The 72089-nt window shown below is 42.0% G+C and overlaps 1 protein-coding gene across 2 annotated transcripts; it reads left to right on the top strand.

The window, feature by feature from the left end:
- Positions 1-25532: 25532 nt before the first annotated feature.
- LOC146526202 (EMILIN-1-A-like) lies at positions 25533-64828 on the top strand. Of its 2 annotated transcripts, none has more exons than XM_085184216.1 (14): positions 25533-26169; positions 47533-47658; positions 47752-47999; positions 49952-50187; positions 50316-50489; positions 50580-51569; positions 53233-53539; positions 54631-54855; positions 54940-55185; positions 56522-56713; positions 58414-58530; positions 60895-60912; positions 61050-61184; positions 61479-64828. In XM_085184216.1, the coding sequence occupies exons 1-14, from the start codon at positions 26033-26035 to the stop codon at positions 61799-61801; spliced, it is 3474 nt and encodes a 1157-aa protein (XP_085040342.1). In that variant the 5' UTR covers positions 25533-26032; the 3' UTR covers positions 61802-64828. The 2 variants fall into 2 exon arrangements, with proteins under 2 accessions (XP_085040342.1, XP_085040265.1); XM_085184139.1 differs by having other exon boundaries at positions 25535-26169; positions 53233-53566; positions 61479-64827.
- Positions 64829-72089: the final 7261 nt, after the last annotated feature.

The following is a 72089-nucleotide window of genomic DNA, read 5'->3' as shown; positions in this document are numbered from 1 at the left end:
ATCAGAGAGCAGAAACAGACCTGAGCTCAGCTGAAGGAGATTGAAGCAGACCACTGGGGCTCCACTGGGCTCCACTCTGAGTCAGATGTTTCTGCTTTATCGGGGGGTTCATCAGAGATGATTACCCACTCTGGAACTGGAAGTCAAACTGATTGTAAGCATTTCACATGTCTAAGTTCTGACTGAATCTGAGAAGAATCACAGGTTTTGCCTCTGTGGGTGTTTTCATATGTAGTTCTCTTCTAAATGGGATCAATAATATTTGTCCTTATTTTTTTGTCATATCTTTACTGTTGCATTGGTGGATGTTCATGTTAGACATGGCCAAAAGTTTAATTAATGAGGCCACTACAAGTAATCCCTCTGAACCAAAAGCTCAGGCCACACTGCTCTAAATGCTCAGTTTCAGACAGTTTTTTTCTAGTCTTGGTCAAAGGAGCTTGCAAAGAAAAGCGTCTGGACTTCTTTAAGTTACTTGAAGACGTTTCACCTCTCATCCGAGAAGCTTCTTCAGTTCTAAGGTCAAATGGTGGAGAGTCCCAGATATAAACCTAGTGGGAGTTTCCCCCCACAGAGGGACAAAAGGACCCCCTGATGATCCTCTAATCGCCTGAGCCAAGGTGTGAAACTGGGTGTGGGTCCCAATCAGCCAGAGTTTCGGGTGAGTTCATTGTGAAACCTGGCCCCACCTTATCATGCGAATTCCTAAGGTCAGATGGCCCAGGATGTGAGTGGGCCATCTGACCTCAGGAATTCGCATGACTTTGACTACGATGACCTGGATGACTGAGAACCTTCACAGACATTTCTAGTCTTGGATGTGTGTGATGTCAAAAATGGACGGTAAGAGTATTCCCAAAGAGCTATTAGCCAAAATCTCACCATCATGTGTGCCATACCTTTAAAACATTTGAGGACGTTGGACAGGTGGACGACAAACGAAGTGGCAGGCCTAAAAAAATATCTGCAGCTGATGAACAACAACTAAAAGTTGTGTCTGTAAGAAAGCAAAGATCTGATACAGAAATGTCTCAGTGGAAAAGTGACGGTCAGGCAGCCATTCTTAATGAAGGGAAACAGGAAAAGCCTGAGGTACACTTTGCCAAATGAAACATGCAGATGACAAAGAATGAGATTTGCCCGGCTTAACAACAACTGCCTCTGGTTAATTAACCAAAGAAAATGAAAATAAACATAGTACTCCATGAGGTGTGCTAATCAGGCTAATTGAGGATGGGTGATTGAATGTTGAGAATGCCTACTGTTGTATAGTATGAAAGACTGGGGTAACAGTGAGGATGCAAAGAGCAGAGGTAGTGAAGGTAGATGTCATGGTGAATTGGGTTAAAGGACTCAGGTGCGAGACTCCTTGCAGAGTGACAGTGAATTTATTCACAGTGAAAAAATAAGTCAACAGTTCGAGTCTGTAATCCAAAAGGGCAGTGCAGTGATACAGTGGCTTCTCCCCGTGGTGAAAATGCAGTGACAATCCAAAACAACTCCTTGTGCCCGCTCCTCCTCCGATCCCTGGATCCTGGAGGCAGATGAGAAAAACACACACATAGTAACGAAAACGTTCTCTCTCCTTCACAAACTAGGTATGCTAATCGCGACTATGCTACCCGGTTTAGCTCAACGTTCCAGCGTTGGTTGTGACTCGACCGCACCGTTAAATAGGTCTGCTTCGGATTAGTAGTAACCGGTGAAGTGATTAAGCACAGGTGCGACGATTCCAGCTCAGGATACTCCCCCCGGGTCAGCTGCCGTTCCGTGCCACGGCTTCCGGAAGTACACGTTGCCGCATACAAAACTCACATGCACAGGATGGAGAGGAGAACACCACAAAGTACACACAAACACAACAAAAATTGGCAAGGCAACCGGCGAGGACCGTCTAGCCGTGACAGTGGATGAGTGTCAGAGCTGCACAGAGCAGGTCAGGTACGACAGTGAGTGTCTACAGCCAACTGTAATGGTAAATGGCCTGTATTTTTATAGCACTTTACTCGGTCCCTAAGGACCCCAAAGCGCTTTACACTACATTCAGTCATCCACCCATTCACTCTCACATTCACACACTGGTGATGGCAGCTACATTGTAGCCACAGCTGCCCTGGGGCGCACTGACAGAGGCGAGGCTGCCGGATACTGCGCCACCGGGCCCTCTGACCAATGGTAATGGTTTAGGGCTGCATTACAACCAGTGGTGTCTGGGACTTTTTCACAATGTATGGAATTATGAATGTGAGAAAGGACAGTCAGATTTGGATTCACCATAAAATACAGTCTGGAAAGAGTCTGACTGGCAACGGCTTCATTTTTTAGCACGACGATTAATTTTCATAAGGCCTTCATAAATGTACATCAGTGCAATCTCAGGATCATGAGGTGACGTCCAATCCAATGTCCAATCCGAGGTGACAGGATAAAGCATTAAAATTGTTTGTGATGAGTGAAGTTCAGAGTCACAGTCAGCTCTTTATTATTGATTAGCGATGGACAAAAGCGCGCCTCTCCTCTCAGAATAACTCTGACGGACAAATGTGACTTCAGGACCTCGGTCGGCCAATATCTCCTCATTCATCCTGTCTCTGCAGAAAAATGCTCTGATTTATGGTTTCTATGACAACAGTTTGACAACTTCCTGTTCCCACAACAGCTGAGAAAGGAAGTGAAGAGTCATCGCGTCTCTGCAGGTTATCATCGCGTGACGACTCTTGTGGTTTTATCGAGTTTGCTTTTTTTTGTTTTACACAAAGAGTTTGCTGTGAGTGAAGGTCAGGTGGAACCCGTTTTTATCCAGCTGCTATAAATATGAACATGTGAAGCAGAAATGAGTTCATGGGGAACAGACCGAAAACAGCTGCTCAGAATACAGAGGAGTGGAGGGAAAAAACAGAGCCCAAAACCAAAAAACAACAGTTCAGAAGGTCGACCGGGCCTCAGGGCAAAACTCAAAGGCTGGCGGCAAAGACAGAGACGTTCTGGAGGCCGGCTACGTGGCCAGCGGCGCAGAAGGAGCAGTTCTGGAGGCCAGCCGATGGAGACGGTGGAGCTTTGGAGGCCTATGACGTGGTCAGATGAGTAGACAGACAATCAAGGGCGGCTTTGCAGGTGGCCGCCAACGGAGACGGGCCTGCTGGCTTGGGTGGAGCAGGATCAGACAATGGAGCGGTGAACTCTGTGTTGGGTGCTGCACATGGCAGACAGCTGGCTCAGCCAGCAGTGGTGTAAGGAAGCCAAGAGACACTGGAGACTGGGCCTGCTCTGCATAACCAGCTTAGGAAGACGGGACCGAGTTACACCAACAGAATCATTAAAGAGTCTTTTTATCTGCTGGATCGGGGGGGAGATCTGCCAACATAGGCTGGGGAGAGAGAAGGAAGACAGAATAAAAGACATGCTGTGGAAAAGACCCAGAGGTTAATAACTAGTATGATTCAATGCAGAGAGGTCTATTAACACATAGTGAGTGAAGAAGAAACACCCAGTGCATCATGGGAATCCTCCAGCAGCCTACACCTATTGCAGCATGACTGAGGGAGGATTCAGGGTCACCTGGTCCAGCCCTAACTATATGCTTTAGCAAAAAGGAAAGTTTGAAGCCTAATCTTAAAAGTAGAGATAGTGTCTGTCTCCTGAATCCAAACTGGAAGCTGGTTCCACAGAAGAGGGGCCTGAAAACTGAAGGCTCTCCCTCCCATTCTACTTTTAAATACTCTAGGAACAACAAGTAGGCCTGCAGAGCGGGAGCGAAGTGCTCTAATAGGGTGATATGGTACTACAAGGTCATTAAGATAAGATGGGGCCTGATTATTTAAGACCTTGTATGTGAGGAGCAGGATTTTGAATTCTGGATTTAACAGGGAAACCACAGACATGATTGGTTGACATGACAACGACGAGAGGGAGACTGAGGACATAAATACTATCAGGGACCAAGCAGCCAAAAACATACAAGCACAGGTGTCATCTTCTAAAAATGGGGTTTATTATACCCCCCGAAAAGAAAAAGTTACTACAAAACCTCAAAATAATGGAAGCGAGCTATTCTAAGAACTAAGTGGGCAACCAGACATAATTCTACTCCAAAAACAACAATATTTTACAAGATATCATAACTCAACAAACTGACCTCCACAATAAGAGATAGCTCAGCTTATATAGTAACTGAATGAACTATTTAAAGGCGAAAACACAGAGACAGTAACTAAACATGACACAAGAAGAAACCCCGTTCCCTCTGTGTGGTTAAGTCCATTTTGTTGGCCTCTGCGCTTAAACCAGCTCCATCCTTAGCCTCCTTTTACTTAAGTCAGGAAGGATTGGAGCACCAACCAGGTACCAGAGTAATTCAGTTGTGTGATCACATGCAACCATCACCATACACAGAGGATAACGAGGGAATAGACTACAGGTGGGAACACAGCTGAAACTGACTGATGAGACAGGGGAAGCAAAACTGAACAGGATGGAAGACTATCAAAATAAAACAGGAAGTAACAAACACAGAGACCCAGGCAGTGACACATGGACTAGCCACTAGAACAGGAAACAGACATGCACATGAGACTATGACAGACAATGAACAGGGCAGAAATCAAGAATTATTAATACAAGCTCAGAGGCACTGGAAATGGCATAACATAAACAAAGAACAGAAGCTCAAACCCAAAACTCATGATAACAGAGACAATAACATATTTGGGAACCTCACATCATTCTCTTAAACGTTCAAAAATAAGTCCAGAACAAAAACTCAAATTCCTGGGTTATAATTTGAGATAAAGTACAGAAGCCAACATGCACTGTTCAAACAATAAAGTTGTTTAAAATATTACAAGTGTTGCTGAAGGTTTGCCCTCATCAGACTTACGGAAACAACTAGATAAAGTTAGATTAGCACACAAGCTGCTGTTTCCAGTCAGTAAAACTGATTTCCAGATATTAAAAAAATGTGCTGGATGCTGAAACGTTTTCTTTAAATGCATCAGTGACAAACAGACAGACAGACGTTCACTTGACTAGGTGCATCCTGGCTGTGTTTACAGCAGCACTGCGTTCACTGTAATCAAACTTTAGAAATGAAGAGTTTCCTGTTTACTTTAACCTTCCTTTAACTCAAACATCTGCAGGGGTTTGTTTTTCCTTCTTCAACCGTTCAGGTCTGAGGCTGACTCACAGTTTCCCATCAGGCGTTTAAACTTCAGCACTTCTAGAATTCAGATTTTTTGTTGCGTCCGTGAAGGTAACACAATGAGAAGCTTGAGAATACATGGCGATATTGATAGTTAATTAACCTTTAGTTACTGGTTACTGTAATTAAATAATGAAGTGATCATTAATTGTGTAAACCAGATCCAACTTTAGAGTAATAGCCACATAATGTGATGTTTATAATATCTGTTTTGAAGCACGTAGACGTTGGCAGATGGAGTTCAACACTGTGAACGTTGGTGTCCTCGTTTACTTTTACCACCTTTAGGCACTAAAATAGTTTGGATTAAAATACAACAACTTATGAGCGAGTACTGCCTCCCGATTGGCTGGACCTCAGCATCACGGGACGAGCAGCGATGATGATGATGATGTTGTGTCTTCAGTGCACTTTTGTTCTGTCCTTTCCAACTTACACATGTACTCTGGAGAAGGTCTTTTATTTTGTATATTCTCCGTGTGTTCACGTCTTACTTAGTGGTTTTATTAGAATTTTTTATTTTTTTGCATTTCAGTGTTTAATAACAACATAAAGAATCTGTGTTTGTTTCACTAACAATGAATTTACCGTTTGTTGCCAATTTTTATCATAAAGTGTTGCGACTGAAGAACGAAACGTGTCAAACACAACACGTTTGCAGGGTTTTCTTGCTGAACAGCAGCTTGCTGTTTTATTTCAGGTAATTTTCAGTTTTATTGAGAACATTTACAGCCTCACAGCTGCTGTTTAATACAAAAAAGGATCAGAGGAATTTTCTGCTGCTGATCAAATGCATCCACAGTTCGTTCAGTCATTCTTGTATCAGACTTTGGAGGCGATAGGAGAATAATATTTTGCACATAATTGTGCAAATGCATTGGGAAATATTATTTCTACATATGCAAGTTCAGTTCCTGCCCTTTTTTAACCTCTTCGCTGTAAACCCTCAGCTTTGCCCAATTGTTCCAATGATGGTAAATTCTTTTAAAAAATGTATCTCCTTGAAAAAAAGCATTCCCATCAGACAGTCAAGGCCAAGGCACAAAGGCCATTTTGATTTGCCAAACTTCCTGCGTGCATTTTTCCTGAAACAGGAACTGAGGTTTGATGATAGCTGGAGGAAATATCAGGATTTAATTCCAGGCTTTGCGCTTTCTGCAGAAACTGATGATTTTCTTTTGAAGCTCTTCACTTGTCTCAGGTCTGTCAGCGTGCTTTCATTTGATGTACAAACTGGTCTTAACCCGTTTTAATGGCTGTGTAACAGCAGCCGTTCATCCTGCAGATGGTCTGACTGCAGCTTTCTTTAATGTGTTACTGGATTTACTGGTGTATAAACTTCTAACAGGAGCCAGTTTGAACACCAGTGAGTCACGGTGTTTGTTCTCTGCTGGAGGTTTGACTCATTAAATCAGATCCTGACACACATTCAGGATCACAAACAAGCCTGGAAATGATTTTGCACGCTGGTTTGCTCCACAAACTGCTGACGTCTCACAGACCTGGAGGACGGAGGGGGTCGTGTGCTCTACAGGCCGTGAAAAACTCTGGATGCAAATGATAGTGATACCTGGCTGCACTAAAAACAAAAGCTCAGGTTTTCAGATTCTCTCTCTGTGTTCTTTAGTTTTTCTGCCTATAATTTTCCACCTTCCTCTGTGTTTATAGCAGCAGGTAAAAATACATGTAATTACTGTAATAACACAGTAAAACTGTGTGCATTTGGCAGGAAGTCACAGCCTCACAGAATTCTGTGAATTAAATCACAATTCTGGTGAATCATCGTTTCGAAATGTTTGCCTCCTCTGTCCTCCTCACGCTGGAGTTTAAACATTCAGCCTCCCAGCAGTGCTCCTGATTGGTCAGTGACATTGTTTGTTGTCAGCAGCTAAACATGTTGCAGGCTTAAATCTCCTCCTCCCCCCATTATTTCCACAAAAGTTTCACATGTAAAAATTGTCTAATCATGTGCGTCCGTGTTATCCGCATGCAGATGGCAGAGCAGGTTGGCTGCTCGTGTCTGCGTCGTTCGAAATGACCGCAAAGTGTTGTTGTGAGGGCACAATTGGCTCAGAGTCCGCTGGCAGAGTCCTGAATGGATTTATAATGTGGTAAAAACACTGTTGGCTGCGTGAGGGTGAGGATGGTGGGAGGGAGCGTGAGGAAGGGAGGGTGGGTTGGGGGAGGTAATGACTTCCAGCTGCCTGAGGCTGAGCAGAGGAGGATGTTCGATTTCTACGCCATCAGAAACTGTGGCCTGCTGAGCCCAGCATGTTCGAGCTGGACTGAATTAGTTTAGTCCGTGTTAATAATATTGTTAATAACTGTTTTCATAAAATATATTAGGGGGGTCCCTGCAGCCCAATTTCTTCTGCAGGACTCAGATGTCTTAATTAGTTGGACTGAACGTGCTCAAAGGCAGATTTATCAGCTTGAGCTCGTTCCTGTACAAGCGGAGAAGTAATATTAGAACAAGGCTGATAACAAAATTAATGGATTCTGATCTTTTCCTCCATGCTTTGTTTGGCGTATGCAGGAAACACGATATTGTCTGGTTTAATGTTGCAGTTTGATTGATGCTCACCATGAAAACACCTCCTCACTTCCAATTTGTGCTTCCTACAGGAAATGTATTTTTACTTCTTGCACGTAAGTGTAGCCGTGATGTCACAGTTAATTCTTTAAAGGTCATTTTTTGAGATAGAAAAAACATTTTGTGCTCATAAATATTTATTGATTAGCGTGTAATTACATTTTCCAACCAACGGATGCAATTTCATTAGCTTATAATTAATTCATTAAAAATAAATCGGACAGAGTCCCAGGTTCTGGAAGCTACCATCTTCAGATGGTTGAGCTGGACGTTGCCGTTCTGCGAGATCAGCTGCAATGGTTGTACACCAAAGCCAGAGGAGAAGAGAACTCGTAGGCATTCATGTGCCGTGTGTCTGCACCTTCAGACTATAGATAGAGGCAGCGCCACTGGTATCAGGATAAAATGTCATCTTCTTCCTCCACACCTCAGCCTTATCTCCTGAACCAAAGTCAAGGCTCTAACACATGAAAACGTGCATAAACATTCTTATTTATTCCTGATCGTATCCCAATTACTTGTCAGCAGATTACACATGTGACCCTCCCATCTCTAAACAATGACTGCTGGTTATAAGCTAATATTGTTCCAGCTGTGTTAGGCTTGAATGTCCTAAAAATCACACTTTCCCTCCGATGAAGTTTGAATACTTTCTTACATCATTTATTCGCTCAGTGTCAATCCAACAATGTTAGATCCACTTCAAAGACAGTTTCCCCAACACTGAGGCAATAACAGCAGCACTTACCAACAGAAAATCTGATATCCTCAACAACTCGCTTGAGTATTGTTGTCATCTTTGACTCATTCACAGCCTCCTCCACAGTAAATAGACGTGGTCACCAGTAGGGATGGGTACCGGTACGGTTCTGACATAAACGGTAGTAACCAGACCGAAAAGCAGCGCACATTTTGGTGCTTTTTTTCCCCTGAGATGTCATACACTTTGAATTCTAGCCAATCATTTTACCTTTCCAAGGATAGTAGGCGGGTCCAGGTACGTACGTTCTTTTAGAGCAGAGCTACAGATTGAAAATGCCCAAGGCAAAGCGGTCAAAAGTCTGGCTGTACTTCACAGCAAAAGATGCAAACTCAGCAGCTGCAACAAGTGCTTTAAGCTGATATTGTGCAAAGGAGGTAACTCTTCGAATCTGATGAAACACCTGGCGACGCATAGCGGGTTTTTTTAAAGCCGAGAAATGCGCCGTATTTGATAGCTTGCTGCGAGACCTCACACCGAGCGCATCTACTGCGGGTGTGGTGCCTGTTATCGACCCGGAGTTTGCAACATCCCCCAAAAACCCGAAGAGGAGAGTCCTGGCCCCTAGCCCTGCCAGTGTAGCAGAAATGATGAGGATGATGATGCAGCAGCAGCCGTTCTCTGCGTGAGTAGCTTAATGTTGTTTGTGTGTAATTTACATTAAGTAGGCTAACCACGTTATTACATTAATGCATGTAAGGTGAACTAGCAAACACCGTTGTAGTTACATGCGGCTGTCTTCTTGTTTGATGGCAGATACTCCCTTCACCCTGGCCAAAAAAGCTAAAATGACCAAAGAAAAAGTGGGAAACAGTTAAACATGAGAGGTTTTTGGACAAAGTTTGTGTTTTTTCCATTGATTAAGCACTGCTTCTAGCCAAGAGTGATACCATATATGCCCCATAGCTGCAGAAAAGGCTAACATTGTTATCTTTTTACAAAAAAACAGCTGAACATGAGAGGTTTTTGGACAAAGTTAGTGTTCTCCATTCTTTAAGCACCGGTTTGAGCACCGTTTAAGCACCGGCACCGTTTCAAAAGTACCGGTTTGGTACTGGTATCGGATAAAACCTAAACGATACCCATCCCTAGTCACCAGCTGAGGTAAACAGAGGCAACAGATGAACGGCAGCCGAAGTTGTTTGTCCTACAGCGGCCACCGTAGCTAGGAAGCCACTTCTAGTATAATATTCTCTGCTATACTGACTAGAAGTAACGTAAGGAACATAGATCTGTCCAACCACCACTGGGGCAGCATTAAGATGTTAAGATGCCAATGCTTCCAACTATCCGACCCTCTCCAGGATCTTCCCCAGTGCCTCTTCTTGATTGAATGTTATCAAGTGAACCCAGGCACCCGTCAAAGGAAGCTCAGCACTGTTTGCATCCATGATCTTATCAGTGGAGCGGTTTGTGGACCTGAGTGATCCCACGAGATAGTTTATGTTTTCAATCCTGGTAGGGTCTCCCAAGGCAAAAAAGCCTCTGATGAAAATATCTACCTAGAAACGTCGTTCAGAATAGGGACACTTTGGTCCCGCTCTGAAGCCTGGCCTGGGTGAGGGGCTGATAAGCTAGCACATGGCCTCCAATTATTGACATAACTGTAATGCTGCTATTTATTTACATTGTTTTCCTAATTTTATTCAATATAATGTTTTTAAAGTCACACAGTTTGTCACATCTGTGTGAATTATGAGAGAATATTTGTTGCCCATGGCTTCATTCCTTCCCAGAGAGTTAATAAAAGTATTAAGTTAGTTAAAGCTGTTACCAAGGTTATTATCGTTAACGAAAACTAACGAAATAACGAAAACTAGAAGTGAAAAAACATTTTCGTTAACAGAAATAAAAATAAAAACAAAAAAAGGAAAACTAACTAAAACTGGAATGAGTGTTCACAAAACTAACTAAAATTAACTGAATTTATAGCAAAAATGTGTTTAGTTTTCGTTGATGTGTGTGTGTCATACAATAGTCAAGGGTGAAAATGAAGTTTAGTTTCCAGGTTTTTTTCTTGCTGTGTCTCATTATGCCAGCAGGTGGCAGCACGTTAGTCGAGTCGTCTGTGTTGCTGCTCCGTCCACGCACAGAATCATGTCAGGAAAAGTCGGGAGAAAGCGCCAGAGTCCAATTTGGGATTACTTTGAATATGACTGTGTTTTGGATAAAGCAAGTGTCTTGTAGTGGAAACAGACAAATTATGAGGGACATTTCTAAAGGGAAAAAAATCCCACAAACCTTAAAGTGCACTTGAAAAGCTCACACAAGAAGGCTAACCTAGCTTAGCTTGAGAAGGTAAGGGAGCACACTCAACCCTCATCCCCAGAAACAGAAGCTAACACCAGGCAAGGCAGCGTGATGCATCCCGAGACAACAGGACGGGGATATCTACACAACTGTGTGAGTCAATTACCTTCAAAAAGTTTATCAATTCACTTGAACCAAAATTACGAACACCCGGTGCTGCAAGAGTTAATAGTCTCATTGGGGCCAAGATATACGTTTTATAGTTGCCTGGTATCAATGGTTGTTCATCTGCCTTTATTTATTTATTTAAAGAACCCATAGGTGGGAATGTGAGTTGTCTGTCTCTGCATGTTAGCCCTGCGACAGACAGGCGACCTGTCCAGGGTGCAGTATGGTAGCTGGAATAGCAACATACCCAAGAATGAGCAGAATGACTGATATGATGAAACTGGGATTTTGTTACACTTAATTATTGCAAACACGACTAAAACTATAACTGAAACTAATCGAAACTAAACTGAAACTAAGGATTTTCAAAAAATAAAAACTAAACTAAACTAGCAAACAATTGGTAAAAACTAATTAAAACTGATATAAAATTGAAAATCTGAAGTCAAAACTAAATAAAAATAAAAACAAATGAAAATTGCAAAACTATTAAAACCCTGGCTGTTACAACACATCAGAAAACATGATGTTCAATCATACGTTGGAGTGAGGAGGTTGTGATCTTTCACAGCCAGCACAGAAAGTGTTTTTTTAGACTCTGGGCTGCTGGGTGAACCAAGTCTGTGACATTTCTGTATTTCAAAGTCTGCCACAGAAGAGAAAGCTTTCTGCTGGGACTCTATGGGTTTTAGAGCTTCTTCTTTCTAAATGACAAACACAATGTGTGATGAGGTCTGAAAAGTTTAGTTTGGTGATGTGGTGGTTTGGTTTTGTGGTTTGGTTTGTGGTTGAGGTCTGATCTGGATGCAATAACCAGAACATGACGCCTACATAGTTTCTTTTCCACAAACTGAAGGTGATTAATGTTCCCTGGATCTTTTCTGGACTGATGAATATGATGCTAATGACGAGGAGGAGGAGAATCATCTGCTTGGTTCAGAATCTCCGCCGCTCTGTTTCAGCCCGTTCTGCATTGATTCTTCCACCTTAACCTCTGCAGCTGCTGAAAAGAAAAGATCCTGAAGGAAGTAAAATAAACAAAGGGGAAGCAGAGGGTGGGGGTGGAGGTGCAGAGCTGAGTGGAAAAAGCAGGGTGAGGGTTAACTGGGGCCCCAGGTATGTTCTCCACCCCCAGCACTGTTAGCTCAGTTTAGATTAGCAGCCCTGCAGCAGACTCAGACTAAATATGCAGCTATTTCGGTTAAGAGGTTGATTCAGCTTGAACTGAATCAACCTCTTAGAAACATCCTGCACATTCACAGAAACCTGCAGCTCACAGCAAACTTCATAAACACCTCCAAACATTGGCACCGAATTTAAGGGAGATCAGACAGAGCGGAGACTCGTCGGTTTGCTGAACACTTCAGTTAAAAACAACAAAGAGCTTCTGATTGGCGTTTGCCTCATCGGGTAGTCAGATGTTCTCCTGGACGGACTGATGCCTGTTTCTGGTGTCAGATTAACACACTCGCTGATCCTGATACTGATGAAGACAAGCACAGGTCTGATTCTTAATAAAACAGGAAACAAGCTGATTGATTCACTTTTCACTGCGTAGCTAATAAGTCAAATATCAGAAAGAAAAAAAACTGAATTAGGGCAGAAAGCAGGATGATGACAGTCTTAGAAAATTCAGTTTAAACTGCGGAAACCAGCCTTAGAAACCAGAAGGAGACGTACAAAGAGACAGATAAACAAGAGCTCGAGTTTCATCTCAGCTTTTAAGGACATTGTGCTTAAATTCAAAGCAGATCATCCGTTTTAGTGAACAGCACGCCCTAAAATCAGATATGTGCTCTGGTCTGCAGAGCTGTTTATCTACTTCGATGAGTTCTGTGTCAGTTGCTTGGTGTGAGTTTCTGAAACGCAGAGATCTTACTGACTACATCCGCCAACAAAAAGAAGTGCGGCTGGCTAACTGTGTCCATCAGGCATTTCTTTTTAGGAATCGAGTAATAATTTCTGGGAAGAAATGTTACTGCTCAGTAGAGGTGGGAATCACCGTACATCCCACGATACGATATTATCACAATACTTAACGCACGATACGATATTGTTGCAATTTTTTTAAATATTTTGCGATATTCAGATTCTGTACATAAAGGTAAACTTTATCAATATTCATTTTATCTAATATCAAAGTCTCACACTCAGTCTTTCTCTCATTTCAGTTTTATTGTTGACAAACTGAACGGTTTGTATTACAGTCTAGTCCAACTTAACTGAATCAACCATCTGGTACAATTATAGCTATTCTGAACTATGCAGTTTATGAAAACTATGCAGCCCCTTCAGCAACTGAAGAATTTGAAAGTAAATTAAAACAAAATATAATTTTACATTAAATAAAAAAGTTTTAAACTTAATTAAAATAAAACATGTCTTAAATTAAAATAAGTAAACTGTCATGTTTATTGCTGCCATAAAAAAAGTTAAACACATTTGGACAGTGAAGGAATGTCAGGATTCTTGCTCAGAAAAAGGATCAACATGCTCTGAAGTCAAAAACTTTTTTTGTAACAAAATATCGATTTCTGCTGTCCCTGTATCGATACATTATTAGCAAACAAAATATCACGATGCTACACAGTATCGATTTTCCCCCACCCCTACTGCTCAGTAAGTATTATTTCTTTAATTTGTTAATCTTTTAGCACTTGGAGCACTGCAAGTCAAAGCCATGTAGTTCTATTATATAGACGTGCCTCCATCTGCTTTTCTAACAGCTTGTCCAATTTGTGGTTGCAGGGGGACTGCAGTCGATTCCAGCTGTCATGTAAAAGGGGAGTTAGACCCTGGACAGGTTACCAGTCCATCACACGTTCAGAGTTAGGCCGTCTCTTTGAATATCTCCAAAACTGGACAACAGACTTAATCTTGATGGATAAATATTATTATTTAGTTTAATTAGTACTAGGAAATTACTGCTCATAACACAAGTAGAATACTTACAGTCATATGAAAACGTAAACCCCATAATTGAGTAGTTTGTAAAACCGCCTTTAGCAGCAATAATTTCAAGTAATGGTTTTCTGTATGACTTTGTCAGTCTTTTACATCATTGTGGAGGAATTTTGGCCAACTCTTCTTTAACATGTAGCTTCAGGTCATTGAGGTGTGCAGGCATTGACTTATACATAGTCCTGTTACGATCCTGCCAGAGCTTTTTATTAAACACTTTAGTATACAATAGGGGTGGGGGAAAAATCGATACTGTGTAGTATGGTGATATTTTGTTTGCTAATAATGTATCGATACAGGGACAGCAGAAATCGATATTTTGTTACAAAAAAGGTTTTTGTGCTCTGACTTCAGAGCATGTTGATCCTTTTTCTGAGCAAGAATCCTGACATTCCTTCACTGTCCAAATGTGTTTAACTTTTTTATGGCAGCAATAAACATGACAGTTTACTTATTTTAATTAAGTTTAAAACTTTTTTATTTAATGTAAAATTATATTTTGTTTTAATTTACTTTCAAATTCTTCAGTTGCTGAAGGGGCTGCATAGTTTTCATAAACTGCATAGTTCAGAATAGCTATAATTGTACCAGATGGTTGATTCAGTTAAGTTGGACTAGACTGTGATACAAACCGTTCAGTTTGTCAACAATAAAACTGAAATGAGAGAAAGACTGAGTGTGAGACTTTGATATTAGAGAAAATGAATATTGATAAAGTTTACCTTTATGTACAGAATCTGAATATCACAAAATATTTTAAGAAATTGCAATAATATCGTATCGTGCGTTAAGTATTGTGATAATATCGTATCGTGGGATGTATGGTGATTCCCACCTCTAGTATACAAAGGAGTCCATGGTTCACTCAGTGACTGCAGGGTGTTCAGGTCCTGTGGCTGTGAAACAACCCCAAATCTTCACCCTTCCACCACCGTGCTGACAGTTGGTATGTGGCATTAGTGCAGATATCATCCAAGCATGGTGCTGCGCATCTCTAAGTTAGCTTCGTCTATCCAAAGGATGTTGTTCCAGAAGTTTTTTTCAGACGCAACACTGCACTTCTTTTTAGACAGAAGAGGTTTTCTCGTGGCAACCACTCTGAACAAGTCTTTCTCCAACCGCTGACATTAACTTTAACATTTAAAATGCTAACTAACGCCTGTAGAGTCTGACATGCAGTTTCTCTGAGCTGCCTCGTCTGACCTTCTGGTACATCCACTTCTGCATTTATAGAGATGCTCACCTGCCGATCATCAGTTAAACAAGTGCATCTGACCAGCAGCATCTGCCTCTTAATTCCACTTAATACCTCTGGAAGCAAAAAGGATGTTGTTAATTTTTCACACGACTGCATCGAGTGTGAAAATGTTTGGCTTTTTTTATATGGCAGTGAAATTCCTTCACACCAAATCCTAAAACACGACTTTAGAAAGAGCTCTTTGTCAGCTAAGGAATGTGTTTGGAGACGAGCACACACGAGAAAGAGTATGTACATTGTGTATGTACAGTATGTATGTGCCAACAGCTGTTTGGTGGTTTCTGTCCTCACTGCAGCTGAGTATGTTCACGTTCCTCTTCGTCAGTGCCCCCCCACTTCACTCCTCCTCCTGCTGAAATCTGTCAGTCACACACAAATGTTTCCACCTCCGCTGTTGAAATTTGGTTAATTTGTGGTGGTCGTGTTTCTGGCAAAGCAGCGAAGCTTGGAATTCCTGACCCACTTTCCACTGCCCGCACATTCCCCAACATTCCCAAGCATTCCAGAAAGCCATGATTGATATCAGTCAACGATCAATCTGAAGCAGAGGACGGAGAGCTGGATTCACGCTGCATACCAAAGGTGTTTAGACGAGACACGCTGAGCTCATGTAAAGCAATTCAGTTCTGATAATTCACTGTCACACAGTGATCCGTATATGTCACTCTGGATCCACAGGAAGACCTGCTTCACGCGTTAAAGTTCATTTATAGTAGTCACAGTGTTGCTCTACACATCATAACCAACTCATTGTTAATGGGACTTTGAGCTAAATTGGTTTCTGATGCTTTTATTTTGATAAGCTGCAAACCTCTTTTCTCCTGATTTCTCAGTAACAACATCTGTCAGTGGCGCCGGTATAGCTCACCGAGTCGAGCAGTAAGGACATTGCAGAGGTTCAGATCCACCCCGAGGCCAGTTGCTGGATCTCTTCCTCCCCCTCTCTCTCACGCTCAGCTTTCCTGCCTTCTCTCCACCGTCTATTCTCAATTTAAAAAATAAAAATAAAACATATTTCATGACATGATAATGATTGTTGTTTGAGTTCCAATAAGCAGGCTGAAGGCAACAAAGAAGTGCCCAAAAAAATGCAGTTTGTTGCAGGCTGTTTCCAGTGAGTCAGTCCCCGTAGACTCCCATGTTAACATGTCTGAACTGGTAATTTACCAGTTCATAATAGCTGCACAGCGTCATTTTAATATAATGCTCTCATGTAAATGTTATTAAAGCTTTAAGTCATACAGGATTGGGAGTGATGATTCTTTGACTGACAGCTGGACCAACAAATAGCCAGTTGTTTGTTACTCAGCATTAATTATCAGGCATTTGTACAGTTTGTTTAGCGAGCTTCTCACCCAAATATTGAAACAACATGCTAAAGCTGACATTTTTTTTAAAAAAGCCAAAAGCTAATGGTCCTGTTGTTTAGCCAGACCGTTAGTTATTATATACAGTCAACAATGTAAACACATGTGAAGAAGAAACACTGTGAAAGGTCCAAACACACTGTAGATGTTTGCACTGTGGAGATAAGGGTGGAAATTAATGTAATGACATTTCCTTCATTTCTTCTTTTTTTTAAGACAAACAATGAGAAGAAAAAAAGATTTATCACCGGCAGACATCTCGCTAAAACATGTCTTGCACTCTTTTTTTCTATGACCTTTGACCTGACTGATAGAGGTCAATAGTAGAACACCTCGGGAGTTTTTCTGGTTTTACAGCTGCACTATTACAGGAAACTTTATTGTTCCAGGCAATGGAGTCGCCGCTGCCCAGGGTTTTGTCTGTAGGCTTTTTCTTTTTTGTTTGTTTCTTTATTGTAGCCACAGTGAAGATGATGGCGGCTGATAACTGGCTGGTTTATGGCTTGACCCCAAGCACTGACTGCCAGGTGATTGCCTGCAGGACAGGTGATAGGTGATCATCATCCAGTCTGTCTGAAAGCCAGGAGGTTAACAAAACGAGTCACGCTGAGGCTGCAGACACAGAAAGAAAGTTCTCTTTATTTTAAAAGCAGCTTGAATGCTTTTCATTCCAGGACCCCCGGAAAACAAGATGGTACAGCTCAAGAATCTTTTCAAGTCCTAATGACTGTATTTCTTGTTCAAACTCTGCTTTCTTCACTCGGTCTAAAACAAGCTTCACCAAGCAGAGCAGCATGTTTTCTGACATTGAAAGTTCAGTTTCTTTCAGTGATTGCTGAGGCATTAATAAGGTTTGATAACGATGTGTCTCTGTGTCAGCACAGCAAGAGAAACATTGGGTTTATTTAAGTATAACCAACATTAGTTTCATTTTTTCATAGCCACAGAGATTTGAATTTCTCAAACCATTAACTAAATACCAAAGTGTCTGTCTCAGTGTAACATCATTTTAAGTAGACACTGATGCATCGCCTTGTAAACATGGTACTGAGATCTTCTTCTGCTCTTCTTCTGCTCTTCTCACCCCAACCGGTCGCAGCAGATGGCCGCCCCTCCCTGAGCCTGGTTCTGCTGGAGGTTTCTTCCTGTTAAAAGGGAGTTTTTCCTTCCCACTGTCGCCAAAGTGCTTGCTCATAGGGGGTCATATGATTGTTGGGTTTTCTCTGTATCTATGAAGCGCCTTGAGGCGACTTTTGTTGTGATTTGGCGCTATATAAATAAAATTGAATTGAATTGAATTCTTTTGTTATACTGCTCAGATCCACTTTTCAATTGGCTCTGACTGAGAAGCGGAGCACACTCAACGCTTGTCCTGACCGTTACTGATGATTTTTATGCAAAATAAGGTCATAATTTAGCAAAAGGAATTTATGTGGCATTAAATAAGACATAAAACTAGTGACTGAGACCATAAACTCAGCAGGGCAGTGTTTCCTGAGGTCATAAATTAAACGAACGCAGGGTCATTTTCTCATAAACTTTTGATAACGGGAACCCGTTTTGCATTCAGAGTACTCGCCCCCTGCTGGCCACAACATAGAATGCAGGATTAAGGCACTTTTTGTGTCGTATACAAAGTGAATTGACAGATGATTGTATGAGCAGCTTTCTGAAAGTATTAAAGGGTTTATCTGGAAATAATTTCACTGCCTAACTGTTTCACTGTCTTCCCTCAACTTGGACTCACAAGTATCTGCTGTGTCCTCACAAACACACCAAACAGTCAAGAAACAGCGACTACACTTTTCCAGCTTTCCAGCTTCGAGAAGCTGACATGGTGCTGCCTTCAGGGTCAGGTGTTTACAGAAACTTCAAGAATGTTAACAGTGCTCTCATCCATTTCCAATTTCATTCTCTTTGAAGACAAACACACTTAGTCCATCTTATGCAAACAGCTGTAAACTCTTGTGTTTACTGCCGCAGTGCCCTACAGCAACACATTCAGCCTGCTGACAGCTAAATGAGGAGCTGAAATGTAAAGTGCACATTTCAGATGCCGAGTTGTCCTTGTGGCGTTAAGGTGCTGGTTTGATTCCCGTGCAGGTTGAGGAGCAGCACGCTGGGCTGTTCAGTCTGCAGATGAACTTGAGCTCGAGTTTTATTTGTGCATCCAGTGAATAAACAAATATATCAGAGTTTAGATCTGTGCAAGAGAGAACGGGGAAGAGGTCTGCAGTGGCCGTGGTGGTTGGCACTGCTCTGTTGCTCTTATATTGTGGCTTTTTTCAATTTAATTTTAATTTTTTGGTGTGGTTGCTTTGTTGTTGGTCTGCTAGTTATTGTGGTCTCTTTGCTTTTAAGTGTTTTCTTTCTTCAGTTGAGAAACCAACAGGCGCTGACACCTATCCTGCAAAACTCACTGTGTTTCTCACCTAAAACACACACTCCAAGTGTGTGTGTGTGTGTGTGTGTGTCCACGTGTTCTTGTTTAGTTTTCCATTCTGTGGTTTGTCAGGTTTTTTTCTATTTTCCATCTCTGCTCACATCTGCTGCACACCAACACAAACACACCTCTCTGTTCTCCGTTCAGTTACAAAGAAGCTGCGAAACCACAATCGCATTAAAGACTGTTAAAGCAGGTCCAGCGGGTCTGGATGTTGTCCGGCTGTGTTCTGACTGAACTTGGAGATAAGTGGAAAACAAAGTAAAAGCTGAGAACAGATGCTAAGAGCAGGTCTGTTAACTGCAGCTCTAATCATACATCACACTAAATATATAAATAAATGCAGAGCTTCTGCCAGGAGGATGGGATGACAGATTTGGTACAATTTAATGTTGCTCTTAATTCATGCTGTGCTAGTCTCACACTATAACTCTATTTGCTATTTGTGTGGTGCCACAGAGAGAACAGTGGAGCTGCTTATGTGCAAGTGTGAGGGCAGTTTTCTCTACTTTTATCACGAAAAACAAGTAATTACATATAGTAGTGTGAGAGGAATGAATTACTAGGGGTCCAGGTTATTTGTCCTGCTCCATTTAATTAATTTCAGGTACTGAGTACTGGAAGATACCCAAAGAAAGCTGTGGTATTGACCTGGAAAACAATTGCTCAGAGAATCCCGTGAATCCTATTTAAGCTTATGGACATACAACAATAAGAATAATTAGCCTGCCTTAATTAGTGGACAGACATAAGTTGAACAGGTAAAAAAGTAAAGTCACATTTACATGTTTTATTTTTTACGTTTGTTAAAGTACATTTAACTACGCCAAACCTGCAGATGTTGATGTTGTTTCCACCTATAATGGAGCTGAAGCAAGAACTGCTGATCAGAACATTTCAATGAAAAACTTAAACGCAACAATAAACCTCATTTCATTGACAACTAGACTTACGTCCCACTAATTATCTGGAACCTGTGTGTTGTATAGTTTATGGAACCAGTTTGCAATGGAAACCAGTGTGGACCCAGCTTCTCAGCTAAGGACAGCTGGCAAAGGCTCCAATCCTACCAAAGCCCCGATAAGCAGAGGAAGATGGATGATTGAATGGCACCATAAACTCTCTCTGAGCAGCACATCAGTTTCACCCTCTGTATTGGCACCAGAGATGGGCAGTAACGCGTAATCCGATTACTTTTTTCAAGTAATGAGTAAAGTAAGGGATTACTATTGCAAAACAGGTAATTAGTTTACCGTTACTTTCCCGTAAGCAGGCTGCGTTACTAAAACCGTGATTTTTTTGTGAGTGTCTCATGACAGTGACGTTCGTGGCAACAGCTGTGTGCAGATCAATGATGGATAATATATCAAGTGTGGGAGAGAGTATGAGCGTGCGGTGTTTAAAGCGTGGAAGTACTGACCTTACTTTGAGTTTGATTCCATAAAAAGTGATAAAAACATTAGTGTCCGTAAAACTTCTTTTTACAGCGAAAAAAACCCTTAACTTCCAAACAAGCACCGAGTGCGCTACGACGTAATGGGAAACTCACAGACAAACTCGCGGATTCTTCCACTGATCACCGCGGCACACCTGCACCAGGGTAAACAGGTGAAAATAGAGCAACAGGACCGCTAGTCTTTGACTTTATTTATTTTCTGCTGTGTTTTACTTGCATCTATTTGAAAGACTGAGTGTAAACACAAAAAATATTTTATTTTATGTGCTGGAATGTGCAGAAAATAGGTTTAAATGTTAAACAAATTTCTTCCAGTCAGTGAATGTTGCATATAATTAAATTTTTGCTTGATGCATAAAGTTAAAAGATTAAAACTAATAAAACAAGTTTTAAAAAGAGACTTTTTCATCTGATTACATTTTGTATGATGATTATGTAGAAAAAGTAGAATTGGGCTGAAAGATCTATCGCTTTATCACCTATTCAGGTTGTAAATCGTGTTTTTAAAAAGTAACTAAGTAACTAATTACTTTTGAAAATAAGTAATCAGTAAAGTAATGGGATTACTTTTTGGGGAAGTAATCAGTAATTAGTTACTGATTACTTTTTTCAAGTAACTTGACCAACACTGATTGGCACTATGTTAAACTGCATCATTCTTATTAAATGAGAAGTTTAATAAAGCTAACGAGACTTAGCCAATAAACCGGGACACCACCTTCATGTCCACATATGGTCACTTCTGTCTCCAAGAAACAAAGGTTGTTGACCAAAGTGTTAGCACAGAGGCTACAAACTGCAGAGTTGGTGACATCATGGTGGCTCCGTCTGCTCAGGTATCACAGCTAGCTCAGTATGAACAGAGCTGGTCATCCAAGCATAAGATCAGGAGTTTCTGGGTGTACTGTTTTTCTTGGCATTCTTACTCTATAATATAAAATGATTCCTGAACATAAAGCTGGAAAGCCCTACAACAGGGGTGGCAAACTCCAGGCCTCAAGAGCCGGTTTCCTGCGGGATTTAGATGTGTCCTTGATTTATCACAGCTGATTTAAATGGCTAAATTACCTCCCCAACATTTCTTGTAGTTCTCCAGGAGCCCGGTAATGAACTAATCATTTGACTCAGGTGTGTTGACCCAGGATGTTATCTAAAACCTGCAGGACATCGGCTCTCGAGGCCTGGAGTTTGCCACCTCTGCCCTACAACATCCAGGTAACGTCGGCACAACTTTCACTTATATTTTATATTTCAAGATTAAAAGCTGAGGAAAGTTGCCAAGCACTTCTCTGATTAGTCACCATCTGGGTTTCCTGGATGGTTGTAGTGTTTATCTAATAAGAAGACGAGGAAGAATCTTAGTGCTTTTGTCCAGAGACAACTCCAAATGTTCAGGAGAGATGGAGGTCTTAATGGTTGAGCATTTTAAAGGTCAGCTGGGACTTTCCTGTTAAAACCACTTACAGTCTGATTGTACATGCTCAGATCAGTTAAACAGCTAAATTAAGGTAAATTAACTTTTATTTGGTTTCCTTCACATAGTGAACATTTAAAGGAAATAAAGAACAAACCAGGGACATTATTAACTTTCATGAGCTACTCGATTATTCGAAAGGAAAAGCTTTCAGATTCTGTTTCTGTGTCTCACCTGAGGCTTTCGCCCAGGAATGTGACTCTGTGTTTAATACAAAACTCCATTTAAAAAGAGACTCATAAAACTGAAAACAGTGGTTAGTGTGAGTGATGGAGTCTGGGTGGTCCGCCTCTCCACCCGGAGAGGGTAGAGCCTGAGGAAGAGGGGGGTCACCACATGATTTATGAGATCTGATAAAGTGTTTTCCATTGTAGAGTCCTGTTTTAGCTCTCTCACTCTGTTGTTCCTATTAGGGAAAACAGTCTGTATCACAGTTTGGGCAGGTGGTGGCTCGTCGGCGTTCAGCTAAGCAGATATTTTTCCGTATGCTTACCGTCAGTATTCCTGTCTTGAGCCAGCGTTGGTCGGTGCCGCCGCTGGTTTCACAGTCAGACGGAGACGTGTAAATTTGCTGTCTGATCTGAAAACTCAGTGGGAGGTTAGAAAGCAGTGAGCTTACAAACTCTGCTTCGGGCTGCGTTAGCTACTACCAGCACACACCCCAGTCTAACAGCCGACTATCGCTGGTGCATCATGGGTACTGTAGGCTCCTGCAGAAAGAACAGGTCTGCTGCATCTGTTGTCATGGTTTCTGTTTGATGATCATTGTTTTTGACACTTTACGTGAGTCTCTAAAGATGTCAGTGTGGTGATGTTATGTCTTTGTGTCTTTGATATTTACTGCATGACCTCAGACTGTGGACTAAAGATAAAAACTGCAAAGTGCCTCAAACGTGCATTCTTTTTAATGGCCAGCAGGGGGCAACTTTTGTCGTTGCAAAAAAACGACCTTGGGCTGTATATGTATGTCTATGAGAAAAACCACCTACAGCTCCCACCCCCCTGTGCCTGTAGTAAACATTTCCCTAATGAGTTAATCGATTCAAACAATAGTTTTATGTCATTTTTAGTTCAGCATGATGCTTACTTAGCCAATGTGGGCCTCATTTAGAATAATACAGACAGTAAAGCAGGTTGTAATTTTGGGTGTGGCTGCTGTGTGAGGGAGCAGTCGTTACTTTGAGAATGTGGGTGCCCTCAGTTTCTCAGATGCACTCATCGCTGATGAAGAGTAGGTCTGAGCAGGCTGAATGAGGAAAAAAGAAGCAGAAAAGGATCTCGGCAGAGCTCAGTATCTTACTTTGTTTTTACATTGTTCTGCCCAACTCTTAAATACTCAGCCAAACCGAAATGTTGACAAGGCCATGCATCAGTGTTGACTTAACACGCTGTAAGATTCAAGCTTTTCGTGATTGTTTAAGAAATTCAAAACTCTGTGGCTATGGGAAAAAACTGAAACTAATGGTGGTTATACTTGAATAAACGCGGTCTTGTTCTTAGCCTGTGTGTCTCAACCAAACCTGATGTCAGCATACAGTCACTCTGTTTGGGGAGATTTATTTTAGATGAACTGAGGAAAATGATTTTCAGCTCACTTCATGTAAAATAAGCTCAGTGGGGATCTGGCGGGTCACAGACGTCAAGCTCCTGTTTGAAATAAAGCTGCTTTTGTAGAGACTTTTCTTTGTTGTCTCTGCTGCTTTACCCGTGCAAACTTTGTTCTCATGAGCTCGATCACTAGTTTCAGGTCGTCTGGAATGAAACAGGAAGTTTATTTTGTAAATTATGTTCATTGTTGGAGCCAGAAAGGATGCTAAAAGAAAATGTGTTCATCTAATAAGTTGTTAATCATAAACCATTAGCACGGAGAGTGCAGTGTAACACCTGGTATATATGCTGACCCTTGTCACCTTCATAACTGCTGTATGATCATCTTTGTTTTGCTGTTATTTATATAAACTTTTCTACAGGAAGCTCGGAGTTTGTCAGATTATACAGAGATGCTGCAAAAGTTTCAAAAGACTTTCTGGGAAAAAAACCTGTGAGATCGCTCTGCTTCCTGTTTTGACATCTTCTACACATGCACCAGCGCAGCAGCGAGGTTGTTCCATCTCAAGGACCAGGACAAATGTTGACGAAGTGATGTCACAGCTGGCACGCGACGCATAAACAAGCGATGACTTGGTTTCACAGACGCAACACTCAAGTGTGGATTATACTTGGTTACGAACACGGACAACTGAAGTACGCTTGAAGGACGGGCCCATGTGTTGGTGCATTGTAATGTAAACGCATATAGTGTGCTTGCAAACCAACTAAACTCTAATAAAAGATGTTTAAAAAAAAAAGGAAATGGTTTTTGCTTTAGTCCATGTTCATTTGTCACCAGAACCAGCATGAGACAGCTGTGGTACACATGTTTACTCTGAATGTCGACATGACTGTGAGTCAGCTGCCTGCGCAAACTGCTGTGACTGTGTTGTAATAGCACTTCTGAAACCCCTTTCCCTTAAAATACCCCCATATAATAAAAATAAGAAGAAACCTTATGATAAATGACAAAATTATAAGACGTTAGATGACCACACTGGGGTCTACTGAAGGGCAGGATGTGTGTAAAAACAGTACAACAATGGTCCAAACAACACTGATATAAAGGGTTATCGCGTAGTGAAAGTTAGTGGCGTGTTTGTCTATTTTGAGGAGAGCAGATGTAAAACATCCTTTAACCTCAGGAAGTGTGCAGGATGTTTTCCGCTCCGAGTGTCATCAAACGCTCATTAACGTCTTCGGTGTCACGTTACAGGATGCAACTTTTTAACATTTTAAAACACGTTTGTGTTCCTCTGCCTCATCATAAATGAATGAATCACAGACACATGCAGGTGTGCACGAGGACCATCGTAAGGCTCGGTATCCAATCCAGAAAATCAAACATTTACTCGGAACACTAATTTCCTCCTAAAATAAATCAACTTGAATGAGAACAGAGGAACTTAATCCTAAAATAAGAAGTATTAGGACACTTTGGATTGTTGAACTTTACAGATGTGAAGAACAGCTGTGATTACTCTGCAGGCTCCCCTGCAGAAACTTAGGAATCGCTGACTTTATCCCCTGAAATGTGACCAAAAACCTGTCAGAATAAAGCATCAGCCAGTGAACCACACCTCAAAAAGTGGCCCCACGTCCACAAGTCGCCTCATTACCAGCTAACTGCACTTTACATTTACCAAGTAAAAACAGACTTTTTACATTCTGTAGTGACTGTGAAGCCTTTAGAAAGTCTCACTAATCCGAAACCAGCTGAGACAAACTGCGGTGACTTGACTGTCAGCTGAGATTAAACTCTTAGATGTTCTTTAAGAGCTTCAAAGGATCCTCTGCAGATCAAAATAACATTCAAACAAGCAAACAAGTGTTCGGAATAATAAGTCATTAAACTGACAACAAAATTCGGAAAGAAAGAATCAGATTCAGCCGATTTACATTAACTTTATACGTGTGTGAGAGAGAGAGAGAGCTTAAAACACACACACAGACACAGTCTCTCTCTCACACACACACACACACATACAAAGACAGAAAAAACGCGTAGAGAAGTTTAAAAAGCGCAGTCTGGTCCTTTAAAGCCTCTCTGAGGCTCCGTGCGGTTTCACGTTTTCATCACTGATCCCAGTCCTGGTTCAGGTGTGGGTGCGGGTCTGGTTTCTCCTCCGGCAGGGGCGGAGACAGTTCGGTGGGGCGGTGTGATGAAGAGGAGGAGCAGCTGGTCTCGGTTCAGTCTGTCGCAACGTTTTCTTCTCTTTGTTTCTCCAGTAAAGTTCTGATGGGCCAGCCGGGACCGCGCCGAGCCGGATTAAAGTGGCATTAAAGGCGGATTAAAGGCTGGGAGCAGCGGGACCCGCAGCGGGTCAGCGGGGGACTGGACTCGGCTTCAGGTCTTCAGGTCTGATCGGGTCCGGACCATGGGTCGGTGGGACTGACGGACTTCAGAGGAAACTTTTTTTGTGGCGTTTCCATGGAGATGGGAGTCTTCCCTTCCAGCTGAGGAAGCTCCGATAAAGTATCGATACTCTGTATTGATCGCGTATTGATCGGAGGGATGGCCGCGCTCCCGCTACTGTTGCTGCTCGTGCTTTGGACCTGCGGACACGCCAAAGGCGCGTTCCCGCTGCGACAGTCCTACAACCTGTACACCAATGGACACGCGCACGGAGCCCGCGCTGCCAGCAGGCACAGGTAAGATGACACGTGCGCGGAAAGGATGGTGGTGATGATGATGATGAGGTTGGAAATGAAGGTGGTGACGTCAAGGTGTTATGACCTCACCACAGAGGAGTTTTATGTGTGTGTGTGTTAAACTCTGACAGGAAGTGCTTACAGGTTGCTAGTTTGATTCCTGGTTCAGTTCTGCAGGTCTGATATTTAAGAGTGAGCCCCTCTGCTGATGTCAGATGACATCATGCACCTCTTTTTACATTGTTTCTATAGTAACAGCTGAAATTAAAGGTGAATTTAAGCCTGTTTTTGATATTTCAGGTTAATGAGCACCTGAAGTTCAGTGTAAGCTGATGTATAACTTAATTTTCTGTTTATGACACGTCTCTGTGAAATGTTTGGTTTAGACATCTGAGATGTTTGGACTTAAAACATTTCATTTGCACAGACGTTTAATAACAGCTTCATCCTGCCGTCCTTTCATTACAGTCATTGCTTCAGATCACAAACAAGCTCAAAGCAGTTTCTGGATTTCTGTCCACCTTCATCCGTTTTCTGTTTTCACAGGAAAAAAGTGTTTAACTTGAATAGAAACTGACATGCATGAGGAACTCAAACTCTATAGCGTCATCAATATCTGTGTATCCACAAAGGCAGAGATGTGCAAACAAACTGACATCACCCACTGGTTTACGATCGCCGTGTTGGTGTTTTGGACACAGAAGTGACCACATTTAGGGTGGAGTGGAGTTATCAGCTAAAGCTAGCAAGCTGCATACGTAAAGACAGTATGGGTGTAACTTCATCGCACAGATACAGGTAATTAAGTCTACGGAGCATAAAAATATTAGAAGTTCACTCTCTTGAGGTGAAGCACAATCTTCTGTGATTGGCTGTCTTATTATTGGATTTTAAATGCGCCAAAAGTCTTCAAAAACAGTCACAAAGTTTTTTCCCTGGCTCTGAGTAGCTGAGGTGAAGCACTGGCCTGCTTTCTCTCCATCCAGCTGACACTCAAAGCTTCCAGGGTTATAATAATGTCAACTTTAAGCATTAACATGGTTCAAATGTGTCATCTTGTTAAAAAAAATAACCCCAAACAGTCAAAGGAGCTTGCAAAGAAAAGTGTCTGGACTTCTTTAAGTTGCTTGAAGACGTTTCACCTCTCATCCGAGAAGCTTCTTCAGTTCTAAGGTCAAATGCTGGAGAGTCCCAGATTGACAAAACTCCAAAACACAGACTTAACAATGTGGTGTTTGCTGTACAGTGCAGCGAGGAATGCCCAGACCTCTACATTGGAGAGACCAAACAGCCACTTCACAAGCGCATGGCACAACATAGAAGAGCCACCTCCACAGGACAAGACTCAGCTGTCCATCTGCATCTAAAGGTCAAAGGTCACTCTTTCGAGGATGCCAATGTTCACATTTTGGACAGAGAGGACAGATGGTTTGAAAGAGGAGTGAAAGAAGCATCTATGTCCACTGTGAACGACCATTTTTGAACAGAGGCGGTGGTTTACGACACCAACTCTCTGCCATCTATAATCCAGTTTTGAGTTCCCTCCCCAGACGCCTTAACGCCCACTCACACCCTGGGCCATCTGACCTCAGGAATTCGCATGATAAGGTGGGGCCAGGTTTCACAATGAACTCACCCGAAACTCTGGCTGATTGGGACCCACACCCAGTTCCACACCTTAGCTCAGGCGATTAGAGGATCATCAGGGGGTCCTTTTGTCCCTCTGTGGGGGGAAACTCCCACTAGGTTTATATCTGGGACTCTCCACCATTTGACCTTAGAACTGAAGAAGCTTCTCAGATGAGAGGTGAAACGTCTTCAAGTAACTTAAAGAAGTCCAGACGCTTTTCTTTGCAAGCTCCTTTGACTTCACAGACAAACCCCCAAACAGTTATTACAAACAGGGAAAATGGCTTTACAGCCTAAAGATGTTTTTTGTATCCTGTTTATTTCTGTTGTAAAGTCTGTTTTTAAAATCCAAGGCAATGGGTCGACTCGCTTTAGGAGTCAGCCTCAAGTGGCCATTAGAGGAACTGCAGTGTTTGTCACTTTGCCTTCATTTTTCAGTCCCAAAGGCTGGAAACACTGGAAGCACTGTCATAGTGCTTCTGTGGTGATCTCAGTCACTGTGCTTCATTTCCACTCTCATCTCCATTCATGGATGGATGTTTCAATTCAATTCAATTCAATTTTATTTATATAGCGCCAAATCACAACAACAGTCGCCTCAAGGCGCTTTATATTGTAAGGTAGACCCTACAATAATACATACAGAGAAAAGCCCAACAATCATATGACCCTCTATGAGCAAGCACTTTGGTGACAGCGGGAAGAAAAAACTCCCTTTTAACAGGAAGAAACCTCTGGCAGTCTTCAACTTATCCCAACCAATAAAGCACGGCTTTAGCTTGAAACGATGTCCTTAATGTCAGAAGTGTGACTCTCACAAAAAACTGTACATTTGAGAATTCGGTTGGTATACTTGGAAGTGCTCCCCAGGCCACAGTACCTCCTATAAATAAAAATATGAAGTCATCTATATGCAGTGGAAACTATAGATAGTAGCAAACTGGTTAGTTTAGTCAACAGCAGTTTTGCACAACTTTCCTAGCTACTGTTAAGCAGCATTACAAGGAAACACAAGCATATGTTTCCATTTGAAAGAGCAAATGGTCCATAATGAACCAAGTAGTTATTGAAAGAACAAAGAAATAAAGTATTTTCTCAATCTTTAAGGATCAGAGGCTGACGTTTTTGTTTCCTGCGAACAGACTGTCTGATTCCGCTCAAGCTTTGCTTTGTACCGCATGTTATCAGACATGTCAATCAAAAACACAATAACTAGAAACTGTCACACTTGTCAAAAAAGTGATAAAAGGAAGTGTTTTATTTGGCGGCATCAGGTATGGAATACCGAAGGGAACAAAATAACTACTGAAGGAAGAAGTAACTGAGGACACCGTCTCTGTAAATTCCGAGGAAAGGACGCTAAACAAGGCACAAAAGAGCACCAGAGCATCCATCCTTACACATGGCCATTAAACACAGCTGCACAGAACACATAAATAAAAGCTATTAATAAACTTTTGAGGCGAAATTCTGTCTCGCCTCATTTTCATTTCGATCTCACCATATCAGGCTGAACTTGCACTGCACATTCTTCCTTTATAAATAACACTTTATGTGTGGTTTATACAGCCGGGCCTTTCGTGACCTTCCCGGCAGAGAGGTTTAACTGGCACATCCTCTCAGAGCTGCTGACTGTCACTTCACGCACACGCATGCTGACAGCTGTGCTTTAAATAGTTCAGAGTATGTGCCCTGAGTGTGTGTGAGGCTCTTTGTGGTCAGTGTGTGTGAAGATGATGTTGGGTTTAAGTGTGGCAGGACTTTAAACTGAGCTGCGTTCACACTGAAAGCAACACAAAGGTGATGGCAGATGGACATTCCAGACTCGGACAGGTTTTATGTCAATCAGCAGCTGATGTCAGTCAGCTGTGTCCTGCGCTCTCATTGGCAGAGGCTTCAATCACCTGGAAGTTGAGAACAGTTTGTGACATGTGACAGAGGTCGTGTCCTAATTCATGGGCTGCATCCTTCTGAGGACCCGGCCTTCGCGGTCTACGTGGGCCGGGTCCTCAGAAGGTCGGGTAGGCCGGAAGTAAACGGCCGTGAAATTGGACGGTCTAGCCTTCTGATTAGCGTCACCGCTGTCTCGGTGGAGTTTAATAAACTCGGCCGTCTGCTCCTTGATATCTAAAATATAACAGGACACTGGCGTAAATTCTCGACCGTCTCACACTTCTGTTTAATCAGTTTTCTGTTTGACGTTTAGTCAGCTGTGTGAAAACCACCCGGGGGATTAATAAAGTTTTATTTTATCTAATCTAATCTAATAACTTTAATCTCAGCCAAACCGATTTACTCACGAACAAACAAAACACTGAAAAAAGCCCAACAGTAATATTTTTAGGTTGTCTAAGTGACTTATATATTACGTTTAACCCGAGTAGCGAAACTCTGCGGTGATCTGAAAATGATGTGCCGGGAGTTGTGCCGTTCTTGGCGGCTTCAGTGACCCTCGAGCTCCCGGCTAGCTATTGAGCTGGTGGGTAGCAGACGTCTCCGAAAACGTCGAAGCACTTTTGCAAATATGCGATATCTTGATAAACTGAGCAGATATTTGATGTTTACACAGCTACTTTCTCGCCTGAAAATATGTTAAAAGTTTATTTTGTGACCCAGAAAGATTAGTAAGAGTAATTTTAAAACTTAGTAGCTGCCGCCATTATTGGAAACTGGAGTTTGGCTGGGCCGCGCTATGAATTCTGGGATGTAGTAGGCCACGAAGGACACACCCGACCCATCCTTCAAATTCGGGGAAAAGGAGGACGCATTTGTCGGCTGCATTCGGAGGAGCCTACGAATTTGGACAGCCTTCGGCGCGTCGCTGTGACGTAATCGGTCTACAAATGCAGCCTCAGGAGGATGCAGCCCATGAATTTGGACACGACCATTTACTTTCAATAGTTTTTGGTCAATGTGAATCTCTTCTAGAGATTTTTATACCACTGCACCCCTTCACAGGAGCTCTTGGAACCTCAAACCACATCCACAACAGCATTTGCATGAATTTTAGTGGAAAATAACCTGCAGGTGTGACACTGGGGCCCTTGTCTGGTTTTCATGTGTATCATTTTGCATGATGGTAACTTCCCCACTCATTTTAGGGTCAGTGGAGGAAGGCGTACCCACTTGTTGTGGGTTCTTGGGTTGGATCTTGATGCTCATCAGTTAAAGTTGGAGAGTGTAAGCACAACAAATGTCACATGTAACACTTTCCACATCAGAGTGTTGTTTATATACATAAATATCAATCAGAAGAGTGAGTAGAAAGATTGATTTTTAACACTGGCACTTGATGTGAAACAATAATTGCTGAAATATTTTGTCATTGGTGGGGATAGTGTTACTAACCAAGGAAAGTGGAAGAGAGATCGAGGCAAACATTTGTGGCTGAGTGGGCTTAAAAAAAGAAATCAGATGTTTTATTGTTTTAAAGCTGTATTATATTTTTAAAAGGTGCCGCACTGCTCGCTTTTGTAACCAAAGCAGTCGCACAACAACAAAGAGAGACAGCTGAGATGTAGCCTGCTAACTGCGTTCTTATAAAGCCTGGTGTTTCAAAGCAGCTCTCGCTACGTCACTGGACTCATTCTGCCAGATCTTTTGTCTTCGGTGGAGTGGAAATGCAGACAAACAATACTCTGAAGGAAACTTTCAGCTCCCTGAAAGAAAAACTTCTTCAGGGAGAAAATTTTAGATGGAAAAACAACTAATGAAGCAGGAGAAGGGTGAAGAAGTCTTTCTGCTCAATGCTTTTCACTTTAGTTATGAACTGAGCAGCTGGGCATGTTTCCCGTGGATTCTTAAATAGTCATAAAGCCGAGTGAATTCATTCATCTAAAAAAAGACGCCTTCATTTTTTCCAAAATGTCTTAAATCAACATTTGAAGATGTGGGAACAGTTGATTTTTTATCAGTGAAATTAAAATCTCTAAATGATTTGTAATAGCTATAATTATCAGAAAGTGCCTTGCATTAATGACACAGATCACAATGGGAGAAGCAACAACATTTATAGTTTGTTTTTTGATATTTAAGCCATAGTCTGGGATCCCATCGGCTTATTGTGGATGCTAAGAGCTTCGACGAAATCGTAGAAAAACAAACATATCTGTGGGATGATGTCGCTTTCTCATTCCTAAATCTTACTTGCAGGAGAGCTGGTCTTAAATTGAATTCTGAGGGGTGTTAAAGAGGTCTTAAATCTAATCTTCCTCGAGCTGCAGGATTCCTGTTTTCAAATGTTTTTCGTCTTCCAGGTGAACTGTTTATTTAACTGTCAGCATGGTTTCATTGGCCGTGAGTGTTAGCAGCTCGCACAAGTGTCTCCAGGACTAATGGAAAAAGGATAAATAAGTTTCCATCTGGAGCGATCCTGACTCAGATGTCACGGCTGCCTGAAAGCTCACGTGTTAGCGTCTTCCTCTTCTTCTTAAAGTCATTTTCTTCACGGGATCCGCTCAGCGAGGTGAAAGTAGTGTTGAGCATGAAGCTCCGATTCGGTGAACTTTTTACTGGGGTCAGTCCTGTAAGCTGAAACACTATAAAACTAAACACACAATACACCACATAAAAGTGCAATAAACACACAATAGAGCACAGTAAAAAGCATTCCGCCCAGCGAAACAGGCAGTTAAACCCTCAGTTTGATGTCGGCTGCTAAAAAAATACCAACGTGAAGCACAAACTCTGAATCTCTCCTGTGGAGTTTGTAAAGCTGATAAATCAGCTTTTTTTCTGTCCGGCCTGCAGAGCTGAGACGCACGGGGGCAGAAATGAAACCGACCCACTCTGAGGCAGGAATAAAAAGGTCAGAGGTGGCGTCTGTCCTCACACGAGCAGCATTCACTGACCTGCAGATGCAGAGATAACACGACATCTGCCTGAGCTCCAGTTTCCCCTCGTTCTTTATACCAAGTTTTACTTTTGTTTTTACTTGTGCATCTTTGCAGAGACGTGTAGATTCATACATCTCTGTTTGTTTCACTCAGCAGATTTATAGACGACGAAAAGCCAGAAAGCGAGCAGTGTCACGGAGCATTGGGAATCTAAAAAGATTTTTTTTAAAAAGAGGGGAAACAGCTGAGACTGATCTGAGCAGCTCGGAGACAGACGTCCGGACATCCTGTCCGCAAGAGTCGAGCTCAGAGATTCAAGCTAAACTCTGTACACTGAAGACTTTGTGCTTCATAAAAACCATCCTAGTGACATCAGCTCTGACTGCCAGATTACTGTAATCCTGACTGCTGTAATCTATTATCAGTGCTGATAACTCAATCTTCATTAATCAGTACCAGAGATGTGATCAGCGAGTCAGCATGTGGAGCTCATAAATCGAGTGCGTTTCAGTTGAGGATAAAATGAGCACATGAATGGAACATCAGTGGGTTTTTGTGGTAGTAAAGTAAACTGATCAGTGACTATAAAGTGTTTCAGGTTTTCTATCAGTGCTGAGATCAGTGCTCTCACTAGAAGCTGCACAGTCACTGTTTATTTATTAAATACTTAAATGACAGATGCAGACGTTTATTCCGATTTTTACCACTGAAGGTGTGATGTGGTCACAAATAAACATCCAATCCAATCCAATTTTATTTATAAAGCACTTTAAAATACCCAGCACAGGAACAAAGTGCTGTACAGAAAATAAGTTAAACAATAGAATAACAGAAAACAGCAAAATAAATAAATAAAACACATAAAACATAAAATTAAAACAGCCCTATATTAAAACAAAAACAAGATAAAACAGCATCGAATCACCTAAAAACAACTGAAATAAAAATAAAAAATAAAAACCAACATCTCACGTGGTGTCAAAGGTCAGGGTAAAGAGGTGGGTTTTCAAGAGTGACTTAAAAACAGGTAAAGAAGTGGCCTGTCTGATCTCTAAAGGAAGCTCGGTCCACAGTTTTGGAGCTGCTACAGCAAAAGCACGATCTCCTCTAAGTTTACGCCCAGTCCTGGGTATCTTCAGGAGCAGCTGATCAGCTGACCTGAGAGAGCAGGTGGGTGAATAAGGCTGTAGCAACTCAGAGAGATAAGATGGGGCTAGGCCATGGAGAGCTTTAAAAGTAAATAAAAGAATTTTTAAAATGAATTCTAAAAGAAATGGGCAGCCGGTGAAGTGAAGCTAAAACAGGGGAAATGTGCTCAAACCTTCCAGTGCCAGTTAAAAGACGAGCTGCGGCATTTTGCACCCTCTGCAGGGTGAGCGGCATATGAAACCAGTGTTGGGGAGTAACGGAATACATGTACCGCTGTTACGTATTTAAAATACAAAATATGAGTAACTGTATTCCGTTACAGTTACCGTTTAAAAAGGTGGTATTTAGAATACAGTTACTTTGTTGAAATAAATGGATTACACGGCGCTACTTCCCTGTTTCATATTGTGGCGGGTCAGGACTGTTTGGGTTTTGTTTGACAGCTACGTTCTGTTGTTCCAGGCGGCAGCGTTACGGTTGCCATGGTTACAGGGTGCCGCTCTCTCTGCGTGTTTCCTGGGTGAGAGAGGCCTTTTTGTTGTTGTTATGCTAAGCTAATAGGCAGAATGCTACAGGTATAGCTCTAAAGAATGTAGCATCATAGGCAGTGTAGTCCGTGCTGCAGGGAGAATGGACTGCCATACACGTTATGTGTCTGTGAGCAAGGGAGGGAGAAAAAGGAAAAGTACAGCTGTCATGGAGCAAAAACGGGAGCTGGAAGCATGTAAATATAATAATAAACCACTGCAGCCAACAAGAGAGCCTGACGAGCCCAGCTGTAAGTAAGCTATTAAGACTCGACTGTACACCGTGTTCGTGTTTTCCTCCAAAAACAATAAGTTCTGTTGGAGCAGCCTTTCAACGCCTTTCTCTGTCTCTTGCTAGCAAAGTTGACCCAGACAACAAAGTAAAGCTAGTTTTCAGCTAAGAGCCCGACAGGAACCCGACGTATTGGTCAGAGGTCCCTTTACTACGGTTCGGAGCCGCGGACCTTCAGTAACAGTAATAAATCACAGCAATAGTACATTCACGTAGTTGTTGTTTCTGTCAGTTTCTGTTGTCTTTGTTGTGTTTTCTTCTTGTGTGTTCCGTGTTTCCGGGTCTCCGTCATCACGCTCAGTTGTTCTTCAGCCTTTCTCACTGTTTGTATTGCTCTGGGAATCAGTTTTCCTCATGTGTCTTTTTTTGTTTTCCTTCCTGCTTTCCTTTCCTCTTCTTTGTGATTGTTTGCTGTGTCACCTGTGTTTGACAGCCTTGTATCTCCCTTAGTCGGATCATCTCTTTATCTTCTCTAGTCCTCCATCAGCTTCCTGTGCTCCGTGTTCCCTGTGGCTGTCTGCTTGGTTGGATTTTTGTTACTTTCTGGGACTGTTGTTATCGGCTTTTTCCAAAAGCTTGAAGCTTTAGAAAAATCCCGTCTGCGCTTTAGTCCTAAGTTCAGTTAAATTCCAAGCAAACAGTCGAAAATCGCAAGAAATGAAAGTAATAAGAAGCTTTTTTACCCAATGGAAGTATGTGTTTGGTAACCATATGTCGCACAAAGACAGCATGTGTAGTGTTGTTGTGTTTTTGAATGATGCATGCTCATTTGTATATTTAATGCAACACTTTTCCAAAGAAGCTGTGACAGAAGCACGCTTAACGGCGTGTTGCATCATCTCTTCTCTAAAAAAAAACAAAAAACACTGCATGCTTTTGGGAGCTGAGAGGCCAACTGCTGTTTTAGAAGCCAGATGTTTTCCCATTCTTGCTGGGATTTCAGTTGTTCAACAGGACCTCCTTTGTCGTGCTTTTCATTTTATAATGCTCCATCTGTTTTCAATGGGTGACGGGTCTGGACTGCAGGAGGGCCAATTTAGCACCCAGATTCTTTTATTACAAAACCATGCTGTTGGAAAACTTGTGGAATATAGTTTTCCATCCTCTTGCTGAAATAAGAAAGCCCTTCTCTGAACCATGTTGCTCTTCATGCTATATATGCTATATATTGTTCAGCATAAACGGGGCCTTCACACATGTGAACGTCACCAATACCACAATCCTCCAAACATTCACAGCTGTTGCTCAGTTGCTGATCTTTGTTTCTGACAGATTCGGCCTCGCTGAGATGCTCTTTTGTATGCACAGTCATGTTACTAGTTGACCTTATTAACTTTGAGATGTTCTAGCACATATTTGTTTTTAGCGCCGCACAACTTTTGCAGCCCGTGAAAAGCTGTTGGAAACTGTGCTCAGCGTCCCAACTATTTCTGAAATGTGGTTGTAATATCCAGCCCTGACAGGAATGTTTCAGCTGCACTCTAATTTATATGCGCACTAAGACATAATCTGTCCTTATCCTTGGTAGTTTAGCTCTTCGTGGTAATTAACAGCAACTAACCACACTTCCATAACCCCACTTTTGCACTGTATTAAATCCTTCTACTATTTTTAAAAAGAGTGCTATGATTTAAAGACATATGTACACCCTTTAACCACAATAGGTCATTAAAAAGTCATTTATAAACTAACAGAGCCAAACTGTTCAGATTCATTCTATGAATGCACTGATAATGTGATAAGATACTAGAACTAAATCGATGGGTGGATCGATCCAAATATCGAAAGTATCGAACCGAACGCAGGTATTGATATCGATGCTAGCGTGATAGGATCAATGCTTTGTTTCTATGCATGTAGCTTGGCTTTTTTAAATTTTCTTTCTTTATTTAAAAGCCTACCAGCACGTTTAACAACAGAAGGTGACCCAGTGCTGTAAAGACAGGCACATTTACCTGCCAGCTTTAAAATAAAACCCTGTTTCAAAATACACAAAAGCTGAAAAGTTTGTTTTATTGTATTAACTCAAGTCAGTTCAGAATTTACAAGTTGATTACAATTAATCTTAGATTGATGCCTTTAAAAGCTGAAAGTATTGGTATTGGCAGTACTGGGCCTGTATTTACTTGGTATCAGATCAGATGAGATTAACCAGAAGTGCTAAAACCCACGACTACCACTTCCTCCTCATACTGCGGGGATTTACCTTCTGCTGACTCGCCTAACAGTTGGAGCAAATATGTCTGGATCACCTTAGATTCACCATGAACCAATCAGAGCCACAGTTTGGCCGTTAATATTGTGAGCATGTGTTTATCACACCGAGTCTCATCTGAATTTCTAATTACTGTAACTGAAGTCTTAATGGAGATCTTACTGGGGATCGTTGAGATGAACCATGGTATTGATTGATGATTGGCTGTTGTATTTATTTCAACCAAGCAGTCTGATTTACAGCCCCTGATTTCTCACATAGTAAATGGACATATGCTATAATGATTTATGATTACCTTCAACAAAGCAATGATGTAATTGGTTTGCTTGTTATCCAGATTATTCAAAAGTCATGCATGGATTAGTAAAAGTGGTCATTTTGTGTAATATCTTCATAAATAAAGAAAAAACAGGGACATCATCTTGATGTTCTTAAAATAATATTATCTGGATCCAAGAAATCAGCTCATGTGTGGCGTGGAGGGGATTTTCAGCCTTGGCAGAGGCAGCATACTGCTGTTGTTGATTAACACATGTGACTGCACATTTAAATTGATCACACACAATCATTTGTGATCACACAGAGCCTGTCAGAAGCGTACATCCAGCTGCAACCACTCATCTTGACCATTGTCATAGGCAGGAACCAAATTCCCTTTTAGGGCATGTATTCTGGCAAGTTTTTCCATGGCAGGACAAATATGAGTTTCCAGAGGAACTCTGCACATTCACAATGAAAAACTAGGGACTCCTCTGTAAACTTTCCCCACACTTTCTCATTCTGTGTCATCCTCTGGGACAATGAAGGCTGAGGTCTTTCACAAGTTTAAAGAAAAACTCCCTGGGCTAAAGCTAAAATAAGGCAAAGGTCCAACTGTAAAGCCTTTAACATTTGCACAAATTGCAACACACAGACACGCGCACACATTCAGCCCCCTCCTTTTGGCAGCAACAGCTCTGATGTCATCAGCAAAAAACTGGAAAAACGGAGCGAAAAAACACCCGAATTACTCATTTCCGTAGAATGTGACATCATTCTGTGTGTGTGTGTGTGTGTGTGTGTGTGTGTGTGTGTGTGTGTGTGTGTGTGTGTGTGTGTGTGTGTGTGTGTGTGTGTGTGTGTGTGCGTCTGCTTTTCTCTGTGGACTCTGTGGTTCAAAGTTAGCTGTGGAGGCTGCAGTTGTTTTTCTGCAGTGTGGAGATAAAACGTGATGAAAAACATGAAAATTTATCTGTAGAAATGTTCGGACAAGATCCCGTTGGTGCTATTTAACACTGCCGATCTGTCCGGGGTGTACACCACCTTTTACCCAGTGGGATAGACTCCAACCCCCTGCAATGGTGAATTGGATAAAGTGATTAAGAAAATGTATGTATGTATGGATTGATGGATGGATGGAGGGAAGGATGTATGTATGTATGTATGGATGGATGGATGAATGGATGGATGGATGGATGGAGGGAAGGAAGGATGTATGTATGGATGGATGGAGGGAAGGATGTATGTATGTATGTATGGATGGATGGATGATGGATGTATGTATGGATGGATGGATGGAGGGAAGGATGTATGGATGTATGGATGATGGATGTATGTATGGATGTATGGATGGATGGATGGAGGGAAGGAAGGATGTATGTATGGATGGATGGAGGGAAGGATGTATGTATGGATGTATGGATGATGGATGTATGTATGGATGGATGGATGGATGGAGGGAAGGATGTATGGATGATGGATGTATGGATGGATGGAGGGAGGGAGGGAGGGAGGGAGGGATGGGTAGATGGATGGATGGAGGGAAGGATGGATGGATGGATGATGGATGGATGGAGGGAAGGAAGGAAGGATGGATGGATGGATGATGGATGGAGGGAAGGAAGGATGGATGGAGGGAGGGAGGGAGGGAAGGATGTATGTATGGATGGATGGATGATGGATGTATGTATGGACGATGGATGGATGGATGGAGGGAAGGATGTATGGATGGATGTATGGATGGATGGAGGGAGGGAGGGAGGGAGGGAGGGAGGGATGGATGGATGGATGGAGGGAAGGATATATGTATGGATGGATGTATGGATGGATGTATGGATGGATGTATGGATGTATGGATGTATGGATGGATGGATGGATGGAGGGAAGGATGTATGGATGTATGGATGATGGATGTATGTATGGATGAATGTATGTATGGATGGAGGGAAGGAAGGATGTATGGATGTATGGATGATGGATGTATGTATGGATGGATGGATGGAGGGAAGGATGTATGGATGATGGATGTATGTATGGATGGATGGAGGGAGGGAGGGAGGGAGGGAGGGAGGGAGGGAGGGATGGGTAGATGGATGGATGGAGGGAAGGATGGATGGATGGATGATGGATGGAGGGAAGGAAGGATGGATGGATGGATGATGGATGGAGGGAAGGAAGGATGGATGGATGGAGGGAGGGAGGGAAGGATGTATGTATGTATGGATGGATGGATGATGGATGTATGTATGGATGATGGATGGATGGATGGAGGGAAGGATGTATGGATGTATGGATGGATGGAGGGAGGGAGGGAAGGATGGATGGATGGATGGATGGATGGATGGAAGGATGTACAGTATGTATGGATGGATGGATGGAGGGAAGGATATATGTATGGATGGATGGATGGATGATGGATGTATGTATGTATGGATGGATGGATGGATGGAGGGAAGGATGGATGATGGAAGGATGTATGTATGGATGGATGGATGGAGGGAAGGATATATGTATGGATGGATGGATGATGGATGTATGGATGGATGGATGATGGATGGATGGATGGATGGATGGAGGGAAGGATGGATGGATGGAAGGATGTATGTATGGATGGAGGGAAGGATATATGTATGTATGGATGGATGTATGGAGGGATGGAGGGAGGGAGGGAGGGATGGGTAGATGGATGGATGGAGGGAAGGAAGGAAGGATGGATGGAGGGAGGGAGGGAGGGAAGGATGGATGGATGGATGGATGATGTATGTATGGATGGATGGATGGATGGATGATGGATGTATGTATGGATGATGGATGGATGGATGGAGGGAAGGATGTATGTATGTATGTATGTATGGATGGATGGAGGGAAGGATGGATGTATGTATGTATGGATGGATGGATGATGGATGTATGTATGGATGGATGGATGATGGATGGATGGATGGATGGAGGGAAGGATGGATGGATGGATGGATGGAAGGATGTATGGATGGATGGAGGGAAGGATGGATGGATGGATGGATGGATGGATGGATGGATGGATCATGCTACCATTTAGCCCTGCAATATCCCACCTTTTACCCAGTGGGATAGACCCCAGCCCTCCAATACTGAATTGGATAAAGTGATTAAGAAAATGGATGGATGAATGTATGTATGGATGGATGGATGGATGGATGGAGGGAAGGATCTATGTATGTATAGATGGATGGATGGAGCTATTAACTGATCAGAGGAATGGATGTGAGGCTCATGTTTCCTGCTTATCTTATATTTTTCTTATATTTATTCATTTTCAATGTAACCATAAATCAGCCAAGTCAGGCCAGTTGTGTTTTTAGAAGATGTTGTTTCTGTTTTAAGAGAAACTCTGTCAGGGGCAGCGTTTTCCCTTATCAGCCTCCACTTAACTCTGTCCTGCTTTCAGCCTGCTGTAGGTCAAAGGTCACACGCTGTTTTAATTCTGATCATTGCTGATAGTATAAACTCACTGTCAGGAGTCATGCTCACACTGACTGAAAACATGTCAGCAGCCCCGCTTTAACTTTAGGTCACTGTTACTGTGACGCTCTCTGATTGGCTGTCAGTTGGTGAAAGGAGCCTTTGTCTCTTCTTCGGCTTTACGTCTTCTTGTAAAGATGGGAATATTCTGTGCAGTGAGAAATCTGAAGCTTTATTCATCTTTGCAATATTTAAATACAGTCGGATCTCTGAGTCGACTGTAGACGTGCAGGAAATATTTAGTTTGGGTTGGGTTTGTGTGCTGGCGTCACTCATGCCTTTAACATTACATGTTTTTTTATTGTGGGTGGGGGGTTAACAGTTTGTCTGGTGTTTTTGTCTGTATGTACAATGTTTTTTAATTTCAACTTGAAAATGTCCAAACAAGGGAAGCTGTGTTTTATCATTCCCCAAGTGACTCGAATTCCCTTTCGTCCGATTTAAGATTGATATATGAGTTTGCAACTCAAACTTTCAGTAAAACGCATTCATACAGACTTCTGCTGTGTAACATTTATTTAAATGCCCTCTGTGAACTTATATCTGCTGATAGAATCTCACTGCAATAATAGTCACCATCAGGATCTTGTTATTGTAAACCACAATGTTAAACAGTGTCTCAGATTTGACATTTAAGAAGATTACTGTCTTTCTTACTGATGTGGTTTATTTATTTATTCTCGCCAGAATTCTTTAACAGTGAATCAGATAGACATGCACCATCTGTTGTGTTCCCATACACTAATTAATAATGTCGTACAAATACAGAAGTGTAAATAAGAAAATAAACACATATTTTTAGAATTACATAACAGCCCATTTTTGCTGGCCAGGGTTCGGAGAGCTGAACGTTTTTTTGTTTTAGCAATATGTTCATCTACCGAGAACTTGTCTGTAAGTTTGGTGCTTTTGTGTGTTGAGACTGGTTCTTAAGGAAAGTTTGACATAGCCGAATTTGGCTGGCTCAACTCAACTCAGATAACCACCATCTGTGATAGCGCTATCTGTTAACTGTCCAGCTCTGTGCACCCTCACATACAACATGAATCAACCGGATGCCGTCAACTTCAATCAGCGATCCGCTTTCTAGCATAAGAAAGGCATTAGGCTGCATACATTGAAACTTTCAAAGCTTCACATTGTTGTCACACAGGTCTGATACTGTCTCACATCCTGCTCAACAAGACGTGAAGATAACTTTTTGTCAGAATAACTGACATTAATTTAACTGATTAAATAGTCTTTCTCATAAACAACCTAATCAGTGCTTAAAATCTTATCTTCTATAGAATAGAATAGAATAGAATAGAATAGCCTTTATTGTCATTGTACAAAGTACAACGAAATTGGAGTGCCACTCCCTTGGTGCAAAATGCAAAATAAATATAAATGTAAAAAATAAAAAGTACAATAAAACAACCGTAGTACTCAGACAATAATAAGTACAATATATACAGGATAGCAGCATAATATAGTGACAATGGCAAGTATAGTTAAGCAGGTTTAATTGTTTTGTGCTTATTTACTACGGTGATAGCTCTGGGAAAGAAGCTATCCCTGAATCTGTTTGTCCTGGTTTTATGTGACCTGTACCGTCGGCCTGACGGTAATAGTTCAAACAGTTGATTACTGGGGTGAGAGTAGTCCTTAATGATATTGCCAGCTCTGCTGAGGTATCGGGAGTTTGCAATGGCCTCCAGGCTGGGCAGAGAGCAGCCAGTGATCTTCTGGGCTGTGTTGATGACCCTCTGCAGTCCTTTCCTGTCTGCAACTGAGCACCCTGCATACCATGTTGTTATGCCGTACGTTAGGATGCTCTCTATGGTGGCTCTATAGAATGTCACCAGCAGCCTCTCCTCCAGGTTGTTCCTCCTGAGCACTCTATAGCTGCAATTTCAGGAGTGAAGACTTGAAGACTTAGCATCAGATTAAGGTCAAGCATGAATATGCATTTATACACAATCACCAACTGAAGACATGTAAATTCATTGGGCAGAGCGACACAGTTTGCACTGCTGTAACATAATAGCTGAGCTGATATGAGTTAGCTTCCCCTCAGCAGGTTTCTGTAAAAGTCCTTTATATTTAGCTTCTTTAGCAATTCCTTTCCTGCCTTTCCTGACGCCTTTCAAAGTTTTTCTTTGGGCACTGGCTGCCTTTTCACTCATTTACAGTCCGGTCCTTGTACGTTACCGTTTTCAGTGAACTTTTTGTTTTGTTTGTTTGTTAGTTAAGCCACTTAACTCGTAAAAAAGGGGGCTTCTAACTCAAGTGATGAACTGACAATAAACAGCTAGCAGCCTGTCACAGCCTGTTTCTTTAGTTGTCTATGAAAAATTCCAAAGGTAACAAAATCTCACAGCACAAAATAGTTTTTTTCCTCACCAACACCTGGCATATTTCAATATGGTGTGCAGTTTGGCCTCAAAAGACAAAATAGGAAACTGCACAGGTGGCAGGCCTAAAGTGGAGGTGGTATTGGAGATCTGGTCAAAACGAGTGAATCTCTTTGTACTCCCAAAGGTTGATTCTGTTCATCTGGACGTAGCGTTTTCAGTGGGAGAAGCATCTTATTGGAATAATTTGTTGGATGAAGTTGAAGTTGAACACCTTCAACTTCATTGTTTGAAAATTTGGAGGTCTTTGCAATATTATTCCACGAAGGAGAGATAAGTTGAAGGAACTAGATAGGATTTATTGAAATGGATTGATATGTTTAACCTGTAATGTGAGATAGCGTCAGAGAAAAATGCCTGATTTTACCTACACTCAGCTCCAGGATAGCTTTTTAGCTCAGAAATGGGATGGAGATGGAAATACAGACTTCCACACCGGTGCTTAGTAAGAACAATACAGTGGAAAGTCTTGCTGCGATGACACTGTCACCATCTGTGTCCAAATCTCAAGGCAAGAATAACAAAGAAGCCCGGAACCACATTGTGGGGCTTTTCAACAACTGTCATCAAAAGAGAAATCAAAGCAAAACCAAAACTGTGCAAGTTTGGGTCCGTAGCAAAACCACAAAGCTGCAAGTATGTGCAAGTGAGCAATCCAAAAACAGCAGCACAAAGGAGGTGCTCAAAGAGGCGACCTCGAAGGATCTGTTTAGGTTTCTGCTCTCACGGGTGGAGTCATTCGGCTCTTTCATTGCACCTCGTATGGTGAAGGTGGAGGTCATTTCTTTCTCGTAGTTACACTGAATGAATGATAGAATATTTAAATTACACATTAAACTGATCAGAATGTATTCTGTTTTATATTTTTGGTGTATATTGACCCCCCTCTTTATGTCCTCCAAATATTTCAACGAATGCAACCTCAGCAGTAAAACAGCATGATTATGGTTCATGAGATGATTGTTTCTGCTCATCGTTCTGGATTCCAGAGACAACAATTCAACCTAATTACACGCAAACACACAACACAGAGAGTCTTTCTGCTGCTGATCCGACATGAACGAGACGGATGGAAACTCATCGCCACCGCACGCTAATAACATCAGCACCACGCGCTTAACTTGTCATGAGATTTTACCCACAATGCCATGTGAACAATGAGCGTGTCACTGGATTCGATGACTGAAGCTGTCAGATGCCGGCCAGGATGTTTGACTTATAACCCGCACGGGAACAGAAACAGACAGAAAGCGATCCGGCGTGTTTATATTCTTCAGAGGGTCTGCAGGTGTTTGAGCGGCAGCACTCACATTTTCATTTGATGGTTTTTCAGCTTCGCTTCACATGTTTTCAATCAGCCGAGATGGCCAAGAATGCAGACCGCAGAGTCAACCGTAGCCTTCAAAATAAATGGATCTATGGGAGAAAGCTGTATTTTCAAAATAAAGGTCCTTAAATGGTGGGAAGTCAGCCGTGCAGGGAAAAAACGAGACGCTTCACAGGTTACTCAGTGTGCAGGTTTAAAGATAGTTTGTTTTAGAATAGTCTGCTACCGTGCTGCACCACAACCATCAAGAAACATCTGCACATGCTCAGTGCTGACCTCGCTCGACCTTAAACAGATGTTTGTGGTTAAGCCTCTATGCTGCAGCTGACCAAGTGAAAAAAACTTTAAAAAAGGCTCCTTCAGAAACATAAGGAGTAATTCACCATCAGCGGTGCAATGAGAACATTAACATCAAAGTATAGTCGAATAAGGCAACGTAATACATCAAAAACTCCTCTGTAGCTCAAACAGTAAGAGGTCACAGGGTATATTTGAAGTATGAATGAAGTTACCGCAGGAAAGTGATTGGAAAGTTTTCCTTTTATGGTTCATTATGTTTGCACTTTTAAATGTTGTCCATTTGCATACGCCATCAGTGTGAAGTTAACAGTTTTTCAAGGTTTTTCTCTTTCACCCATTTGCTCCCATAGTCATGGTGGCGGAGCTGCCATGCATGTGGTTGGGCTAGATTGAGTTTAAACTGCCAACCCTGTGATTAGTGGGCAACCCACTCTGCCTCCTGAAACATGTCTCAGTTTTAAAGACACACTTGTAAAGCCGTGAGGTTACAGAGACCTGCTTGATATAAACCAATGTGTGTGTGTGTGTGTGTGTGTGAGAGTGGCAAGTGTACACAGCTTCAACAGAAACTATTCTTTTATCATATGCTTGGATATAAAATATATGAACATACTTTTATGCTTTTGGGGGAATGCACACAATTTAAACATTGAATATCATCACTTAATTTATCTGATCATCACCAGCATCTTATCCAACACTATCTGTAAGAAATATTGCAGAAATATATAGAAATATTATTAAGAGATATTTGAGTTTGTTAGCTGAAAGAACTTGGTCAAGAAAATATTCACCTATTACTCAAACTAACATTTTAAGTTTAACTTAAAGAAGCCAAAAACTGATTATCTGATCGTCACATTACTGTCGCGGTGGTTTTGGTTTCTGTTTGGATTCACAAACCCTCCAGCATGAAATTGTAGTTTGGGGTTTTTTTGTGTTTTGTTTTTTTTTTTTTTTTTTACATTTTAAATGTTTATTTATAAGATTTTAAGTTCAAAGTTACATAACGGCACACCAGACAAAGGACATAAGATTCAAAAACAATAACATTTAAGCACAGAAAAAAAAAAGAATAAACAGAAACCAAACACAACAAAAAAAAAAACCCAAACAGGAAAACAGGAAAGAAAAGGAAAAAGAATAAATAAAAACAAAATAAATAAATAAAAATACACCAGTTAGCCAGTACAAATCAAAAGTTCAAAAGAAACACCATTGTCCAAAGAAGATGATCTTCTGTGTGAGGTTAGACAGGGCAACAGAGAGTTCACCAAGACCAGAAGATGGGGGAAACAAGTCCAGGAAGGAATCAGGGTCTGGCAGAGGTGCAGTTTCACACAAACACAAAGTGCAGTCAAATGGGTTAAAGTTTATGTTAAATTCCTATTAATATGATTGAGAAAAGGGCCCCAGATTTCGACAAACTTAAAATGGGTGTCAGCCAAACGATAACAAACCTCTTCAATATACAAACAAGCAATCATCTCACGTAGCCAAACCCTGAACAGTGGAGGAGATGGTGATTTCCAGGCTCTAAGAATAAGTCTTTTAGCTACAATCATGGCAAACATTAAGGCTTTCTGAAGAGGACGTGTGAGTGCCAATGAGGTTAGGGAGCAGCCTAGCACTGCGAGTACACCATCCGGCTCTAATTTTAAGTCATAAATCCAGTTATATATATTAAATATATCTGCCCAGAAACTCCTGAGTGTGGGGCAAGACCAGAAAAGGTGACCAAGGGTTGAAATTGTAGTTTTTAATTAATGTCTTATAGAGTTTGTGATTCCTGTTTTGTTTCATTATCATTCTAATAATTTTGAGTTTTAGTTCTTGTTGTGTTATTTGAGTTTCTGTGGCGTTTTGGCTACCAGCTTCTGGTTTGTGTCTTCAGTCTTCCCTATCTTATCTTTCTGTGTCTTCGTCCTCCAGCGTTCTCTTGTCTCCGTTTTCATGTTTTATGTGAATCTTCTCATTTCCATGTATAGTGTGTGACTTTTGGATCCCAGTTTAACTTTAAAGGTTAGTTATCGTCTGTTTCCTGTGTTGGTTTTACTTCCTTGCTCTGTCTGATTTTTCTGTGTTGAGCTGTGTCTCCGGTCTCCAGTCGCCGAATCAGCCCTCTGCTTTTACACAGTCCTTTCTTCTGCTCGTCAGCATATCTGCTGTTGTTGGTTTGGGGATTTTTGATGGTTTCAAATTTTGGACTTTGTTGCTTTCTGTTCAGTCTGAATTAAAGGCTCACTTTTTGTTCTATGTCTGATTTGAGTTCTCTAAACTATGACATTTAGGAACGTTTCCCTTTATTTTATTTTATGATAACGGTATTTCAAGGGAGTGCATGTTATTTTTATGCTTTTGATGTTGCATCGCTCATGTTTGCTGTAAGATTTTGCTTCATTAACGGTTGCCCAAATCATGGGTAAATATTACGTGTAGTACCTCCTTTACAAAGCTCTATTAAGATTCTGTTTGTGGGTTTACTGTTAAACATAGCATTTATGTATGAAAGTGTAACACTGTGTTATGTGCTGTGAGGTCTTAACGATGTCACAGCACTTCACTCTCAGAGTGCGAGCTTCGTTTTGGTTTCTAGAGTTTCCAGAAGTAAAACAGAGACCAGGCTCCTCTCCTGTGGGACCAGCTCCCAGTTTGGGTTCAGGAGACAGACATCTCTGCTTTAAGATCTTTTTTGATAAAGCTTATAGTCGGGGCTGGATCGGGTGATACTGAACCCTCCCTTATCCTGCTGTAGGCTCAGGCTGCTGAGGGACTTACCACGATTCACTGAGCTTTTCTCCATCTCTACTCATGTTACATCCACTACTGCATGTCACTGACTTTTGCCTTCTCACTCCTGAGTTTTGTATTCTGTCCTGATTGTTTTGATTGTCTCATTTTGTGATCCTACTGTTATATTTGTGCGTCTAACAGGAACTGGTGTGCGTTTGTGGTCACAAAGACGGTGAGTTGTGTGGTTGAGGATGGAGTTGAAACCTACGTGAAGCCTGATTATCATCCCTGCAGCTGGGGGAGTGGACAGTGCAGCCGGGTGGTGGTGTGAGTACACAGCCTCACACACTCACACACACTCACACACACATAGTGTGTGAATCAGAGTCATCAGTTTGTGCTCATCCTGGTTCTCTGCAGTTATCGGACCTACATGAGGCCGCGCTACAAAGTCGCCTACAAAATGGTGACGGAGATGGACTGGAAGTGTTGCCATGGTTACAGTGGAGCAGACTGCAACATTGGTCCAGTTGGTGGAGGAGGGACTCAGATATCCACCACCAGACCTCAGCCCGGACAGGGAGGGGGGACGACCAGTGGACAAGGTGGAGGAGGGCATAGTTATGGGGGAGGCAGTTCTGGATCTGGACAGTCTGGAGGAAACGCGGGTAAGTGGATTTTCTTTTTGTTTTCTTATTCATGTGAGAACATGAAGTTCGGCAGTTCAAAGAAAAGCTGTGGCTGGAGTGCATGAAGACAAAGACGCACATCCTCAGTCCATCTGCTGCACCATGAGATGGGAATATGAGAATTCCCAGTGAGATTCTCCCTGTTCTTAGGATCTAACACGGCTTAACATTCGACACCAGACCCAGATGGACTCAATAAAAACCAGAGCTGAAGCAGGAACTCAATCGTGCACCGAATCGTTCTTTATTTTCTCTCTTTGCTGTCATCTCAGTAATCATCAGCAAACTGCAGCAAACAGTAGCATCCGATATTAGTCGATCAAAACTAATCTGCAGCCTTTGCTCACTTCTTCTGGTGAGAGCCAGCAGGAACTCGGTTCTCAATAACATAGTGCTGATCACACTTCTCCTTTGTTTTTCAAACAGGGGCACTAGCTTTGCCTGTCATGTTTCGGCTGTGTACAGGCAGGAGAAGGACCCAAACGCAAAACTCACGACAACAAAATTAAACTCAAAAAGCTGCTTTATTGCAGAATGGCATGGAAAACTAAACTGGGACATGGGTAAACTGAAACGCAAGGAAACACAGCCATGAGGGAGACTACGACACTGACAAAGAGAAACACCGGGCTTAAATACACAGAGGGATAACGAGGGAATGAGACACAGAAGGAGAGCACAGCTGGGAGTAATCAGGCTAGACGAGACAAGGGAAGCAAAACTAGAAACACTCACATAAGACATGGACCTTCAAAGTAAAACAGGAAACACACTGACTGAACTCTAAACATGCAAACTTAACAGCAACTGAGACAGAACATAGGGCAGTGTTGCCAACTTAGCGACTTTGTCGCTATATTTAGCGAGTTTTCAGACCCCCTAGCGACTTTTTTTAGAAAAAAAGTCGCTAAAAAAAGACGTGAAAGACATTACAAAAAACAATAATTACTAAAAGAAATTTAATTTGTAGTTCTAAATAAATTCTAAATGCATTTAGGACATTTTTTGCTCACTTTATGTCTCGTCCACGATGTTATTTCTCTCTCCAGCAGCCTAGGTTACAATTACATTAGCATGACCAATTATGCAAATTAGGTGATGATGTCATTTAGCGACTTCTAGCGACTTTTAGGGCAACCAATAGCGATTTTCCTTACTGAGGAGTTGGCAACACTGACATAGGGACCAGAAACATGGTACAAAATGGTCACAGTAGACACAACATTGAACACAGGGAAGCCACATTACAAAGCCAAAGAACTAAACCTATGATAACCATAAATGAAATCTAGGGAAACAAGAAACAGTACAACGAAGGACTCAAAACATAATCCATAATATAAAAACACAAGATCTCTTCAAAATAAAATAGGAAACATAATGAGACGCAGACATGACAACCAGAACTTGACAACGTAAGACACAGACATGAAACACATGAAGAGCAGGGGAGACTTAACAGGGGTTGGAAGACACAAGGGGAATCTAATAACAAAGAACTAGAAAAACTCATGAGCTTAATCATATAAACATCCAAATAAACTAAACTCAAAACACTGGGTCATAAGACCCAGGATCGTGACATTGCCAGTGAAACACCATCATCTAATTAGTCAGTAAAAGACTTATGATATGATATCTTCATGCAGAAGCATCTTTTTCCAAGAGAAGTGTGAAAGCAAACCAAAGCTTGCATCTGTGTAAAAGAAGCAGCTGACAGTGGTGACTGCTGTCAGGAAGCTACTGCTGGAAATTCTTAGCAGCTGTTTGTTTAATGTGTGAAATAAAAACTATGACTGAAAGTGTCTCTTGGTGCTGTGACAGGATTCTGTCTATTCTAAAGAATGATAAAAATGGAAATAAAAGAGAAACTCTTTCATTTTATTAAGAGTTTCTGTAACCGCTGCGTCATTTCTTTCCTTAACGAGCAGACAACGAGAAGATGAGACAGCTGGAGGAGAAGATCCGCAGTCTTACAAAAAATCTCCAGGACCTTCAGTCCACCATGAGCACCATGAATGAGCGCTTACAGGAGGAGGGCGGCAGGAATGGATTTGGTGGAGGAAGCTCAGGAGGGAGAAACCCCGCGGATGCCGCTCAGCCCGAGATTAAAGAGACGATTCACAGCATTCAGACCAAACTGGACCAGCTGGACAACCGCACACAGGTGAGCTGGTTTTCAGCTTTACTGGGAGGTTACGTGGACTGAGTAAAGAAGCTAAAACAGGAAAAGATGTTTTATGCTGTTTGTGTTTGTGCTGGTGTTTTAATCAGAAACTGTATCACCTTCAACAGGCTCACGATAAAACCCTGGTCAGCATCAACAACCACCTGGTGAACGGGAAAGGTAATGAGTTGGAGGGAGGTGTGTCTGGAGGATCGTTAAGTGAAGGACGGCTGAACTCACTGAAGGAGGAGATCCTGAGCAAGCTGGAGAGGAGAGTGTCGCTGTCCTGCTCCTCCTGCCAAGTATCAGACAACTTTAATAAGCCGATATTCCAAAAATCTTTCTAGCCGGTGTTTTTCAGTAAGATTAAATTCACTGCTGGATGTTTTCAGGCCGGCGTGGAGGATCTGCGCAAACAGCAGCAGCAGGACCGTGAGAGGATTCGAGCTCTGGAGAAGCAGATGAACGCCATGGACGTCCAGTATCGGCAGACCCTGGACGGGCTGCGGCGGGACGTAGCGCGTTCGCAGGGATGTTGCGACATCATCAGTGACCTACAAGATCGCGTAACTGACGCTGAACGCAAGATCAGCACGGCCTCTGAGAACTTTGATATTCTGCAGAACCGCCTGGACAGGGAGCTCAGCGGACAAGGTGGCACCAGCGAAAACGGTGGGTCCAGAGGACAAGGGTTACCTGTTGGCGGTGAAACTGGCGGGCATGGTAGGGATGCCATGATAACAGAGGAACGCCTGAACAACCGACTGAAGGATCTGGAGCGACGGGTCAACAGCACTATGCAGAAAACCGAAGAGAGCTGCTCATACCTGGAGAACGACGTGAAAGACTACTTCCACAGAGAACTGGACGAGCTGAGGTCCGTGTTTCTGGAGCGGTTTGATGATCAGGCCGACAGGATCACAGACGTGGAGCTGGACGTGGAGCAGGTCAAGGACAGCATAAGTGATCATGACAAGCGGCTGTCGAAACTAGAAAACACCACCTCCCAAATGAACTGGAGGCTGGAGAAGTGTGGCTGTGTAGCTTCTGAACAAGGAGGAGAAGGAAGAGGGAGAGGCGACGGGGGATATGGAGGTGGAAGTTGGGGAGCAGGAGGGGGTGGATCAACAGGAGAAGGAAAAGAGGGGGATAACACAGGGGATGGAGGTGGGACGTGGGGAGCCGGAGGAGGAGGAGGAAGTACAGGGGGAGGAGGACGCTGGGGAGGTACTGGGGGAGGATTACCAGGAACGGGAGGAGAAAAAGACAATTCAACCAAGAAGTCTCTGGAGTGGAGAGTGGTGGCTAACGAGGATCAGATTCGACATTTCAACACTCAACTCAAAGACCTGTCGATGTCCGGAGACTCTCTGTATGACAAGGTGAGTCACACATCTGGCTCAGCACAACAAATAATTACAGGACAGATTAAGAATTCCTTGCATGTTCAAATAAATGTCCTGTGTATAAACACCTTAACATTATAGCGCATCGACTAGATTGTACTCCTGAGCCAAAGAAAATCATTTTTCACAATAACTCAAAGACTCTTGATGTGCAACGGAAAGTCTTATTATTCAAAATAATGTTATTTTAAAAGCTCCAAAAGGCACCAACAGCTCGAACAGGATTGAGAGGGTGGGTTTAGTGACCTCAATTAGCTGACATGAAGTTTAGCAGACAGCTAGCAGAAATGCTAACAGAGGTGACCGTGAAAGCTCACTCACCTCTGTTAGCATTTCTGTGCTAGTTGAAGTGGTCCCACCCAAAATGCTGTATAACTTTAAACTTTAAAGGGGTTATTCATTTAAAAAAAGACCCCACAGAGATGTTACGAAGAAGTAAGCTAGCTGTATAGACTGACACTATCCGGTCGTTAAGTGATGACGTGACGAATCCTACTTCCAGGCCTAAAGTAGTCTGCGTTTAATATGGCTTTTGTGTTGTTAACATGTTTAATGTTTTGTATTTTCTTCTATTTAATCTCAAAAAGCTCCTAAAACAGTCAGTGATCACTGTTGACCTCCCTTGGCTTTTGTTACCATCAATCATTTATTTAAGCTCAGTTTTTAAAACCTTAGGATGTAACTACAGCCCAGCCCATGCAGCAGTATATGAATGACTAACCTTGTATTGTGAATGGATTATCTCAGTTGTTCTCCTGCTGAAGTTTGGTCCTGTTACAGCATCCTGCCATGCGATTACATTTGTTCCTGACCACCGAGAACACTCACGTTAACTTTTATCGAGTGGAAAAAAAGTTAGCTTGTTTATATTATGCTAACATAGCTGTGTCGCTAGCGGTCACGTAGCACATCATTATATACCAGCTAGCCAAACTTCAGTAACCCTACAAACGTCACTGCTGTTTAGTTTTCTGTCTTCATTTATGTTGGAAGTGATAACAGAGCTGTACATTTTAATTTGTTTCCAAAACCCCGCAGTCAGGACATGCTATATTGTATTTAGATAGAAGCTAGCGAGCTAACTTCCGGCTAACTTCTAACTCCGTTAAATGTCATAAATTCCGTTTTCATGGATGCCTAGATGTTAAACTCAATTGTTACACCTGGTAGAGCAGAACGCTGATCATTTTATTAAAGGTGAAAGACTTTAGACAGTTTTTCAACTCTCAGTAATGCCATAGTAATCGTTTGATATATGGACCTGCAGCGGAGTTTAGGCCCAGACACGGCTAGTGACGTCAGACTGAACGACCGGATTTATCAAACCGGGCTGTAGACATGTTTTTCTGCTGTAGAGTTGAGAATTTTAACATTGCCTCCAGTGGCCATTTCGAGGAACTGCAGTTTTTTGGCAGATTTTATTTTGTGTTGTTTTTTTATTCCTAAAAGTTGCTGCTCGGTTGGATGTTTTTTATCTTCACCTTTTCAATAATCTTATTTCACAAAGTTTGTAATATTAATCAACGCACTTAAATTAAAACTGTGATGTGTGGATTATAAACTGACTTTTGTGTCAAAGAAGCTCAGATTTTGTGACTATGCAGTCATCTCATTTGTTAATATTTAAATCAATAACCAGGTTTTGGACCTGACCGATGACGTCGGTAAAATCAAAGCCCTGACCGGTGATCACGGAGAACACTTTAACCGAATCGTGACGGTGGTGGAGATGCTGGGTGAGGACTGCGAGCTGTGCGGGAAGGTGGAGAAAGAGCTGCAGAAGATGAGGAATTATTCCCAGAATGCGCTATCAAATATTCAGAACCACATCAACAGAATCCAGAACAGAATGGACTCAGAGGGAGACAGCTGCTTCCAGATGTGCTCAGTCCTGCAGAGTGAAGTCAGTGTTCTGAGGGATGATGTCAGGAGGTGCACCAACCAATGTAAGAGCAACCCGGACATGACCACAGGTCAGATCTTTTTTTGTTGTTGTTTTTAACTTAACCTCATCTCCTGGTAGAACTGGTAGGGATGTAATACTGGGGCAGGAAAGGGTCAGAGTTCAGAGTCTGGACCGCTGTAGGGAAACAGTGCCTGTCTTTCTCCGTGTCCTAAATCCTGGACACAGATGGGAGCCACTCGAACACAGAATGTAAAATATGTGAGGGATCTTGGAGAATCCTGTGGGCAGTTTTAATTGTCTGTTTTTCACACAGGGCAGACAGAGCTCTAACAGGATGTCCATTTAATTTTAGAATGGATCTCAGTAATAAAGTAGATGGAGTAAAGTGGTAACAGCGTCTATTAGTCTATTATGTCTGCTCAGAGTTTCTTCTGATGTAATACTCAGGGATTTGCTGGGTGGAATGGGGGATTTTCCTCACTACATTTCTGTCCCTGTGTTAAATTATTTCTATCCCTGGTGGAGATATAAAAATATAAACATTTGATTTTTAGCACTACAGCACAGTCTCGTCCAAAACTGATTTCCACCCCGTATTCATAATCCTGTGACCGCAGAGATGAGTCTGCAGAAGGAATATTCTGGAGTCTTTTCATTATGTGGCCAAGCACTGCTGTTTCAGTGTGGAAACTACAGCTAAGTAAATAAAAGATGAATTAAGAGGATTCAGAACTGTAGAGAGGAGATGATCTGACATGTGTTTGAGCTATGTCGAATCATCTGCATTTGAATAATCTACAAAGATGAAATGCGTCTTCTTATTTCAACGTGTTGAACTGCAGTTATGCACCAGGGCGTCCTGCATTCGAAGCCTCTTTTATTTGCCTCTGAAGACATGTTATTTGCATGGTTCGTTCTGATGGTGGCGCTGCTGTGATGAGCTGATAGTGAGCTCCTGAGTGGAAAGATCGATGCTACCTGACCAAAATACAGTCATTTCTGAAACTGCTTTTTTCAAGCATCAACATATTTTAAGGGGAAAAAATTCTGTAAAGCAAAGTTTAATTAAATAGATATTTTTGTTTTTACCACTTGAACACTTAATTCATGGGCAAATTCAATCCCCAATAGGTGTTGATCATGCTAGACCTGGTGGCACAGATGACAACAGTGGACCGCTGGATCCTGCGAAGCCTTTAGATGGCCATAGCGTGATTGAAGGCATCAACAATAACCACCTGAAAACGCTGCAGGGCGAACTGTCCAATGTCATCCTCACCTTCAGCTCCATCAACGACACCCTGAAGGGTCTGGAGCACACGGTGCAGAAACACGACAGCGTCATCACGGACCTCGGTGAGCCGAGCTCGGGAACAAACATAGCTTTGCATTAAATGCCTCCAGCTAGTGTTCACTCTGTCACCCTCTAAATCCTGACAGGAAATACTAAGGATAAGATCATCTCTGAGATAGACAAAGTCCAGCAGGAGCTGACAGAGCACATCGAAGACAACCGGAATCGTCTGGATAAGATGGACAGGGACATTCGGCGATTTGAGAGTACGGTGCTTGAGATGGGAGACTGTAAGAGGTCTGGGGACGGGCTTGAGAAGAGGCTGTCGAAGCTGGAGGGAGTTTGTGGACGGCTGGATGGGGTCTCTGACTCCATCCTCAAAATCAAGGAAGGTATGGTTCATTTTGATGGTCATGTCTATAATAATGGATTGCATTTATATAGCGCTTTTCAAGACCCTCAAGGCGCTTTACACTTCCACTATTCATTCACTCTCACATTCACACACTGGTGGAGGCAGCTACAGTTGTAGCCACAGCTGCCCTGGGGCAGACTGACAGATGCGAGGCTGCCATATCGCGCCATCGGCCCCTCTGGCCAACACCAGTAGGCGGTAGGTGAAGTGTCTTGCCCAAGGACACAACGACCAAGACTGTCCGACCCGGGGCTCGAACCGGCAACCTTCCGGTTACAAGACGAGCTGCCAACTCTTGAGCCACGATCACCCCAATGTTTGCTACTATGTTTAGTTGGACATGCAAATTTGTATTTGAGCTGGTAACAAACACAACATGTGTGCCGGTGTCTCCGTGCCTCACTGAGATTCAGATGATTCAACATGGAGAACATATTGAAATCGGGTAAAAAATAAATCAATCAAGGAAAAATAAAAACAGTTTCATCGTTCATGAGAAATAGTTTTCCCATGTAGACTTGCATTGTGAATAAGCAGGACAATAATTCAGGAAGAGGAGATTATGTTGGGTTTTTTTCTAACCCGTGTATCTGTTAGAAAGGATGTTTACTCCATCTTTCCCTGGTATAGAATGGTAAATGGTAAATGGCCTGTATTTGTATAGTGCTTTTCTAGTCCCTAAGGACCCCAAAGCACTTTACATATCCAGTCATCCACCCATTCACACACACATTCACACACTGGTGATGACAAGCTACATTGTAGCCACAGCCACCCTGGGGCGCACTGACAGAGGCGGTATAGATACTACTCTGAGTTGCAGCTGGTCAGCTAGAATGTTTACCTGTCTGCTAGTTATCACTTCCGCTAATTAAAGTAACTACTTTTTGCTAACCATAATAAACCAGACGGATGTAACAGTAGTTCATCTTTGTGTACACTCTATGTACTTACATGTTGCAGGATATATTTACAACACCGTGCTGGCACCGTGTCCTTACTGGGACACTACAGTGCCCAATATGTGCAAATAAAAACTCCAATCGTGCTGCGGACCGACAGCTGATGCAGCTGTGCTCCAGCTGTGTTGCTGTGGTCACAAAGTGAGTTCTTCAGCTGGAATTCAGAGAAAGTGAGCTTCTCATTTCTCTGGAAACATCTTTCACTGTTTTTTCTGTCCTGACGTCTTCAACTGGATGACGTGAGGAAAAGGTTGAGGGTACTGCCACGTACCGAGTGTGTCATGTTACACAAGAAAGACGAACATATGTTCCTCGTGCTGATTTTGGTGTTTTGATGTTTTCCGTGTTTAGGACTGAACAAACACGTTTCGAGTTTGTGGACGTGTGTTTCTGGTCTGAATGACACCGTTATCCGTCATGGAGGTCTGCTGGACTTTATCCAGAACGGCCAGGACGACATCCACAGCAGAGTGAAGAACCTGAACTCGAGCTTGAACCAGGTTTCCAGAGACCTGCAGAGTTTGTCAGAGTATGACCTGACGGGTGAGCTGCTCCTTCCTCTGATTCTGTTTGGGGGGGTTTTCAGCTACAGTGTGATTTCTCAGCACAGCTCCGCTCTGATCTGAATAACATGAAAAGAGGGTTGCGGGGTTTTTATTGGCTTGATGTACTGACTTTGTCTTGGGGACCACCAATCATTACAACAGTGCTCTCAGACAGACGTAGATCTCTTAGATTAGATATTTATTAACATCCTGATGTGCTTAAATCCTCACAAGGATATCTGATATAGATCGACTGATGAAAGGTGAAGCTTCTCCGTGTTTACTACAGTTTACCACATGTGAGAGTAAATGTACAGGATGAGCTGCTCAGTTATGTTATTAATATGAAGCGCAAAGATATTTGTCAGAGACGTTTGATGAATTTCCTGAAGCACAGTAAACGTTTTCAGTAACTTTCTGCCCTCTGCAGGACGAATCAAGCAGTACTCAGAATAAACTGGAGGGTTTCACAATAATGATTCAGAAAAAAACACAACGCACGTAAGAAAAAAACTGAGAAAGTGTGTTCATGGTGTTTCGTTTTCTAGGCCCGGCACTGCTCAGCAGAGGTTTGAATGCTCTTTTGATTTACTCACTAACTGCAAAACTAAAAGGGAGTTTGTGATGTCATCAGATCCAGAGGAAACTCCAGAGTTTGTCAGATGTACATGTTGTTTGTTGTTCTCTGTTTCCACTTGGAATATGTGCCTGGATTGTGAAAACTAATAATAATAGTAATAATAATAATAATAGTATCCACAGCTCCATGTATGAAAAAATAAAAACTTAAATGTGGCATCTTTTCCTTCAAAGGTCACCTCTTTCTGCACCTCTGGACCACTTCCTGCTCATTTCGACCTCATTCCTAGTGCAATTTCACATTGAACGTTTTTAGAGAGCACACTTGTTATCTTTATATTAACCAGAAGATCCACCAGGACTGTGCTCTTGTTTTGTTGGCTTCTTTCTTCACATTCGTGGACTTGTGCAGCATGAATTTATCCCCCAGAGTGAAACCTCCAAAGCAGAGTTCATCTGTAATGTTGTGATTTGACTTTGTGTAGCGCCCAAGAAGGCAGAAGGTAAAGTGACTTTTGCCCACCACCTACCCTGTTTGCTTAGGACTTCATCCTCTTTTCCCCAAATAAAATTCAGGTTGAAGGGTTGCTGTGAAATCTAAAAATAGCAGTGATGTTGGAGGCGGTGCACGGCTGCTCAAGGAGAGGACGTTGAAGGAAAGATTGCTAGGTTGGAAGAGGCTGCGAGGTTTTTATTTTTACTTTTATAGACAGAGCAGTAGAACTTTATTATTGCACTTTGTAACTCGTAACATTTATTTTATTTCACTGTGGATCTGTTTGATGATGCATCAGCAGCCAACAAACAACAGCTTGAACTAAACCTGCAGATTTTGTCTTCAGTGTGTCGTCTGTTGTTCCGTGTCATTAAATATTAATGCCATAGATCCAAGTGAGCTGTAAAAAACTGTTTTGAAACTAAACCCTTAAGCTTCCTCTTCTCCAGTGAACTTAATGAACAGTAACGAATGATTGCGCTTGAATTACTGGGTGAATATAACGAAGCTTTCTAACATTTTAAAGTCTGTTGGCTTCATATCCAGTCAAGTCCAGTAGAAGTCTAAAATTTCAGGATGACTAAAATGTTACAACAAAGCTGAAGGTTTGTGTCATTGCACAGGCCCTCCAGGACCTCAAGGACCTCAAGGACACCCAGGAGAACGAGGCTTCAATGGGCTGCCTGGCCCCCCAGGGCCCCCTGGATTTCCAGGACCACGAGGAGAAATTGGCCCACATGGTGAGATGGATATTTTACATTTATAGAGTGTGTGATATACAGGAAGACTAAAAGTCGTGAGTAAAGCTATTACTAAGCCAGCTAACATACCTAAAATCATAATTTTTTCACTACTTCCTGTTTGTTTTTTCACATTAAAAGTAGAGGTTAAAAGCTCACTACACTCAAAAACAATGATTTTCACCCTTAGTAAACAGTAAGCAGTAGGGATGCACCGATACCGATACTGGTATTGGGTATCGGGGCCGATACTGTAAAATGTGTGTGTACTCATACTCGTAAAAGTTAACTGATACCATGAACCGATACTAACTTATTTCATTAATCAGAGGGTGGCTTGTCATTTCTGTTGTAAATGGTAAATGGTAAATGGCCTGTATTTGTATAGCGCTTTTACTAGTCCCGCCTAGGGACCCCAAAGCGCTTTTACACGTCCAGTCATCCACCCATTCACTCTCACATTCACACACTGGTGGAGGCAAGCTACAGTTGTAGCCACAGCTGCCCTGGGGCAGACTGACAGAAGCGAGGCTGCCATATCGCGCCATCGGCCCTTCTGGCCAACACCAGTAGGCGGTAGGTGAAGTGTCTTGCCCAAGGACACAACGACAGAGACTGTCCGAGCCGGGGCTCGAACCGGCAACCTTCCGATTACAAGGCGAACTCCCAACTCTTGAGCCACGATCGCCCTAGTTTTTTAGATTGGCCACTAGGGGGACACCCGCGCTAAACAGGCACAGGGTTAGGCGAGTGAGACTGGTGGCTCCAGATAAAAAAGAGAAACTGGAGGCTGCTGTAGCTATCCATCCATCCATCCATCTTCATCCGCTTTATCCGGGGCCGGGTCGCGGGGGCAGCAGCCTAAGCAAAGAGGCCCAGACCTCCCTCTCCCCAGCCACCTCCTCCAGCTCATCCGGGGGAACACCAAGGCGTTCCCAGGCCAGCCGAGAGATATAATCTCTCCAGCGTGTCCTGGGTCTGCCCCGGGGCCTCCTCCCGGTGGGACATGCCTGGAACACCTCACCCAGGAGGCGCCCAGGGGGCATCCTTACCAGATGCCCAAACCACCTCAGCTGGCTCCTTTCGATGTGGAGCAGCAGCGGCTCTACTCTGAGCCCCTCCCGGATGGCCGAACCTCTCACCCTATCTCTAAGGGAGATGCCAGCCACCCTTCGGAGGAAGCTCATTTCCGCCGCATTTAGCCTGCTGTAGCTAGGCTAAACAAAATGTCAGCAGTGTGGAACAGCCAACTTTAACTCAGGTTTTGGAAAAGCGATGAAAAATGTCAAGAGAAAATCCACGGGCAGTTAAAATAACAGAGGCTCTGACTCATTTTATCGCTCTGGATGACCAGCCAATGCCGGTTGTGGAAAATCAGGGAGATAATGGTGCCAAAACTTTCTAAAGAGGTAAAGACAAGCAGTGTGCGCGATGTCAGTGCTTGGTTTAACGGCACAGTGGGCTGATGATCCACGGGCAGATGAGGAGTTTGTTCGTCAATGCCGAATACTTTCGTTATTTTGTTTGTTTGTTTACAATATGGACACTCTGCAATAATTTAAAAGTTTATTTTATTCTCAAACCTAATTTGTATTTATTTTATTCCAAACAGAAGTGTTTATTTATTATTCTGAAAGCTCGAGACAGTGCCAATAGTTCAGTGATATTTTGTTAAATTACAATGTGGAGACTCTGCAATAATTTACAGAAGTGCTTATTTTTCACTTGAAATTTTTTTGTGGTCATTTTTATTAAGATTTTATTTTTTATCGGCAGAGAATAAAATAAAACCTGTCTTCCAATTCATTGCATTTGTGTGTGTGTGTGGTAGAAGTATTGGTTTTTGTACTCAGTATCGGCAAGTACTCAGATCCAAGTATCGGTATCGTATCGGTTTGAAAAAATTGGTATCGTTGCATCCCTAGTAAGCAGTAATTTTGAGCAAAAAGCAACTGAAATATATAAAATAATAAAAAGTATATCAAATCAAATGTTTATTTATACAAACAAATTATCATTAGGTTTGGTATAAACTGAATGGGCACCAATCAAGTAAATTTAAATTTACCATCAAGTACTTATGTATCAAAATTGCACGGACAATTTGCTTGTAATAAAATTAGTTAAAGTTAGTATTTTGGACGTAACATTTGTTTTACTGTAACCTGAAAATTCTTGAGGAAATCAGAGGCATCATTGGAGGCTGATGAATGTTCATCTTCAGCAAAGCAAACAGCCGACATGTTTCTGTTGTTTCCTTTCTCACTTCTATTTGAAGTTAAACACACTGTTAACTGGTTGCTTTGGGTTTTATTGTTGCACCTTTTTATTATTCCACTAAACACGTCCTCTGGTTTCTTGCAGGTCCCAAAGGGGAAACAGGTACGTCTTTAATTAAGAGAAAAACCAGCTGAAGTAGAAGAACAGTTGTGTGCAGTATTTTCACTGTGATCTGGCTTTTGTTTGTTTCTCTCTGCAGAGCTGTGTGTGTGTCTCACTGTGTCTTTGTATCTTCTCAGGCCTTCCTGGCGCTGATGCTCAAATCCCCAAATTGTCGTTCTCTGCTGCTTTAACTGCCCCCATGGACAGAGCAGGAACCATCGTCTTTGACAAGGTCTTTGTCAACGAAGGAAATTTCTACAACCCGAGAACAGGTGAGCACGAGCAGAGGCTTGCATCAGCAGGTTGTCCACTAGTCACAGGGTTAAGAGTTCGGACTCTAATCTTCTCCTGATGTTATTTTATGTCCATATTTACTTCCTGTTTGTAATAACTGAAGTAAAGTGATATATTTAAAGGTCAAAAAGAAACAGTTTCCTAGTTTTGATCAGAACTGAAGCCATCTGCAGCTTAATGAATGTAAAAAAACAACCTGTTACATATTAAACTAATGCATACATTTCCTGGTTGATCTCTGCTTTAATATACTGTGAACCGGTTCCCTGCAGGTATCTTCACTGCACCTGTAGATGGAAATTACTACTTCAGCGCCGTCCTGACAGGTCACAGGAACGAGAAGATCGAGGCAGTCCTGTCAAAGTCGAACTACGGCATGGCCCGCGTGGACTCCGGAGGCTATCAGCCTGAGGGCCTGGAGAACAACCCCGTGGCCGAGGCTAAAGTTAACCCGGGCTCTCTGGCCGTCTTCAGCATCATTCTGCCTCTGCAGACTCAGGACACGGTGTGCATCGACCTGGTGATGGGCAAACTGGCTCACTCTGTGGAGCCGCTCACCATCTTCAACGGCATGCTGCTGTATGAAAACAAGTGAGCATTTATATCGATTTATGGTGAACAAAAAGGCCTGAGGACCTGAACAGCGCTGTTTAAGATTCATGACAAACCCACAGGAGACGGGTCCATAAAGTATGATGTCACTTCCTAATTTGGGAGTGATCGAGAACTGATGACAGAGTGTTTTTCGATGAAGCTTCCTGGTTGATTTCAGCATCAGTATAACGTGTTTTTAACAGATCACAAAGACTGCACAGAAAACTTTTTCTTCAGAGGAGGCTTTGCGTCACCTCTCATGTGGAATGCCAGAGTGGATTTACTATAAACCCAGTCAGCTGATCTGATGTAGTCACATGGTCTGACCTCAGAGCAGCGCTGTGAGAACCGACGTCCCTGTAAACCAGGATAAGCTGATGCCTGCCAGACCTGCTTCCTCTTACTAGAAAGCCTCTGGAAACACACCGACGCATGTGGTGAAGAGTTCCAGATTTAACCGTGTAACGTGCTGTTAGTGCCCTCTATAGGCCGCAGAGCTCATTACAGCAATAATGTGAACAAGAAATCTGATGATTTATAGACGATTGGCTGCCACATAAAGTTTGTACTGAGGGCGGTGCTACAGAAAGTTTGTGAAGTCACAAAAATGCTATTAAAGATATCAGTTAATGATCATTAGAGAGGTAGATGTTGACATAAAGAGGATGTTTATCAAATGTAAGCCCCCTTCTGGGCAAATGAGCATGACTTTAAATGTTAATGCACTGTTACTCGTACCCACCACTCAGTCCACTCCCCCTGTGAAGCGCTTCCTGCCACAACCGCTCCGTCTTGTCCAGATGTTGCTCTGCAGGCATTAGATGCTGACAGATGTAATCAGGTGGTGGGTCAGGTTTTCCACGAGGATGATGTTTAGCGCTGAATAGTGATTTATGAGCCTTCACTCCTGCCCCCCGATGGGGGTTTCCGTCGTCTTTTCTGTTGAGCAGATGTGCTGTTGATTCTTTTTCTTGATCGTCATCATTTTTAAGTGGAAATTGAAAAATGTCATCCCCCGTAAAATGAAAGGATACGTGCTGTTACCTTAAGAGGGGCGAAAACGGAGATTTTTCTAGCACACTCTTTGAAATATATTTTTCATTGCTGCAACCAGGTAGATTTAGTGCTTAAAAGGAACAAAACAAAGACTGAAAATAAGCTTCTTAACATGCAAAATTCTTAATTACAGAGAAACAAACTGCTCAGACTTTTCCGTACAGCTGCGCCTGTGACTGGTGAATCTTTGGATATCTGTTATTACCGATGGTGGGATATATCCCATCGCCACCCCCGTGCCCTACCCTCACAGGTCAGTGGTCGTCATGGCAACACGAGACGTTGTGACTTTACATACGATGAAAGAAAACCAAAGAAAGCTTTTCCGCTCTGACGCTTTCTAACAGCAGAATGTTTATCTATTTTCAATCTGTGTGGATTTTCTTTTTAAACTGAGATGAGTTCACATTGTGAATGTTTTTTATATTAAACAGCACTTTTTCTTGTTTTTATTGTAATTTTTATGTTCTAACAAATATTTATCACAGAATTTCACATTTACGGACAAACGTTAAAGGATGGAAATGCTCCGTATTTTCTTACTGTCAAGAAATACCGTAAAAGCACAGTGGTGGAAGAAATATTTTGATCCTTTACTAAGTAATAATACCACATTGTACTGTACTTAAGTAAAGAGAGTAACACCACTTGTAAAAATAAAGAATTACTATTAACGAGTCCTGCAGTCTAAATGTTATTTCAGTAAACAGATATTGTTTGATTTACAACCCAGAAACCAAGCAAACTCTTACAGATGCACAATCTGTTTTTTCTTCGACACACAGAAGGAAATAAATTCATTCGCCATTTTATTACGAGTATTTTATTTATTTATTTATTTATTTTTATTTATTTATTTAGGACAGTGCATGTTAATGAACATAAATGTAAAAAAAAAATTACATGAATGTAAACATACCAGATTATAGCCAAGGGCTAATTTCCATCTGTTGTCCTTAAGCATAAAAAATAGACATAATAATTCATAAAAATTCATCATTCATTCATAATAAAAACTCCCTCACCAAACTTACACATACACACCATTCTGTTCCCAAATAAAACATTAAAACTATACAACTCATACACAGTGTTGGGAAGGTTACTTTTAAAATGTATTCCATTACAGAATACAGAATACATGCCCCAAAATGTATTCTGTAACGTATTCCGTTACGTTACTCAATGAGAGTAACGTATTCTGAATACTTTGGATTACTTAATATATTATCATGCTGTTTACAACTACATGAATGTACTATTGCTGTGATTTATTACTGTTACTGAAGGTCCGCGGCTCCGAACCGTAGTAAAGTGACCTCTGGCTAATACGTGTCGGGCTAGCCGAAAACTAGCTTTACTTTGTTGTCTGGGTCAACTTTGCTAGCAGAGAGAGAGAGAGGCGTTGAAAGGCTGCTCCAACGGAACTTATTGTTTCAGAGGAAAACACCAACACGGTGTACAGTCGAGTCTTAATAGCTTACTTACAACTGGGCTCGTCAGGCTCTCTTCTTGGCTGCAGTGGTTATTATTATATTTACATGCTTCCAGCTCCCGTTTTTGCTCGATGACAGCTCGTACTTTTCCTTTTTCTCCCTCCCTCGCTCACAGACACATAACGTGTATGGCAGTCCATTCTCCCTGCAGCACGGACTACACTGCCTATGATGCTACATTCTTTAGAGCTATACCTGTAGCATTCTGCCTATTAGCTTAGCACAACAACAACAAAAAGGCCTCTCTCACCCAGGAAACAGCAGAGAGAGAGCGTCACCCTGTAACCATGGCAACCGTAACGCTGCCGCCTGGAACAACAGAACGTAGCTGTCAAACAAAACCCAAACAGTCCTGACCCGCCACAATATGAAACAGGGAAGTACCGCCGTGTAATCCATTTATTTCAACAAAGTAACTGTATTCTAAATACCACCTTTTTAAACAGTAACTGTAACGGAATACAGTTACTCATTTTTTTTTTTTTTTTTAAATACGTAGCGGCGGTACATGTATTCCGTTACTCCCCAACACTGCTCATACATGATCACACACTTGATTTGTCCATAACCAGTTTTTAACCTTTGCCTTAAACAAATTGAACGTAGAGCATTCTCTAATGGGTTGAGGAAGACTGTTCCACAGATGGCCACCCTTGACAGAGAGGACGTTCTGCCCAAATGCTGTCCGTCTGTGGGGTATAAACAAGTCTCCTCGGATTGTAGCTCGAGTGGTCCTGTCTGAGCTTTCTTTATGCCTAATGAACTGCTTTAGTGGTGGTGGAGCAAGGGAGTGTAAGACTTTATATATCCACATATACAGTATAATCCACATTTGGTTCTGTACTTTGTATTTGTGGCAGTGAAAGAACCAGACATTTATTACAGGGATGAGATCACTGTTTCCATTAGGATAACATATTTTCTGGTCTCTCGCTCTTATCGTTTGTTTATGCAGACATGGCTGATATATAGAAGAATGCTATGAGGAACGTGTGTATAATAAGCTTGTTTATGTTACCTTCGGTTGAACAGTTGGTTAGTGAGCAATGCTTAATTTCTGATAAAGCTTTTAAGATGACTAAAACATTAATGGGCAGATGCACTGGTAAAACATGCCCATCCAGGAAGACTGTAGAGCAGGGGTCTCAAACTCGCAGCCCGTGTCACCCCTACTTGCGGCCGTATTTTGACCTGAAGAAATATAATTTGAAGTTGAAGTTACTTTTTTGTGAGGGAGGATTTGTTTGTTGTTGAGTGCAATGTTTAAATAAGTTCTTTAAAAAGCAAAAAATGATGTAATATGAAGGCAACATGATCAGAGAGTACAAACATGTTGAGGGATTGGCTGTGTTAGTTTAGTGAGAGTCAAAAACTAATGTGTACACTTATGTCTGCATTTTAATTTTGTCATTTTAGACAATATTTGAAATTTAAACAAAACACTACATTTTCAGAAATGTTTGTGGGTGTTTTCTCATTTGTTTGTTTGGTTTTTTTTGTACTACTTGAAGTGTGGCCTGGCCTGCTGCTCGCTTAAGTTTGAGACCCCTCCTGTAGAGAAACTCCTCCTCAAAACAGCTCTATGTGCATAGCCCTGAATCTGTTCACCCTTGGTTGTGTAGGGTGACATACTGTAAGTCTCTCTCAGGCCCGGTTCCTGAGAAGGACATCTATGTGTCACTGGATCCAGTAAACCACTGGTGAGGAAGGAACACGCCAGTCAGTTCAACAGTGGGGCTGAGTCATGGGTTGTAATCATATAAAGTATAAAAGATGGGTGTATTGTCCAGCTCCTAACTGTTAAGGCCACATGTGTCTTTAACCTGTTTGTTTTAAAGGCCATCAGAGGCTGATACCTGGGGTTGTACAAAGACCAACAGCTCCTGGCTAAACACTTTCCTGATGGTTTCATTGTTTCAGATCATCCTGAATAAAACATGAAGTTCATTGTGTAGGTTTTGGTTATTCTCAGAGTTATAAACGCTGCGAAAGAAAGACAGAGATGTGGATAATTGTCATGATCCCCGCATCCCGTCAGCTGACGTCTGTCAGACGCTATGTTTTGTTTTTTCCCCTCTCTCGCTTCTGCTCTCTCTTTCTCTCTCGCTCTCCCCTGGCCCACCTGGGGATGATCAGCACACCTGCAGCTGATTAGGACGATTGGCGAGCTACTTAAGCTGGCAGACCGGCTCTACTCGTCGCTGGATCGTTGAGCCATCGGCGTCAGTCGCCCTGCAACTTGCAATTTGAACTTGTGAGTACTTCTGAACCTGGAAACTAACCGATTGTCTGCATGTGTGCAGATCTCCCCTGGACCTGTCCCCGTGTAACTGTGAATGAGCGTGAGCACGAGACATGGTGGAGAGAAGAGGAGCTGTTTGGGCTTAAGGAAGCTGTGTGGAATGGTTGAGATCCATAGTTATGTAGAAATTGATGTCGCTATTATGACATCTAGCAGTGGTTTGCTGGCTCCCACTTAAACCAGTCGTAAAAGAGCGATGGAGCTAGAGAAACTCACAAGTAACATGGTTGCAATGAAATAACATCTGTTTATTCTACATAAGATCATATTTTCCAAAAATTAATGTCATGTTGCGTTAAATAAGATGAAAAATTAGCAACTGAAATGTTTTTCCAACCAGAGGAGTCGCCCCCTGCTGCACATTAGAAAGAATGCAGGTTTTGTAGCAGCTTCACTTTTCACCTGGAGAGACCTTGGAGGATGTGCCCGTTATTTATATACAGTCTGTGTGGACAGCACACGTTGGCTGTATTCCAATTCAGGGTCTGCAGCCTTAAAGGCCGCATTTTAAGGCCGATTACGTCACCGCGACGCGACGAAGGCTGTCCCAATTCGAAGGCTGCTCGAAATGTGGCCCTCAAATGCGTCCTTCATTTCCCTGAATTTTAAGGACATGGCGGTGTAGACTTCGTGGCCCAACATATCCCAGAATGCATAGCGCGGCGGTGGGTGTGGATAATTTTGCCAAAAAAACAGCGGATGATGGGCGCCCGAAGAGTAAACTTTAAGTAAGTACTGAATATTATGTCACTTATTTATGTGCAAATGTTTACTAACGAAGAACATGAAAACATTCCTGTTGGCCACATGTCGGCAAAGTTATGTGACATTAGTGACGTTTGTACTAACTTGGTTTTAAAGCCTTTACTTTAAAATATACGCCGTTCAATAGCTGAGCTTAATCTTACAGAGAATGATCAAAGCTCATGTAGAAACAAACAAACAAACGAACAAAAGATGTTCTCCTTCATTTCTGTCAAACAAAGCTGTATGAAACGTTTCCAGCTGTTAGTATCATGGTTGCTAGGCAACCTGGGCAGCGAGACGGAGGCTAGACCGTCCCATTTCACAAGCCTCGCACTTCCGGCCTTAGCGGTCTTTAAGTACGCGGCCCTTGAGGACCGTTAAGGCTGCGTACCCTGAATTGGGATACAGCCACTGTTACATGTTTCACCTGTCCTTGAATCTTTGACCTCTCAGCAGATCAATAACACTTTGTTGAACAGCTTCATCTTCATCATTGGTCACTGAATATGATGTGATTCACAGCAGTAACCTGTTCATCTCCACAGCCCACAGAGGAACTGACAGCAGATATTTATATCACCATACACTGGTTCCCTTCTTCACAGCAGTCTTTTTCCCCTCAGTGGATTTAGAAATGTCACACTCGTCTACTGATGAATAATTTCTTCTGTCATTAAAAAAAAACGATTAAATCCACAGTCTATATTTCTGAAAACCCAGCAGGTTTGTCTTCTGCACAGTCATTAGAAGAAATGCAGCATTGAATCCAAGTCTAACACATGAATACCAGATACACAGATCAGCATCTTTACAGTGTCTGTTTTTAATTCTCACAGTTTGGTCATTCATTGGCATGCTGCTCAGACCGTGAGGCTGAAATGTCTCACTCTGTGGTTGGAATAAAAATTAGTTCAGGTCCTCCAATAGTGTAAAGAAACATAATGAAGTGACCAGTGTAGTAAGATATTAAAAACAGCAGTAATATATGTTAAAATATACAAAAACATGATTTACTGTAAATTCCTTTGTTTTAAAATAGTGACAAACCTTACGAGTTAAACCTATCACAGGAATTTAAAGAATAACCTTCATATCCATTAGATATGTCATATCAGGTTAGATTAGATTAGATTAGATTAGATGTGGGGGTCATCACATGAACTTAGGTGTGAAAAACGACGTGGGTCATTAGTCAAAGGAGCTTGCAAAGAAAAGCGTCTGGACTTCTTTAAGTTACTTGAAGACGTTTCACCTCTCATCTGAGAAGCTTCTTCAAGGTCAAGGTTCTAAGGTCAAATGGTGGAGAGTCCCAGATTTAAACCTAGTGGGAGTTTCCCCCCACAGAGGGACAAAAGGACCCCTGATGATCCTCTAATCGCCTGAGCCAAGGTGTGAAACTGGGTGTGGGTCCCAATCAGCCAGGGTTTCGGGTGAGCTCTGTGGAATTACTCCCACTAGGTTTAAATCTGGGACTCTCCACCATTTGACCTTAGAACTGAAGAAGCTTCTCGGATGAGAGGTGAAACGTCTTCAAGTAACTTAAAGAAGTCCAGATGCTTTTCTTTGCAAGCTCCTTTGACTACGATGACCTGGATGACCGAGAACCTTTACAGACACGTGGGTCATTACTATCACTTGGATTAAAGGTGAAACGTCTAAGTCTGGCCTCGCCCCAATATGTGACCTGTTGAGTTCACCTGAGCGGGGTTGAAGTTCCTGGGAACAGATTTCCGGACTGATAGCTGCTGTCTTAAGTCACCCACTCTCTTCAACGGTGATCGTTCACAGTAGATATAGACGGCCTCCTTTACTCGTCTTTCAAACCGTCGTCTTCTCGGTCCAAAATGTAAACACTAGCATCCTTAAAAGAGTGACCTTTGACCTTCTGATGCAGATGTACAGCTGAGTCTTGTCCTGTTGAGGTGATTCTTCTATTTTGTGCCTTTTGTTTTTCCTGCGTAGAGACCCGAGGACTCTTTGCTGCACTGTGGAGCTGTTTAGTTTCAGTCTGAGGGCGTCGCTGGGTCGGAGTCCTCCAGGATTCAACTTTCTCTGAAAAACTTTTTTTGACAGTGTTGTTCTGTTTGTCATTCGGTTTCTCCCAGGTTGGTGTCTGACCTTGTTTCCTCACTGATTTGATGAAGGCCCAGTTGGGAATTTACTTAAAACACATTCAAAACCTGTTCCTTCCTCCGTAAACGGAGTGTCAGCTTCAGTGTTGACCAGAACCTAAAGAAGTCCAGCTGCCCTCTTTCTTTACCCTCTCAAGGCTGCCATGACCTGGATTACTGAGATCCTACACAGACAGTGCATTGCAGAAGTAAAAACAATTTAATTAGCATACAATTACCATTTTTTCTATAAGAAGGTTTCTAGTTTAAAACCCTATTTTTTGGTTAAGATATAAAAATTCCTAAAATTGTTACCAACTAAACATTATACCTCTTGGATTTTTGGATTACTTCCGGATTACTACCATTAGTAGTATTAGTATTAGTAGAATCAGAACAGGTTATAGCCCTGATTCTTGGTTATTACAGAGAAATTACCACAAATGTTTGCAGTTATTACATTAAAGAATCGAACGTATCATAATCACATTGTTACCTTCAAAGAAAGGATATTATTAAACATTTTTAACTACCCATCTGTGTTTTGTGCTGAAGAAACTTCCAGTGAGGTTGAACTGGGGTCATGTCATTCAGTAATTTGTACCACAAGATGATTCCGCCTTTAAGGCAAGTCATTAAAATCACATTTTTTATTTACAACCTAACGGCAAGGCTTCCTGAGGAAATATGGGAAAGGGCTAAAAAAAAATCAAAACAACAGCAGTGCACTTTGGAAACTATTTCGGCACTGGTAACACGCTGCCCCTGGGTAATGAAAGCTTCAGTTAAAATTGCAGATGATATTTACAAAAATAGCGGTAGTCATAGCAATGGAAGAGGTAACACAGTACATTGTGTTGTTGTCAAAGGTGCTTTGAGTGGTATTCCTCTGCAGCTTTGTTCCCAGCACAGAACAAAACTCAGCAGGGTCTTATGGGTAGACTTCTACTGCAGACAGGTGTTTCCAGATGTGCTGTCAGAGTCATCCTGAAGAATAACAAAGAAACGGTGAAGGTTGCAGCAGACAACGAGACTCCTCGAGATGACTTCTAGGCCCAGAGCTGTTATCAGCCCAGAAACCAGTGAGCTCCAGAGTCTGTGCAGCCACAGTCTGTGTGTCTTCATAGGGCATTTTAACTTTAAAGGACTGAGAGACACAACGATAATCATCTGCAAGCAGCAGGGAGGCAGAATGGAGCTTCCTGCACAGGTCAGGCTGCACTTCTGTGACTGTATTTTGGGGATTTGGGCAGAATTAGAGGTCTCTATTCTTAGAAAACTCTTATCCATCACACCACTGCAGTCAGGAAGACATCAGATCATTCTAAGTTTGTTCTACAGCCGAACAAGGCATAAGAAACTGGAATTCTCTCAGTCATCATCTTAAGTGTTGTATAAATGTTTCTCAATTTAAAATCTGCTATAAGAATAAAATGATAAACCAATATGAAGAAGTTGAAAAGAATAGAATTTAATTGTAGCAAAATGATCCTTTTAGTTTGATATTTAGTGGTATTGCTCATTGTTGACTATATTGTTCTGTTTGCTTTGTTTTGTTTTGTTATGTGCAGAAAATTGTCAGAGTGTAATTTTGGTTGCCTACTTGTATTATCACAGATAGGGGGCAGGTATCAATAAGAATTTATTCTTCTTCCTGCTCCTTTTCATGCATGGAAACGGTGTTACTTTAATTGAAAGGAAGGTTGTGTAGGGGAATGAATTACTGCTGTACCATGTGTGAAACAAAACAAAAATAAACAACAGCAGCAGCATAAAGAATCCAAAATAAAAAGGACAGAAAATCACATTTTACTTTGTTGTTTCAGCTAAAAAACCACCAAACAAACAAACAAGGTTTTTTTTTAACCTGAAAGAATAAAGTTATATCACTTTTGAGCTGCTGTAAGTAAAATATAAAAAGATACTAACAGTGGTGTCGTTAAATGCATAATATATGGAGCCGGCATTAATGTAAATAATTGTAAATCAGAGTTTTGCCAGAGGCAGGAATCAAACTAATCATTTAGTGTGCAGAATTTATAGCCTGTGGGTTTCTCACTCACCAAAAGCAATAAACACAGATATAAAAACACATTTAGGCAATAAAACATTTGTCAAAGCAAAATCGTGAACGTAAACACACATTGCAAATCTGGCTATATTGAAATGAAGTGGCCTCATTTGTTTCCTGTATGCTGTGATTTGCATTTAATTTTACTGTGCTGAATTCTTCTACCAGGACTTTGGTGGAAAGCAAAGCACAAATAAACTGCACCATTATTGGAATGTCTTGGTGTTGTTGTAAAACGTAATCATAAGAAAAAGAAGGAGGAAAAGACAACTGTGAGTTGGACGAGGTGCATTTTGATAAGCACGATTTGAATACATACATGTACGTGTACAACACAAGGTTATGGACAATATCTGCAATGATTAAACAGTCATCGTTCTGGTTCTCTCAGACTGTAAGTGGTAGAAGCATTGCCCATGTATGACTGTGTATTATAACTACCTAACAATAAAAATGCACCAGGTTGCTCCTGTTGGTTTGGGTTAGAGAGTGGTTGTTATGCCCTC

Source organism: Neolamprologus multifasciatus, chromosome 1, assembly GCF_963576455.1.
Source record: "Neolamprologus multifasciatus chromosome 1, fNeoMul1.2, whole genome shotgun sequence".
Taxonomy (NCBI): domain Eukaryota; kingdom Metazoa; phylum Chordata; class Actinopteri; order Cichliformes; family Cichlidae; genus Neolamprologus; species Neolamprologus multifasciatus.
The sequence above is the reverse complement of the archived record's forward strand: the minus strand, read 5'-3'. Positions and strand labels throughout refer to the sequence as shown.

Coding starts and splice junctions, on each gene's coding strand:
- LOC146526202 (XM_085184139.1), top strand. CDS start 26,033: ATGGCCGCGCTCCCGCTACTGTTGCTGCTCGTGCTTTGGACCTGCGGA. Junction 51,570..53,232: donor GAGACTCTCTGTATGACAAG/GTGAGTCACACA, acceptor ATCAATAACCAG/GTTTTGGACCTGACCGATGA. Junction 55,186..56,521: donor CATCCTCAAAATCAAGGAAG/GTATGGTTCATT, acceptor TTCCGTGTTTAG/GACTGAACAAACACGTTTCG.